Genomic DNA, 71,813 nt, shown 5'->3' on the forward strand with positions numbered 1-71,813 from the left:
AACACTGGCATCACCCAGTCTATTTTACCCTCTCATCCCCATTCCCTTGTAACCTTTGATACCCTGATTAATTTTTTTTAAACTATCGACCTCCGCTTTAATTATACCCAAAGTGTGGTCGTCACTGCCATTTGTGGCGATGAATTCCTCAGATTCGCCAGCCCCTGGTTCCAGGAGAAGACGGGCGGCGGGCGCAGGGTCTCTCGATCACTCCCCGCTGTAGCTCCGTGTCCGGCTTTACTTGGACCGAGCAGGGATCGGCTTCGTGTGTCCGGTGGGAGGGGACTGCTGTCGACCTCGGGGGCGTGTCCAGATCTGGGACCGGGACAAGAGGCGTGTTCGGGAACAGTCCGGCTCCGGCGGCACTTGTTCAACTGCGGGGACCTAAGATGATTGCGGTTCGGATCCCGTGGGTCGGACAGGAGGTGTCAGGAGATTCGGACAAGCTGCACACGGTGAGTGAGGATTGCTCGGGTTCTGGAGGCGGCTCCAGGTGGGAGTCAGTCCGCGACAGAACCCGGTCGCCGTCCCGAACGGCTGGAGAATGGCGATTGTGGGACTGTCTGAAGTGAGCCTGGCTCCGTTTACACGGTCCACTGCTCCGACACCCGGAACGAGTGGAGTTTTCCCGTGTGCTCGCCGACATCGTCCTATCGCGGATCTTCCCTTCGTCCCGACGGAGCATCCCAAACACCCGGCATCGTCTCTGCGACTCGAAACCCTGAAACAGTTTAACTCACTAACAGGTTCATGCCCCCCCCACCCCCGCACGGGAGCTGATAGCATTTTCTGCCTTTTGTCGCTCTCCCTGCCCCCCCCCACCCCCAACAGGGCTACAACCTCGGCGGGAGACCAAACCCCTTCCAAGTGCGGATTGTGTTATTGGAGGACCCCCCTCTCCCTCCTACCCCGACACATGTCACCACCGCTCCTCTTCCCCGTCCCTCTTCCTCCTTCCCCCTCCCAATTCCCTTCCTCCCTCTCCCCATCCCTTTCCTCCCCTCTCCGCTCTCACCCTCCCTTTCCTCCCGAGGGGTTTCGCTTCCATCCCCTGAACCCTGAGGTCAGGAGACGCAGAGTCGGTATAGGCTGAGAGTCAAATTCATCCGCTCTGGGCGGCCGGTGACAGTGCATTCCCCGCCTGATCAGAGTGTCGCCATGCACAACGCCCAGATTCCCTTTCTTGTGGACATTTACAGGAACATAAAGGAATAGAATAGAATTTATGAAATACTAACAATGTGCAAAATAAATACATTGTGCAAATAACTCAGAAAGTAAGAAGTACTGAAAATATGAGTTGTAGAGACATTGCAATGAGCCTGTAGATTGTGGAATCTGTTCAGGGTTGAGGTTACTGAAGTTATCCAGACTGGTTCAGGAGCCTGATGGTTGAGGGGTGTTAGCTGTTCCTGACCCTGGTGGTGTGGATCCTGAGGCTCCTGTACCTCCTGCCTGATGGTTGAGGGGTAATAACCGTACCTGACACTGGTGGTGTGGGTCCTGAGGCTCCTGTACCTCCTGCCTGATGGTTGAGGGGTGTTAGCTGTTCCTGACCCTGGTGGTGTGGGTCCTGAGGCTCTGATACCTCCTGCCTGATGGTTGAGGGGTAATAACCGTACCTGACACTGGTGGTGTGGGTCCTGAGGCTCCTGTACCTCCTGCCTGATGATGAGGGTAGTGACCGTTCCTGACCCTGGTGGTGTGGGTCCTGAGGCTCCTGTACCTCCTGCCTGATGAGGAGGGTAATAACCGTTCCTGACCCTGGTGGTGTGGGTCCTGAGGCTCCTGTACCTCCTGCCTGATGAGGAGGGTAATAACCGTACCTGATCCTGGAGGTGTGGGTCCTGAGGCTCCTGTACCTCCTGCCTGATGGTTGAGGGGTAATAACCGTTCCTGACCCTGGAGGTGTGGGTCCTGAGGCTCCTGTACCTCCTGCCTGATGAGGAGGGTAATAACCATTCCTGACCCTGATGGTGTGGGTCCTGAGGCTCCTGTACCTCCTGCCTGATGGTTGAGGGGTAATAACCGTACCTGACCCTGGTGGTGTGGGTCCTGAGGCTCCTGTACCTCCTGCCTGATGATGAGGGTAATAACCGTTCCTGACCCTGGTGCTGTGGGTCCTGAGGCTCCTGTACCTCCTGCCTGATGATGAGGGTAATAACCGTTCCTGACCCTGGAGGTGTGGGTCCTGAGGCTCCGATACCTCCTGCCTGATGAGGAGGGTAATAACCGTTCCTGACCCTGGAGGTGTGGGTCCTGAGGCTCCTGTACCTCCTGCCTGATGGTTGAGGGGTAATAACCGTTCCTGACACTGGTGGTGTGGGTCCTGAGGCTCCTGTACCTCCTGCCTGATGGTTGAGGGGTAATAACCGTACCTGACCCTGGTGGTGTGGGTCCTGAGGCTCCTGTACCTCCTGCCTGATGATGAGGGTAATAACCGTACCTGACCCTGGAGGTGTGGGTCCTGAGGCTCCTGTACCTCCTGCCTGATGAGGAGGGTGATAACCATTCCTGACCCTGATGGTGTGGGTCCTGAGGCTCCGATACCTCTTGCCTGATGGTTGAGGGGTAATAACCGTTCCTGACCCTGGTGGTGTGGGTCCTGAGGCTCCTGTACCTCCTGCCTGATGAGGAGGGTAATAACCATTCCTGACCCTGATGGTGTGGGTCCTGAGGCTCCGATACCTCTTGCCTGATGGTTGAGGGGTAATAACCGTTCCTGACCCTGGTGGTGTGGGTCCTGAGGCTCCTGTACCTCCTGCCTGATGAGGAGGGTAATAACCATTCCTGACCCTGATGGTGTGGGTCCTGAGGCTCCGATACCTCTTGCCTGATGGTTGAGGGGTAATAACCGTTCCTGACCCTGGTGGTGTGGGTCCTGAGGCTTCTGTACCTCCTGCACCTCCTGCCTGATGAGGAGGGTAATAACCATTCCTGACCCTGATGGTGTGGGTCCTGAGGCTCCGATACCTCTTGCCTGATGGTTGAGGGGTAATAACCGTTCCTGACCCTGGTGGTGTGGATCCTGAGGCTCCTGTACCTCCTGCCTGATGAGGAGGGTAATAACCATTCCTGACCCTGATGGTGTGGGTCCTGAGGCTCCGATACCTCTTGCCTGATGGTTGAGGGGTAATAACCATTCCTGACCCTGGTGGTGTGGGTCCTGAGGCTCCTGTACCTCCTGCCTGATGATGAGGGTAATAACCGTTCCTGACCCTGGTGGTGTGGGTCCTGAGGCTCCTGTACCTCCTGCCTGATGAGGAGGGTAATAACCATTCCTGACCCTGATGGTGTGGGTCCTGAGGCTCCGATACCTCCTGCCTGATGGTTGAGGGGTAATAACCGTTCCTGACCCTGGTGGTGTGGGTCCTGAGGCTCCGATACCTCCTGCCTGATGGTTGAGGGGTAATAACCGTTCCTGACCCTGGAGGTGTGGGTCCTGAGGCTCCTGATGGTGGCTCAGATGTGAATCTTGACTGGGATGCACCTGTCAGGCAGAAGAGCCTTTTTTCTCAACTGTCTAACTGTGAGTGAAGGTGAGACAGGGATCGGCAATGTCCGGGTGGGCCATTAGGGGGAGGATGGGTCAGCGATGGGATTAGGGTCATGACCTCTCATGTTTTGTTGCTGCAGGTGTTCCGGGTGGAGGTTGTGACCAACGGGAGGAAACATTCGGTGGACCGGAGGCACCGTGACTTTCAAGCTCTGCACAAGAAGGTGAGTTCATCATCCCGTGATCCGTAACACTCCTGCAGCCCCTCATCAGTGTGTGCTGGGAGAGTGTGGAGGGAGATTCACTCTGGGTCTGACTCCAGGAGTGTGTGATGGGACAGTGTGGAGGGAGATTCACTCCGGGTCTGACTCCAGGAGTGTGTGCTGGGAGAGTGTGGAGGGAGATTCACTCTGTGTCTGACCCTGGGAGTGTGTGATGGGAGAGTGTGGAGGGAGATTCACTCTGGGTCTGACTCCAGGAGTGTGTGATGGGACGGTCTGGAGGGAGATTCACTCTGGGTCTGACCCTGGGAGTGTGTGATGGGATGGTGTAGAGGGAGATTCACTCTGGGTCTGAACCTGGAATTGTGTGATGGGACGGTCTGGAGGGAGATTCACTCTGGGTCTGACTCCATGAGTGTGTGCTGGGACAGTGTGGAGGGAGATTCACTCTGGGTCTGACTCCAGGAGTGTGTGATGGGACGGTCTGGAGGGAGATTCACTCTGGGTCTGACTCCAGGAGTGTGTGATGGGACAGTGTGGAGGGAGATTCACTCTGGGTCTGACTCCAGGAGTGTGTGATGGGACGGTCTGGAGGGAGATTCACTCTGGGTCTGAACCTGGAATTGTGTGATGGGACGGTGTGGAGGGAGCTTCAGTTGGTATCTGACCCTGGGAGTGTGCGATGGCATGTTGTGGAGGAAGATTAACTCTGTCTGACTCCAGGAGTGTGTGTTGGGACAGTCTGGAGGGAGATTCACTCTGTGTCTGACTCCAGGAGTGTGTGCTGGGACAGTGTGGAGGGAGATTCACTCTGGGTCTGACTCCAGGAGTGTGTGATGGGACAGTGTGGAGGGAGATTCACTCTGGGTCTGACCCTGGGAGTGTGTGATGGGACAGTGAGGAGGGAGATTCACTCTGTGTCTGACCCTGGGAGTTGTGTGATGGGACAGTGTGGAGGGAGATTCACTCTGGGTCTGACCCTGGGAGTGTGTGATGGGACAGTGTGGAGGGAGATTTGCTCTGTGTCTGACCCTGGGAATGTGTGCTGGGACAGTGTGGAGGGAGATTCACTCTGTCTCTGGCCCTGGGAGTGTATGATGGGACAGTGTAGAGGGAGATTCACTCTGGGTCTGACTCCAGGAGTGTGTGATGGGATGGTGTGGAGGGAGATTCACTCTGTGTCTGACCCCGAGAGTGTGTGATGGGGCAGTGTGGAGGGAGATTCACTCTGGGTCTGACTCCAGGAGTGTGTAATGGGACGGTGCAGAGGGAGATTCACTCTGGGTCTGACTCTGGGAGTGTGTGCTGGGACAGTGTGGAGGGAGATTCACTCTGGGTCTGACTCCAGGAGTGTGTGATGGGACAGTGTGGTGGGTGATTCACTCTGGGTCTGACCCTGGGAGTGTGTCATGGGACAGTGTGGAGGGAGATTCACTCTGGGTCTGACTCCAGGAGTGTGTCATGGGACGGTGTGGAGGGAGATTCACTCTGGGTCTGACTCCAGGAGTGTGTGATGGGACAGTGTGGAGGGAGATTTGCTCTGTGTCTGACCCTGGGAATGTGTGCTGGGACAGTGTGGAGGGAGATTCACTCTGTGTCTGATACGGGGAGTGTGTGATGGGACAGTGTGAAGGGAGATTCACTCTGGGTCTGACTCCAGGAGTGTGTGATGGGACAGTGTGGAGGGAGATTCACTTTGGGTCTGACTCCAGGAGTGTGTGATGGGACAGTGTGGAGGGAGATTCACTTTGGGTCTGACTCCAGGAGTGTGTGATGGGACAGTGTGGAGGGAGATTTGCTCTGTGTCTGACCCTGGGAGTGTGTGCTGGGACAGTGTGGAGGGAGATTCACTCTGGGTCTGACTCCAGGAGTGTGTCATGGGACGGTGTGGAGGGAGATTCACTCTGGGTCTGACTCCAGGAGTGTGTCATGGGACGGTGTGGAGGGAGATTCACTCTGGGTCTGACTCCAGGAGTGTGTCATGGGACGGTGTGGAGGGAGATTCACTCTGGGTCTGACTCCAGGAGTGTGTGATGGGACAGTGTGGAGGGAGATTTGCTCTGTGTCTGACCCTGGGAATGTGTGCTGGGACAGTGTGGAGGGAGATTCACTCTGTGTCTGATACGGGGAGTGTGTGATGGGACAGTGTGAAGGGAGATTCACTCTGGGTCTGACTCCAGGAGTGTGTGATGGGACAGTGTGGAGGGAGATTCACTTTGGGTCTGACTCCAGGAGTGTGTGATGGGACAGTGTGGAGGGAGATTCACTTTGGGTCTGACTCCAGGAGTGTGTGATGGGACAGTGTGGAGGGAGATTTGCTCTGTGTCTGACCCTGGGAGTGTGTGCTGGGACAGTGTGGAGGGAGATTCACTCTGGGTCTGACTCCAGGAGTGTGTGATGGGACGGTGCGGAGGGAGATTCACTCTGGATCTGACCCTGGGAGTGTGTGATGGGACAGTCTGGAGGGAGATTCACTCTGGGTCTGACTCCAGGAATGTGTGATGGGACAGTGTGGTGGGTGATTCACTCTGGGTCTGACCCTGGGAGTGTGTCATGGGACAGTGTGGAGGGAGATTCACTCTGTGTCTGATACGGGGAGTGTGTGATGGGACAGTGTGGAGGGAGATTTGCTCTGTGTCTGACCCTGGGAATGTGTGCTGGGACAGTGTGGAGGGAGATTCACTCTGTCTCTGGCCCTGGGAGTGTATGATGGGACAGTGTAGAGGGAGATTCACTCTGGGTCTGACTCCAGGAGTGAGTAATTTGATGGTGTGGAGGGAGTTTCACTCTGTGTCTGACCCTGGGAGTGAGTAATTTGATGGTGTGGTGGGAGATTCACTCTGTGTCTGACCTCTGGAGTGTGTGATGGGACAGTGTGGAGGGAGATGCACTCTGGGTCTGACCCTGGGAGTATGTGATGGGAGCTTCACTCTGTGTCTGACCTCAATCCCTGCCTGGGGTTGTATTTAAAATGAAGGCACTTCCTTCCCACTGACTGTCAGGGTGGTAACCCCATGAGTGGTGATGTTTTTGTCGTGCTTTTCCAGCCAGTTGAGCTGATTGTACCCTGAGATTGTAGTTAGAGCAGAGTGGCCCACCCGGATGTAGTTGGCATGGTGAGTGGGAGTTGGTGATGAGCAGGGAATGTCTGGAAGTTGAGGACTAATTGCAGCCCTGTGATGTAACTACACTCATATTGCTGGTTCACTCGAGTGCAGAGACCGACATTAAACTGAAGCATATGACTGGTGACCCCGTGACACACACACAGTCCAGTGTGAACTGGCTGCTGATACAACAGCTGAGCCACTAGTTTCTTTATTTAGAGATTCAGTGGGATAAGATGCCCATCTGGCTCTTGAGTTGCACCACCCAGCAACACCCAGTAACCCGACTTAACCCTCACCTAATCGTGGAACAATTTACAATGAACAATTCACCTACTTGCTACGTCTTTTGACTGTGGGAGGAAACCAGAGCACCTGGAGAAACCCACGCTTTCCAGGGGGAAGTCTATAGATGGCGCCAGGATTAAACTCTGAACTCCATAATGCCCCGAGCTGTAATAGTGTTGCACAAATCCCATACATGAAGGACAGGAGGATGAGGGGAGGAGCAATCAGAGTCGCAGCAGGTCAGCAAAGCCTTTAATGAATCCTTTGCTTCAGTGTTCACCAGTGAGAGAGGTACCTCAACGAATATAAGGGCAGCATAGAGCAGACTAACATGTCATGGTAGAAAGAGGCAATGCTAGGTGTATCCAGATAGATAAGCCCCCAGGGCCAGACAGAATGTGTCCTACAGGAAATGAGGTTACAGATTGTTGAGGCATTGAAGATGATCTTTGCTTCCTCCCTGGCCAGAGGATTAAAGATTGACAGATGTTGTTCTGTTGTTCAAGGAAGTTTGAGCTCAAGTTGAATTGTCACTCAACCATACATGGATGCCCATGAATACAGCCAAGTGGAACAGTGTTGTGCCGGGGCCAAGGTATAAACCAGACTACCAACAGTCACACACAGCACAGGTCTCATCTAGCACACATAACATGGCGAGCACATCAGTAAAATACAGTGACAAAAGACTTAGTCCCTGAGTCCATGAATGTTGCAGTCAAACACAAAACATCTTGTCTTCTGCTGAGTGAACACTAGGGGGCAGCACCAACTCCGGTGGATAGCACACTGCCTGGACATTCCATTGGAGCATCTGGTTCTGATACCACCCTGGATGGCTTCAAACTGGGTGACACTGTGGTTTGAGTCCTAATCCTCACTTCGACTCAATATGACTATGAATTGGACTTGCAGCATTTCACACAACCAACGTCCAACAAGGTCTTGTGATCGCAAGAGAAGTGACTAAGGCACTTACAATAGGGATAACCCTGGGAATTATAGACCAGTGAGAGGATTCTTAGATACTGGATTTCTGAGTATTTGGAGAAGCATGGTCTGATCAGGGATAGTCAGTATGCTTTGTGAGGGGTAGGTCATGCCTCTCAAATCACATTGAGGTTTTTGAGGAAACAATAAAACTTTTGAGGTGGTTGTAGATGGAATGTATTCTGTCGAGGTTAGTGACTAATAGGGTTCTGCAGAGATCTGTTCCGGGACCTCCGCCCTTTGTGACTTTTATAAATGAATCGGATGAGTTGGAGGTATGTTTGCAGGTGACATGAAGGTTGTTGGTGGTGTAAAGTGTAGAAGGTTGTCGTGGGTTACAACAGGACATCGACAAGATGCAGTTCAACCTAGAAAAGTATGAAGGGCGAACGATGACAGATACAGGGTTAATGATGAGATTCTTACCAGCGTGGAGGAACAGAGGGATCTTGGGGTCCATGTCCATAGATCCCGTAAAGCTGCTATTCGAGTTAACCCAGTGAGAGGACATGGGGTTGCAGAGGGGGGAATGGCAAACATGGCCTGATGTAGGGTGGTGGGGCAGTGAGCTTTGGCATGCCATTGGGGCCCAACTCTTCATCCTCTCACCCAGTGAGGGTGATGGGGGAGATGCCCTCCAGCTCCCCTTGGCTCAGTGTCACTACCATCCTTAGGGCTCTCAGCCTTCTTGGGCCGAGTGCTACGACTTAATGAGCTACAGCCCCTTGGGAGGAGGAGAAGGGGAGAGGTAGGGGTGTGTTGGGAGGGTGGTGGTTGGGGGTTAAGATCCAGGTTAACCCTCACTCCTGTTCCAACAGCTGAAGAAGACGATGAAGCCCCCAGACTTCCCGCTGAAGCGAGGCTTGAACCGTGGACCCAAGGCTTTGGAACAGAGGAGGAGTGGTCTTGAGGTCTACCTGCAGGTGGGGATGGAGCGTCTCTGGGTGGTGGGGAACCTTACTGCGTGTCTCTACCTCGGTGGGGGTAGGGAGTCATTCAGAGGAAAGAGACGTTGCTGACATGGTCGTGGGAGGAGTGTGGCAGTGGTTTATCAAATAAAATGGGGGGTTCTTATTGGAGGTCCCCAGACACAAGGTTCCTCCCCTCCCTCTTTTCACCAGGGGAACGGGGTGGGGAGTGTTGGGAGGGTGGATGCTGTGTAACTGCTGGTCACAGACTCTTGCAAGTGTAGACCCTGGAGGACCTGTGTGTACCATGTGTACAGGTGTGTGAAACGCCACAGGAGCAGAATTAGACCATTGGGCCCATCAAGTCTGCCCTGCTGTTCCACAGCTGATTTATCATCACTCTCAACTCCATTCTCTTTCCTTCTCCCTGTAACCTTCGACACCCTATCAACCTCCACTTTAAACGTACTCAATGGCTTGGCCTACACAACTGCCTGTGGTAACAAATTCCACAGATTTGTCACTTTCTGGTTTCTCCTCTCTGTTCTGGATGGACATTCCTCATTTCTGAGGCTGTGCCCTCTGGTCCGTGACTCACCCACTTTAGAAACACCCTCTCCAAATACACTCTATCTCAGCCTCTCAATATTTGATTGAATGAGATCCTCCCACCCCCATCCATTCTTCTAAGCTCCAGCAAGTACAGGCCCAGAGCTATTAGCTATTCCTCATATATTAACCCTTTCATTCCTAGAATTATTCTCTTGAACCTCCTCTGAACTCTCTCCAATGCCAGCAAATGCTTTCTTATATAAGGGGCCCAGAACTGATCACAATACTCAAGTGAGATCTAAGCAATGTCTTACAAAGCCTCAGCATTACATCCTAGTTTTTATATTCTAGTCCTCTCGAAATGAATGTTAACATTGCGTTTGCCTTCCTCAAGCTGCAAGCTAACAAGTGCAGATCCTGGAGCAGTATCTCAGGTTCTTGTCACTCTCCCGCCCTCACATCCAGTCAGCTGGGTGGGATCAGGCAGGGGAAACTCCGTTCACAGACACCAGCTGTGGGCTGTCAGGGGTCCCAGCATCCCCACTGCTGAGGGTATCTGTGCCTACATGTCCCTGGAGAGAGAGAACCAGTGGGCAATGCAGGGGCTCTGCTTGTCCTGCTCCGACTCGGGGATGTGAGGGGAGAGTGGAGATAGAAATCTTGAGGATGAAGTGAAGTGAGGGGTGGTCAAGAGGCAGGAGAATGAGTGGCTGTTGCAGTGATGGAACCTGACTCTGCCTCAACACTAACCTCTCGCTCTTTCGTTCCCCTCCTCCCTCACACCAACTTCTCCTACCCCACCCCTCTCCATCACCCGTTCCTTCCCCTTTCCCCACCGCTACTGCCTTCCCACCCCTCTCCTTCCACTCCACCCCTTCATTCCCCTCTCCCATTCCTTCCCCCACACCTTCACCAGCCCTCACCCTTCCCCATTCACTAGCTTACCCATCCCCACCCTCACTCATTCTTCTCACCACAATAGACCCTCTGCAACAATCAGCTGATTTCCCAGGAGATCCTTGACTTCCTCAACATCAAACACGTCCCGTCTGGGAAGCCCCCACGCTGCCTTAGGTGAGACAGCACTTAACCTGCACCCCCGTACGCTGCCTGGTCTGTGCGTGGGGGTGGTCAGTGTAAATGTCAGGTTGTTCACTGGCGATGAGAGCTGGGATTGGATACTGGAAGGGGGGGGTGACATCTGGGAGGTAGTGTATGGTTATTGGGAAGGTGCGATAACTGCAGCAACCTTGGTGGAACAAGTCCAGAATGAGAGAGCCTGTGGAGAGGCTTCTGCTCGCACTCTGTTACACCTCAGAGGGACCGTGGGACCGGGGTGACAGTGAGGTCTCAGGGAGACAGGGACCGGGGTGACAGTGGGGTCTCAGGGTGACAGGGACAGGGATGACAGTGGGGTCTCAGGGAGACAGGGACCGGGGTGACTGTGGGGTCTCAGGGAGACAGGGACAGGGGTGACAGTGGGGTCTCAGGGAGACAGGGACAGGGATGACAGTGGGGTCTCAGGGAGACAGGGACTGGGGTGACAGTGGGGTCTCAGTGAGACAGGGACAGGGATGACAGTGGGGTCTCAGTGAGACAGGGACAGGGGTGACAGTGGGGTCTCAGGGTGACAGGGACAGGGATGACAGTGAGGTCTCAGGGAGACAGGGACCGGGGTGACAGTGAGGTCTCAGGGAGACAGGGACCGGGATGACAGTGGGGTCTCAGGGTGACAGGGACAGGGATGACAGTGGGGTCTCAGTGAGACAGGGACAGGGATGACAGTGGGGTCTCAGTGAGACAGGGACAGGGGTGACAGTGGGGTCTCAGGGTGACAGGGACAGGGATGACAGTGAGGTCTCAGGGAGACAGGGACCGGGGTGACAGTGAGGTCTCAGGGAGACAGGGACCGGGGTGACAGTGGGGTCTCAGGGAGACAGGGACCGGGGTGACAGTGAGGTCTCAGTGAGACAGGGACCGGGATGACAGTGAGGTCTCAGGGAGACAGGGACAGGGATGACAGTGGGGTCTCAGGGTGACAGGGACAGGGGTGACAGTGGGGTCTCAGGGAGACAGGGACAGGGATGACAGTGAGGTCTCTGGGATGATAATGAGATCACAGGGAGACTGAGGAACAGGGATGATGTTGTGATCTCAGGGATGAAATAGCAGAGGTGCTTAATGAATACTTTACTTCAGTATTCACTATGGAAAAGGATCTTGGTAATTGTAGTGATGACTTGCAGCAGACTGAAAAACTTGAGCATGTAGATACGGTATTCAGAAAGAAGATGTACTGGAGCTTTTGGAAAACATCAAATTGGATAAGTCACCGGGACCGGACTGGACATACCTTAGGCTACTGTGGGAAACGAGAGAGGAGATTGCTGAGCCTCTGGCAATGATCTTTGCATCACCAATGAGGACTGGAGAGGTTCCAGAGGATTGGATGGTTGAGGATGTTGTTCCATTATTCAAGAAAGGGAGATAGCTCAGGAAATTATAGACCAGTGAGTCTTACCTCAATGTTGATGGAGAAGATCCTGAGAGGCAGGATTTATGAACATTTGGAGAGGTATAATATGATTAGGAATAGTCAGCACGGCTTTGTTAAGGGCAGGTCGTGCCTTACGAGCATGATTGTATTTTTTGAGGATGCACATTGATGAAGGTAGAGCAGTAGATGTAGTGTATATGGATTTTAGCAAGGCATTTGATAAGGTACCCCATGCAAGGCTTATTGAGAAAGTAAGGAGGCATGGGATCCAAAGGGACGTTGCTCTGTGGATCCAGAACTGGCTTGCCCACAGAAGGCAAAGAGTGGTTGTAGACGGGTCATATTCTGCATGGAGGTTGGTCACCAGTGGAGTACCTCAGGGATCAGTTCTGGGACCCTTACTCTTCGTGATTTTTATAGATGGAAGTGGAGGGATGGGTTAGTAAGATTGCTGATGACATAAAAGTTGGAGGTGTTGTTGATAGTGTGAAGAGTTGTCAGAGGTTACAGCGGGACATTGATAGGATGCAAAATTGGGCTGAGAAGTGGCAGATGGAGTTCAACCCAGATAAGTGTGAAGTGGTTCATTTTGGTAGGTCAGATATGATGGCAGAATATAGTATTAATGGTAAGACTCTTGGCTGTGTGGAGGATCAGAGGGATCTTGGGGTCTGAGTCCATAGGATGCTCAAAGCAGCTGCGCAGGTTGACTCTGTGGTTAAGAAGGCGTTTGGTGTATTGGCCTTCATCAATCGTGGAATTGAATTTAGGAGCCGAGAGGTAATGTTGCAGCTATATAGGACCCTGGTCAGACCCCACTTGGAGTACTGTGCTCAGTTCTGGTTGCCTCACTACAGGATGGATGTGGAAACCATAGAAAGGGTGCAGAGGAGACTTACAAGGATGTTGGGGAGCATGTATTATGAGAATAGGTTGAGTGAACACAGCCTTTTCTCCTTGGAGCAACAGTGGTTGAGAGGTGACCTGATTGAGGTGTATAAGATGACGTGAGGCATTGATCATGCGGATAGTCAGAGGATTTTTCCCAGGGCTGAAATGGTTGCCACAAGAGGACACAGGTTTAAGGTGCTGGGGAGTAGGTATAGAGTAGGTATTAGGCTTTACAATTCTACCGCCAGGACTTAAGAACTTTTTAAAAGCTATTATTAATGCTTTTTGAGATAGTGATTTAGATGCATATCATATTTTTTACTGAGTTAAGTATTGTATGTAATTAGTTTTGCTACAAGTGTATGGGACATTGGAAAAAAGTTGAATTTCCCCATGGGGATGAATAAAGTATCTATCTATCTATCTATCTAGAGATGTCAGGGGTAAGTTCTTTACTCAGAGAGTGCTGAGTGCATGGAATGGGCTGCTGACAACGGTGGTGGAGGCGGATACGGTGGGGTCTTTTAAGAGGCTTTTAGATAGGTACATGGAGCTTAGTAAAATAGAGGGCTATAGGTGAGCCTAGTAATTTCTAAGGAAGGGACATATTCGGCAGAGCTTTGTGGGCCAAAGAGCCTGTATTGTGCTGTAGGTTTTCTATGTTTCTATGATGGCGTAATCTCAGCTGCTGTCATTGTTGGTTCTAGTGCCCTGCAAGAGTCGGAGTTACAAAGCAACAGGTGAGTAGTTACACTGCACTGCCCCTGCTCAGGTATCTCCGACACCGGCGCCTTCTTCCATCGTGCCATCCCCTCAGATTCGCATCGACCAAGTCCAGTCGTGTTACTTAGAAATACGGTGCAGAACAGGACCTTCTGGTCCATCCAGCAATTCCCCAATTTAACACCAGCCTAATCACAGGACAACTTACGTGCGAACTAACCTACTAACCAGTTGGTCTTGGGACCGTGGCAGGAATCTGGAGCATCCAACAGAAACCAGAAGACAAAGTACAATTCCTCAGCAGCTGTTGGGATTTTATTCCCAACTCTTGATGCCCTGAGCAATCATAGTGTTGTGTCTACTACTACGTTATCATGGTGCCTCAAACTTCTCAGGACACACCCATGCTGCTTTGCCTTGCACCTTGACCCAGTGAGTGGGGAGGGGGTCTCACACCTCGGTGGAGTCTGACACTGAGCCCCCCCATTTCTGGTTTCAGGTTTTGCCGCCAGGTGGTCACCTTCACCAAGGATTCCTTCGGCCTGTCGGCGGACACAGGTGAGGGACGTGGTGCAGCAGGGAGCTGGAGAAGTCAGGGAGAAGCGGTGAAGGGTGGGGACAGACATGGAGGGGTTTGGGGGTGGAAAGGGCAAGTACTCCAGCTCTGGTGCCAACTCAGCAGGCGGGTATTGGTTTAATCAAGTCGATAGGCTGCCAAAGTTCTCTGTCCTGGATCAGTTAGAAGGTCAATTGGACCTGTGGCTTCCACCTTCACGTCTTCCAAGCGAAGATTCTTCCTCTAGCAGGGATGAGGGCTTTGCAGCTTTTGTTGGAATTATTGTAGTGTTGTGGTTACTAGCCCCATGTCCAACCGTCCTCCCTTCCCAGCTGTGCTTGGGACCATTCATGGCAGAGCTCAGCAGTTTATACCAGTGGTGTCCCACAAGTGAGTGTCTGGGGAAGGGCCAGACACATTTTGAGGTTGGGAGCCTAAGGAGGAACCAGACATGTCCTGGAGGTACCAGAATTACCTCCCCCCCTCCCCGCAGTGGAACTGAGCCACTCATTCTGGGTGGGGTTGTGGGGTTCAGTCTCGGCTGAACTCTGCCATGGCTGGTCCCAAGCCCAGCTGCGAAAGGAGGAGGATTGGGCAGGGCACCAGCAACCCCATCCTGTAAAAACCCAGAGCTACAGAAACACCACCAGAACTTGTAAAGACCGTATTTCTGGAGAGGAAGGAGCTTCACCTCAATGACTTCTGTGACACTAGGGGTGAGGGGTTTAAAATACACTTAAGGTGCGGCTGGGAGATGACCCCAGGCTTTCTGAACTGCCTCACTCTTTGCTCTCAATTTTCAGATATGCTGCCAAACATGGTGGTGGTGGGTGTTCTGCAAGGACTGTACGTGACTGAGCCCCTCTCTGAGCTGTGGCCCAACCCCAGCCCTGCTGACAATGAGAGTCTCCATGCAGAGCCTTGCCTGAGACTAGCACCAGCAAGTACCGCTGATTATTAAAGCATCCCGCGAACCCAGTCCTCCACTGGGCTGGGAGGTGGACGTGGTTGTGAGGGATCAAGTGGGGATGGAGGAGGAGAATGGAATAATGTGGTCCTGATGTTGCTGTAACCCCGCTATAATGAATGTGTTGGGGGAACAGGTGTATATGTGTGTGTGCCATGGTAGAGGAATGAGGAGATTGGGGAGGGTAGTGGGAGGGGTGGTGTGATAATTATGCTGTAAACCCTCACCCACAGTTCCCAGGTCACAATAAATGAAACCACAGTTAGAAAACCCTTCCTTTATTGGGTGGATGTTGTACACTGGAATATTTTTTTTAAAAACAAATCCAGGTCCAAGGTTCTGGAATATTCTGCTATATACAAAGCCTGGAACCCAGGATCAGTACAAGTGGAATGTGCCAGCGATGCCCCAGCTAACAACCTCCAGGAGCTCACTCTTTGGCAATCGCGTACGGCTTCTCCACCTCAATCTTGCCACAGTCTGCGATGACCACATCTTTCAATGGTTTATCTCTGGCGTCCGTCTTCAAATTCTCTATTTTTTCTACAACATCCTGCAACAAGACAAAGGCGATGTCACATTCTGTGCTGAAGGCCCAGATCACGACACAGCCCTCAGCCCTCATCTTCCTCCTGCAGGAACACGAGGTCACCAAGCTTTCGAAGTTTAAAGGACAATCACACACTGCCTTGAGATTCATTTTCTTGCAGGCAGGCAGAAAGAAAACACACATGCCACAAAGACTGTCAACGATCTAATTTATGAAAAAGAACACTAAAAAAATTAAACATACAACATAGAAAATAAACCATAGCCTCTGACAACGAGTCCACACCACCCTGAGCTACATCCAACATGGCTCCCAAGCAAGCAGCCCGTCTCTTAGTCGTCAGTTTTTTAATTTGACATCACAGCGGGGCCCAGGAGCAGAGTAGGCAAACTGGAGTGGATGTACTGCCAGGTCTCGAGGGGATCAGGCAGGAGCTAGCGCTTACATACTTACATATCCCTCGATGACTTTTCCAAAGACAACGTGCTTGCCATCAAGCCACGTGGTCTGTGTTGTGGTGATGAAGAACTGAGAGCCATTGGTATCTTTGCCTGCATTTGCCATGCTGACCCAGCCTCGCGCGTAGTGTTTCAGCTTGAAGTTCTCGTCGGGGAAACGGTCGCCATAGATACTCTTCCCTGCGGGGGGGGGGGGGGGGGGGGGGGGGGAGAGGAGGAGAAGAGAAGAGAAGGTAAAGTCAGTCTAAACCACCCAAAGCAGAAGCCACTACTAGTCCTGCAAAGAGCACCTATGAAAGGCAAGGGCTAAGATAACAACGAGACAGAGTTTATAGGTAAGTGTCCTGTCAACCCAGCCAAGTGGCACCTTGAGAGCACAACTCCCCTCCACATAGCAGGGAACCAGAGGCTCCCGGCCTGAGACAAGATAACCATGCAAACAAAGAGTTCTAGGGTGACTCTGTATTGGTCAGTGATTTTACCAATTAACTGTTAAATAAATGACAATTAAACAAGAAACTGTAAAAATGGAGAGGATGTTTCTTAGAGTGGTTGAGTGGAGGACCAGAGGGGACAGCCACAAAATAGAACAGAGAGACCAGCATTTTGTGTGTGTTTCTTGAATTTCCAGCATCTGCAGATTTCCTCGTGTTTGAGGAGGAATTTCTTTAGCCAGAGGGTGGTGAATATGTGGAATTCATTGCAGGCCAAGTCATTGGATACATTTGTTATGGTGAGAAGGCAGGAGAATGGAGTTGAGGGGGAAAATAAATCACTGATAAAATAGCAGAACAGACTCAATAGGCTGAATGGCCTAATTCTGTTTTATTCTTAAGAATTACTGGCCTCTAACTCTGACTCTATTGGCTATTAATACTTACTTTACCGTAGTGTGACTGGTGATTATGTAAGGAAGGAACCTGAACATCCACACTTATCGATTCATCAATTTCTGTACAAAAATGATACTTATTTGTTCAAAGTTCAGAGCAGTTTGCTGACAGGGGCCAGGCTGTTCTCCTTGTGCATAAGAACTGAAAGTGTGATTGAGGAGTGAGTGCGAGTTTTCAGAGCCCAGTTAACCAGGATGCCAAGCCCACGCCTAGTAACTGCACAGCGATGGGCCTGGACGTCCACATTTCTAGAGGGCTTAAGGCCACAAAGAGTGTTCTATGGGAACAGGCCTGCCTTATGGACTCCAGCTCCAGATACTTCCTCAGGGGTTACTCCCGAAACCTTCCCCACGGGTGGGTATAGCCGCAAAACAGCGGAGGTTTGAGATCAGTTTGCTGCCAACCATGGCTGATGAGCCTCAATGTCTGACTTTAAGGTGCCAGTTGCTTACCTTTGCCCAGCTCATCATTAGAAACGCCAGGCTTAGTAGCTAAGTCCACGTGTGATGGTCAGGATCTGAACTTGATTGTCAGAGAGTATTTGAGACACAGGCCATTGGGAGCATTTAACAGATAATGGAAGCTTATCGCCACTAACCTCCCCCTCCCCCCCCACTATGACAACCGTAGTTTGTACAGAGAAAGCTCCCAAAAGGTACAATGCTGCAATCAATCCAGGAGAATAAATGCTGGGCCTGGACACACAGGGTGGACCTTGGTCTAGCATGCGCAGTGCAGCATTGGGTACACGATGTAATGTCACCACCTCCTACGGTCAACAGGTGGGGTGCTAACATGGGTCTCTTGCAGATTGGGGAATAAGAAAACAACAGAGAAATTAAACAAATATTTTGCCTTAGCAAAAGGCTATAAAACAGAAAGGCTTGTATCTAAATAAAAATGTTTAAAAAACTCCATAAAGATAGCACAGAACACACCACAGTAGAGTAGCGATTAGCACAGCTCAGGATGTTCTGGAGCTTCTAATTCTGACGCTGTTCTGTAAGGAGACACTCGCTCCCTCTGCCTGTGTGTGTGGGTCTTCTCACACAGCCCAGAGATGTACTGGGTAGGTTAACAGTTACTGAACTGTTCCAAGGTCAGGTTAGGGTTTCTTGGGGGGTTACTGGGATGGTGTGGCTTGAAGGACCTACTCTGTGCTGTATCTCAATGAAAGCAGACTTGTGTGACCTTCGACAGGAGGTGGCCATGGTGACCATGTGTTCCTTCTACCTTCCGAGACAGAGTAACCATACTTACAAAAGGGAAGAGAGAATTGTTGACCTGTTAGCCTAACAACAGCAGTTGAATCTATTATCGAGGAAGAGGGCTGGAACCTTGTTAGAAAGGTGCTGGAAAAGGGCCAGTAACTTCATGAAAGATCCCACCCACTCTGTTCATGGACTGTTTGTCCCACTCCCATTAGGGAGAAGGCTAGTATCCACACCAGTCTCAAAAAGTTACTACAGTATCCCAAAGCAATAAGGCTGATCAACACCTCCACCCAGTAACCCACCCCCAACCACCACAACTTCTATCAGGCATCACAGCTGTGTAGCAGTTAGCATGACAGTATTACAGTTCAGGGCATCGAGTTCAGAGTTCAATTCTAACATGATCTGTAAGGAGTCAGTTCATCTTCCCCATGGAATGTGTGGATTTTCCTGTGGACTCTGGTTTCCTCCCAGTCTCTCTCATCCCAAAGAAGTTCTGGTAAATGAAGGGTGATTGATGGGTATGGAACTGACATTTCTAATGTCAGAGAACAGGCCCTTTCAGTCATTCAAGCCACGCCACCCAGCAACCCGCTGCCTTAACCCCAGCCTATTCACGGGATAATTTACAACGACCAATTTACCGATTAACTGGTACACTTTTGGACTGTGGGAGGGAACTGGAAACTCACGCGCACAAAGGAACACATAAACTTGCTCCCTGGAACTGAACCCCGCACTGCAATAGCATTGTGCTAACCTATATTCTCCTAGGGTGACGGGAGGATGTCACACTTCAAACCAGGGGGCGGTCATTCTGCCATTCACAGGGTGGTGAACTTCTGGAATATCAATGTTTTCATTTAGAAGTACTGTGCAGCAACAGATCCTTCTGGCACAATGAGCCTTACCACCCTTAACTCTGTCACATCTTCATCGAAACTTGCAGTGAAATGCATCATGTGTGTCAGAGGATGTGCTGGGGGCACAACTGTCGCTGCGCTGCAAGCCCACGACTAACCAAACCTAACCTACCTGCTCACGTGACCAACACGTTTTTGTACAGTAATGTGACAGCCCAGCTAAGCGACACGTCTCTGGAATGTGTGGGAATGTACAATCTCCTTACAGACAGCAGCAGGGATTAAGCTGGGTCACTGGCACTGTACTGAGATTACACTACCGTGCTGCTCAAGGGCTGGAGTTCCATTTACTGCGTACATTTACAACAGAAATGGACAGACAGGTCATAGGGATTAGACAGTACACTGAAGTGACAGACTGGCCAGAGTGGACCACCTGTTCTCCGTACATCCTCTGTATTTTTTAGATAGAGGGACACACCAAGATTAATCGAAGGTGAAATTACTACCTGCCCCAACACAAACAAAATCATAAGTACAACTACAGCAGGCCCCAGCTTCTCAGGGTCAGGACCCCAGAGCACAAGCTCCCCAACCTTCCAACAACTTCTCCGTCTCCACTTTAAATACTTCTGAAGATCTGAATAGACTTTGTAGACAACACCAAATTTACTGGCAGTGGTTGTCTTTAACAGGGCCTAGATCAACTTGGAAAGGGGGGGGGCAATGATGGAATTTCACTCAGACATGGGCAAAGTGATGCATTTTAGGAAGTTCATAAATCAGCTGTGATGGAATTGCTGAGCATATTGATGGGTTGAATGGCCTAGTTCTGTCCCTATGTCACATGGTAAATGGCAGGGGCTTGAAGAACAAAGAGACCTAGGCAGAGGAAACAGATAACACAAGTGGAATAGTGAAGAAGGTATCCATCGACATCGGACAGGGCACTGAATACAAGAGCTGGGATGTCACATTATAGCTGTGTAAAATGTTGCTCAGGCCACACTTCAAGTACTGTAAACATGAGGAAATCTGCAGATTCTGGAAATTTCCTCGTGTTTGCGTTTCCAGCATCTGCAGATTTCCTTGTGTTTGCGTTTTTAAATTGTGTTGCTTGAAGAACTGTGTACATTTGTGGTTGCACAACTGAGCAATGCTGAGTTGTTTCCAGCACTGAGATTGGGCTAGAGAGACGGGGCTTGGATTCCTGAAATACAGGAGGCTGAGAAATGAAATGAAACACAGACTGCCAGATTCCGTTTGCTATAAAGGGCGTGTTGGATTAGACTGCATGATTGTTGTTTCCTGTGCAGTTTGGCAATTCATGTCTGCTTGTAGTATCGACATAAGTGAGTGATGATGAACCCGATTCTGATACGGGTCTCTATTGTGGACAGAGAGTGGGAAGGGGAATGGAGTGGTGAGGGACCAAGAAGCACCAGAGAGACATTCCCTAATGATCAACAAACCAGTTGTTCGGAGTGCCACCGCCCCCACCTGCCATTCCCAACATCCTTTCCGTCAGATTTACAAAGCTTTCTTCACAATACAGTGCATGCGGCTGTTCAGTGTCACCCCCTAGTGGTTACGTTTGTAGATTCTGCTGTTGCATGATTTGAATTATCTGATTAGAAGGCACACTGTAAGGATTGATTGGTGAGGCTGTGGGACTTTCAGGTTTATGTGCCTGGATTCTGGTTACTCTTGTTTTTAAAATTTTGAGTGGTTTGATTGGGGTGATCGATGTGGACTGGAGCACTTTAGTGAAGAATGCTTTGCCTTGCGGTCTGCGCTGGGCTAACAGTGAGGCGCTGGGCTGACAGTGAGGCGCTGGGCTGACAGTGAGGCGCTGGGCTGACAGTGAGGCGCTGGGCTGACAGTGAGGCGCTGGGCTGACAGTGAGGCGCTGGGCTGACAGTGAGGCGCTGGGCTGACAGTGAGGCGCTGGGCTGACAGTGAGGCGCTGGGCTAACAGTGAGGCGCTGGGCTAACAGTGAGGCGCTGAACTGAGCCAAACTGAACACTCATGGGCAAGTCTGATTTTCAATATTCTGTGTGTTGTTCACTCTCTTTCTGCAATTTGTGCTTTTATCGTGTTTGATGTTTTCTTTGAGCGGGTTCCATGATGGTTATTTGTTTTGTAGCTGCCAGTAGGACAAATCTCAGTTGTATACATACAGACTTTGATAATAAATGTACTTCAAATATTGAATGGAATGTTTCTTCAATATGGGTATGGCCCACGTTGCCCCCGCAATCTTTTCTGTTCTTTGTGGCTCTACATTCCAATTCTCTGTACTAGTAGAGCTTAATAAAAACAATAGCTTTTGTGCCTCTTTCTTGGCTTCTGAAAGAACCTTGGATTAAAAATATCAGAATCCAACAGGTCTGTCTAACTCAAGAGGGCATAGGTTAAGGAGAGAGGGAGGTGGTTTAAAAGGGGACCTGAGGGATAATTGCTCCTGTGTAGCTGGTAGATGGAATGAGCTGCAAGGAGAGGTGGTGGGGGCAGGAACAGGAAGAACATTTCAGAAGCACCTGGACAGGTACCTGAATGAGCAGGGCACAGAAGGATGTGGAATTAGTGCGGGCACAGGATAGGCAAAGTGTTGCCCAATTTCTCTAATTGATCATCCCTGATAAAGTGTTTCTGCCTGAAACATCAACTCTTTACCCCCCTCCATAGAACTGCCTGACTGGCTTTACTAGCCTTTTACGTGCATTGGACCCCCAGAATCAGTGGAATCTACAATAATCCCACTTGTGAAGAAATCCAAATGTCTACTGTTACATCCCCTCAGGTCTCATTCAGTGTGTCTGGCTCCGCAAATTCCAGAGAGTGGACGGACAATCCACTGTCCCCACACGCTGAGTGAATAAAGCCACAGTTTATCTGCGATGACGCAAAATCCTGGAGCCGGTTCTCAGGGCAGCAGGAGGAACGGTCATCGTGTGATCACCCACCACACCACAGACCCTTTGCCCCAACCACCCACCACTAGTGAAGTCACCCCGAGTGAACGGTCATCGTGTTATCACTGACCACACTGCAGCCCCTTTTGCCCCGGCCACTCACCGCCAGTGCCGTCGCCTCGAGTGAAGTCTCCTCCTTGGATCATGAAGTCCTTGATCACCCGATGGAACTTGCTGTTCTTGTAGCCAAAGCCCTTCTGCAGAGACAGGATGTGAGAGGAGGTGAACAAGGGGCACCTCTACCCCAGGACAGGACGTTCGTGAGATGGTAGAGTAGCAGCTAGCATAATGTTGTTATAGGGCTGTGACTTGGGTTCAATTCCCATGTTCACCCCGTGACAGCGTGGGTTTCCTCTGGATGCTCCAGTTTCCAAAGGTGTACAGGCAAGGGTTAGCAAGTTGTGGGCATGCTACATTGCAGGCTGCCCAACACGTCCACGGACTCCGCGTGGTGACTCGAATAGTGCACTTGGCCATGCTTCAACGAACATCTGACAAACAAAACTAACACCAGCCCCATGCCCCAGGCTGACAGAAGAACAGAGTGAGTGCAGGAGATGGTCTGACATGTAAATGTGCTGTGCCCAGCGAAGGGGCACGGCCGGGCAGATGCACATACCTCTCCAGTGGCCAAGGCAACGAAGTTGTCAACGGTCTTAGGTACAGTCTTGCCAAAGAGACCGATTACCACCCGGCCCGCATCCTCATCCCCGATCTTGATATCAAAGAACACCTGGAGGGTGGAAGCAGATGGAGGTGAGATCACACAATCCCTGCCTATGGTTCACTGCAGGGGACAGGGCAGCAGTCCGTCAGCCAACTGTGACCCCTATTCCTCAAATATCCTTACCCAATCCCCCCCACGACTGTCACACCCTCAGCGCTCTTGGAATGTATGCGGGATGGATTTCTGAACCAACTAGAGAGCAGGCCATTCTAGATTGGGTATTGAGCAATGAGGAAGGGTTAGTTAGCAATCTTGTTGTGTGAGGCCCCTTGGGTAAGAGTGACCATAATATGGTGGAATTCTTCATTAAGATGGAGAGTGACATAGTTAATTCAGAAACAAAGGTTCTGAACTTGAAGGGTAACTCTGAAGGTATGAGACGTGAATTAGCTAAGATAGACTGGCAAATGATACTTAAAGGGTTGACGGTGGATATGCAATGGCAAGCATTTAAAGATCGCATGGATGAACTACAACAATTGTTCATCCCAGTTTAGCAAAAGAATAAACCAGGGAAGGTAGTACATCCGTGGCTGACAAGGGAAATTAGGGATAGTATCAAGTCCAAAGAAGAAACATAAATTAGCAAAAAAAAGCGGCACACCTGAGGACTGGGAGAAATTCAGAGACCAGCAGAGGAGGATAAAGGGCTTAATTAGGAAAGGGAAAAAAGATTATGAGAGAAAGCTGGCAGGGAACATAAAAACTGACTGTAAAAGCTTTTATAGATATGTGAAAAGAAAAAGATTGGTCAAGACAAATGTAGGTCCGTTACAGTCAGAAACAGGTGAACTGATCATGGGGAACAAAGACATGGCAGACCAATTGAATAACTACTTTGGTTCTGTCTTCACTAAGGAGGACATAAATAATCTTCCGGAAATAGTAAGGGAAATGGAGGAACTGAGGGAAATACATGTTAGTAGGGAAGTGGTGTTAGGTAAATTGAAGGGATTAAAGGCAGATAAACCCCCAGGGCCAGATGGTCTGCATCCCAGAGTGCTTAAGGAAAGAGCCCAAGAAAGAGTGGATGCATTAGTGATAATTTTTTCAAAACTCCTTAGATTCTGGATTAGTTCCTGAGGATTGGAGGGTGGCTAATGTAACCCCACTTTTTAAAAAAGGAGGGAGAGAGAAACCGGGGAATTATAGACCGGTTAGTCTGACATCGGTGGTGGGGAAAATGCTAGAGTTGGTTATCAAAGATGTGATAACAGCACATTTGGAAAGAGGTGAAATCATCGGACAAAGTCAGCATGGATTTGTGAAAAGAAAATCATGTCTGACGAATCTTATAGAATTTTTTGAAGATGTAACTAGTAGAGTGGATGGGGAGAGCCAGTGGATGTGGTATATTTAGATTTTCAAAAGGCTTTTGACAAGGTCCCACACAGGAGATTAGTGTGCAAACTTAAAGCACATGGTATTGGGGGTATGGTATTGATGTGGATAGAGAATTGGTTGGCAGACAGGAAGCAAAGAGTGGGAGTAAACGGGACCTTTTCAGAATGGCAGGCAGTGACTAGTGGGGTACCGCAAGGCTCAGTGCTGGGACCCCAGTTGTTTACAATATATATTAATGATTTAGACGAGGGAATTAAATGCAGCATCTCCAAGTTTGCGGATGACACGAAGCTGGGCGGCGGTGTTAACTGTGAGGAGGATGCTAAGAGGATGCAGGGTGACTTGGATAGGTTAGGTGAGTGGGCAAATTCATGGCAGATGCAATTTAATGTGGATAAATGTGAGGTTATCCACTTTGGTTGCAAAAACAGGAAAACAGATTATTATCTGAACGGTGACCGATTAGGAAAAGGGGAGGTGCAACGAGACCTGGGTGTCATTGTACACCAGTCATTGAAGGTGGGCATGCAGGTACAGCAGGTGGTGAAAAAGGCAAATGGTATGTTGGCATTCATAGCAAAAGGATTTGAGTACAGGAGCAGGGAGGTTCTACTGCAGTTATACAAGGCCTTGGTGAGACCGCACCTACAGTATTGTGTGCAGTTTTGGTCCCCTAATCTGAGGAAAGACATCTTGCCATAGAGGGAGTACAAAGAAGGTTCACCAGATTGATTCCTGGGATGGCAGGACTTTCATATGAAGAAAGACTGGATCGACTAGGCTTATACTCACTGGAATTTAGAAGATTGAGGGGGGATCTTATTGAAAAGTATAAAATTCTAAAGAGATTGGACAGGCTAGATGCAGGAAGATTGTTTCTGATGTTGGGGAAGTCCAGAACGAGGGGTCACAGTTAATTCTCTGCCATAGGAAACAGTTGAGGCTGGTCGGTTCATTGGCTATATTTAAGAGGAAGTTAGATATGGCCCTTGTGGCTAAAGGGATCAGGGGGTATGGAGAGAAAGCAGGTACAGGGTTCTGAGTTGGATGATCAGCCATGATCATACTGAATGGTGGTGCAGGCTCGAAGGGCCGAATGGCCTACTCCTGCACCTATTTTCTATGTACCCAAACAGGCAGCCATGGAGACACCAGGAAAACTGTTCAGGTTCGGGAACCGTCACCTGATCTGGCGAGAGAGAGGAACTGGACAGGCGGTCAACCAGAGGGCAATGGCACCTCCTACTCCTGGTGTGAGTGCTGAGGGGCCCATCTCTGAGGCAGTGAGCACACACCGAGCTCCAGAACCGCTGGGTCCTTCCCCATTGCCTGCTTCCCACTGTGGTTCCACACGGATGTGACCCCATCACCTCCTTTCCCCAACCAACCCCTCCACCCCAACACAAATTACCTCTTTCCTCACATCTCCCATCATCCACTACCTCCCCTCCTCCATAACCATCCACCAAACCACTCCTCTCACCTATCATCATTACCCTCACCCCATTGGCCTCAATCCATCATCTATTACCCTCCCCAGCACCCTTTCCATTACCCTTCCCCATCACCTCATTACTCCCCCCATCGCCCTCTCCCTCACTACCCTTCTGCCATCACCCCTCCTTCATTACCCTCCCCATCGCCTCAATCCCCTATCACCTCATTACCCTCCCCATCCCCTCAATCCCCTATAACCTCATTACCCTCCCCATCCCCTCAATCCCCTATAACCTCATTACCCTCCCCATCCCCTCAATCCCCTATAACCTCATTACCCTCCCCATCCCCTGAATCCCCTATAACCTCATTACCCTCCCCATCCCCTCAATCCCCTATAACCTCATTACTCTCCTCATCACCCCTCCTTCGTTACCCTCCCCCCAATTATCCCATCAACCTCAATTACCCCATTATATCCTCCCCCTCGCCCCCACACTCGGTACTCTCCCCATGGCCCCACCCTCGATACCCTCTCCATCACTCTTCCCCATCTAATTACCCTCTCAAGATCCCCCCTCCCATCATCCAATTACTGTACCCTCCCCCACCCTCGTTACCCTTCCGCCATCACCTAACTCGACCCAAACGCACACTGCCTTCTTTTCCCAACGGGGGCGCGCACCTTGACGGTGACCTTCGGCCCCTTCTTCTTCTCCTCGGCGCGGGAGCCATTGGGCAGCGAGAGGAGCCCGAGGACGGCGAGGAGGAGCGCGGCAGCCAGCAGCACCTTCATCACGGAACGAATGCGGCGCATCGGCCCGCCGCCTGTGGGCGGGGATAGCGCCGGGGGCGTGGCCAGTGGCGGAAGGGGTGCGGCCAGGGGCGCCCAACCCAGCCAGAGGGGGAACTGAATCACCAGGCTCATTACTGGAGTTCAAAACTCACCTTTATGAATAAAATCTAATATATTCATAAACAATTAGAGATATTGTTGTAATATTCTCAGGGATACATTTTAAACTCGCCAAATACAGGTTGTATATTATGTACAGCATCCCCCTTCTCACGAATGGCATAACCCAGTCGGCGCATGTTAGCAATGCGTACGCGCGCTAGTGGAGCTAGTTCATTCTGTGATAAAAGGGATGGAAGTAATGATGTCAGTGGAATATAGAAGCAATTTGTTGTTACCTATCAAATTTAGTCCAGTAATTTTATAAAATTACCTTTTAAAAATAAATTAAAATTTAAATATTGTTTCTCTCTTATTTTACTATTTTTTATTTGGGTAATCACTGAGATGCGCTTTCCTATTATTTGAGTGGTACATTCTCATAGCCTTCGAAGGTGCCACGTTATTCGCTTCGCATTGGTCAGGCCGCCGAGATCTTCTGCCAATCAACAGGGAGGCTGTCTGGGTACCGTCAATCAACGCTGGGAGCCCCGCCTCTAGCATGTGACGCGTCGGTGACGCCGCTGTTGCTGGGCAGATTTGGGCCCAGGTAACGGGCCGGGTGAAGCCCGGTTATTGATTCCCGGAGGTCCGTCGCCTGGGGCTGGCGTCCAGATGCTGGCTCGGGAGGATGAGGGGGATTTCCCGGTATGGGCCTCCATCAGGACGGGTGGGGATTCTGGGCTCAGCTTTGGAGTTAGAATCGAGATGGGAAGAATCTGGAGGCAGAGACTGATGGGGATTGGTCCATGAACACTACCTCAATATTGTACTATCTCTTTGCACTATGCAGTTCTTATGTTTCGTATTGTAACTTATTGCAATGCACTCTTCTCCTGCAAAACATATTTCAGAGAGAATAAACCCGATTCTGGTTCTCAGTCAAAGTCACGGGATGCAGAGCATCCTCTAAACTTCAGCACTGGCTCTTTATGTGATGCGCTTCAGGTGCCTTTCAGCTCATTGCTGAGGAGTTAGCAACTGAATTTTGTGTTAGAGTTGAGTTTTCGCCATCTGAACTGGCACGCCGATAAGATGGCAAAGTCACAAATTTCTGTAGATGGAGCATTCTCACTGGTTGCATCACCTTCTGGTGTAGCATTGCAGAAAGTTGTCAGCTCCCCCGTGGGCCTCAGCCTACCCCGCATCGAGGTCACCTCCAAAAGGCGGCATCCCTCATTCAGGACCCCCATCACACAGGACATGCCCTCCTTGCATTGTTACCACCAAGGAGCAGGTACCTCAATATTTCAGCAACAGCTTTTTCCCTTCCACCGTCACTGTCTGAATGGATACTGAACCCATGAACACTACCTCACTATTTTATTTTGCTGTTTACACTACTTCTTTAAGTACTTTTTTAATAATATGTTTCTCATTGTAATTTTGTAGTTTTTAGTTAGTGACAAGCTGATTGCCATTAAACTTCTAAGAGTGTCACCTAGCTCTCTCTGTAAGCTCTACAGCAGAGGTGCTTCAAAGTACAAAGTAAATTTATTAACGAAGTACATATATGTCACCATTTTCATTTTCTTGCAGGCACACTCAGTAGAATAGGCTGGACATTGCCGGTGTTTGTTAACAGAATGCCTGGACCAAGGCAATGTGCCAGGGCTGGTTTTCCTAGCACAAAGCAGGCTGAGCAGGGACCTTATTCTTTTGAAGCCCGTCACCCCTACAGTTTGATTGGTCCTTTCACCACACAAGTTCCTGTGCCTTCTAGGTGGAAATCCTTCTTCTCCCAGGGATGAGGGGTTCTGTTACCGTTTCTTAGCTCTGCCCAGCTCTACTTTTGCAGCCAGGCTTGGGATGTTTAGGTAGATGTGAGGAAGGTGGAGAGGTGTTTCTGATTTGCTTTTTAGCTGGTTGGCACAACACTGTGAGCTGAGGGGTCTGTTCCTGTGCTCTATTCTTCTATGTTCCATGATGGCAGATTCTAAAACCCGAAGTTTAAGGTGAGAGCGGAATGATGTTTGAGATTAACCTAGCAGGAGCCAGGACTTGGAATGAGAGGCAGGAGATTTTAAAGCCGATGAATTTCGGGACCATCTGTTTAGTTTCACCAAGCAAGAACCTAAAAGAGGCCCATAAGACCGTAGACAATAAGACATAGGAGCAGAATTAGGCCATTTGGCCTATTGAGTCCACTCTGCCATTCCATCATGGCTGATCAAGGATGAAATGAAGGAAATTTATATTAGGCAAGAAACGGTGTTGGATCGACTGTTGAGTCTGAAGGCTGATAAGTCCCCGGGACCTGATGGTGTGCATCCCAGGGTACTTAAAGAGGTGGCTCTAGAAAGCGTGGAAGCATTGGTAATCATTTTCCAATGTTCTATAGATTCAGGAACAGTTCCTGCTGACTGGAGGGTGGCTAATGTTGTCCCACTTTTCAAGAAAGGAGGGAGAGAGAAAATAGGGAATTATAGCCTGACGTCAGTGGTGGGAAAGATGCTGGAGTCAATTATGAAAGATGAAATTACGACACATTTGGATAGCAGTAGAAGGATCAGTCCGAGTCAGCATGGATTTATGAAGGGAAAATCATGCTTGACTAATCTTCTGGAGTTTTTTGAGGATGTAACTATGAAAATGGACAAGGGAAAGCCAGTGGATGTAGTGTACCTGGACTTCCAGAAAGCTTTTGATAAAGTCCCACAATGGAGATTAGTGGGCAAAATTAGGGCACATGGTATTGGGGGCAGAGTACTGACATGGATTGAAAATTGGCTGGCTGACAGGAAACAAAGAGTAGCGATTAATGGGTCCGTTTCAGAATGGCAGGCTGTGACCAGTGGGGTACCGCAAGGTTCGGTGCTGGGACCGCAGCTGTTTACAATATACATTAATGATTTAGATGAAGGGATTAAAAGTAACATTAGCAAATTTGCTGATGACACAAAGCTGAGTGGCAGTGTGAAATGTCAGGAAGATGTTATGAGAATGCAGGGTGACTTGGACAGGTTGGGTGAGTGGGCAAATGTATGGCAGATGCAGTTTAGTGTGGATAAATGTGAGGTTATCCACTTTGGTGGCAAGAACAGGAAGGCAGATTACTATCTAAATGGAGTCAAGTTAGGAAAAGGGGAAGTACAACGAGATCTAGGTGTTCTTGTACATCAGTCAATGAAAGCAAGCATGCAGGTACAGCAGGCAGTGAAGAAAGCTAATGGCATGCTAGCCTTTATAACAAGAGGAATTGAGTATAGGAGTAAAGAGGTCCTTCTGCAGCTGTACAGGGCCCTGGTGAGACCCCACCTGGAGTATTGTGTGCAGTTTTGGTCTCCAAATTTGAGGAAGGATATTTTTGCTATTGAGGGAGTGCAGCGTAGGTTCACAAGGTTAATTCCCGGAATGGTGGGACTGTCGTATGTTGAAAGATTGGAGCGACTGGGCTTGTATACACTGGAATTTAGAAGGATGAGAGGGGATCTGATTGAGACATATAAGATTATTAAGGGATTGGACACGCTGGAGGCAGGAAGCATGTTCCCGCTGATGGGTGTGTCCAGAACTAGAGGCCACAGTTTAAGAATAAGGGATAGGCCATTTAGAACTGAGATGCAGAAAGACTTTTTCACCCAGAGAGTGGTGGATATGTGGAATGCTCTGCCCCAGAAGGCAGTGGAGGCCAAGTCTCTGGATGCATTCAAGAGAGAGTTAGATAGAGCTGTAACCCCTGGGTCGCCTCAGGCATCGCTCAAACTCGTTCTAGTCTAGGGGGAGCAGCCTTCGGCCCCGCCAAACTGGGTAATCAGCTGGTGTGGATGCTGTGTGATGTCCCCGCCTCGCTCAAAAAACAGACAGTACACCTTATGCGATTAAATGAGTACAATTTATAAAGATTACTATAACTAAGCGATTACTAACGATACAGTATATATGAATAAGAGAAAAAAACAGGCGCCAAACTTATCAAAGTCCAAACCACTTCGTGCACAACTGTTGGAGCTCAATTACTGAAGTCTTCTGGTATTCGATCCCCTCCGAATTTCTCGACCCGCCTCCTGGGACCCCCACGGTGGTCGACCAGTCGCTCCACCCTCCTCTGTCTCCGTCTCCTCTCATCACCGAAAACCTTGGGCCGGGGACCCCCGCTCGGGGTCCGTACCGTCGCCCAGCTTCCAGCATCCCGTCCTCTCTCTCTCACTCCATCGCGCCGACTCCCCAAAACCCCCACCAACAATCAGTTTATAGTCCCAAACAAGCTTCCAGCACTTATCATAACAAAGACGCTAGCATTCCTACTATTAACACAGGCGCCAGCATTCCTACTTTTAACAAAACAAAGACGCCATTTTGATTACATACACAGTAACAAAGAAAAAGGAAAAAAAACCCCGTTACAGAGCTCTTATAGATAGCGGGGTCAAGGGATATGGGGAGAGGGCAGGAACGGGGTACTGATTGTGTATGATCAGCCATGATCACAGTGAATGGCGGTGCTGGCTAGAAGGGCCAAATGGCCTACTCCTGCACCTATTGTCTATTGTCTATTTATCATCCCTCTCAATGCCAATCTCCTGCCTTCTCCCTGTAACCTTTGACACCATGACTAATCAAGAATCTATAAATCTTCGCTTTAAATAGACTGAAGGTTGTGAATTCATTGCCAAGACACCTGTGGAGGCCAAGACATTGAGTATAAGGAAATTCCTTCTTATCTCAATTCAAAATGGGCGTCCCTCTATTCTGAGGCTGTACCCTCTGGTCCTATACTAACCCACTACTCTGAGCATCCACTCTATCGAGACCTTTCAATATTCAATGCAACAGTTACAAGCCCAGAACCATCAAACACTCCTCATACATTAAACCCTTCATTCCCAAAATCATTCTCGTGAGCCTCCTCTGGGCTGTCTAGAATGCCAGCATATCCTTTCTTAGATAAAGGGGCTAAAACTGCTGATGGTATTCCAAGTGCCTTATGAAGCTGCATCCTGGCTTCTCAAGTTGAAGTTGAAGCATAAGTTTGTCATCTGGCTGTCCATAACCGTGATGCACCCACACAGCATACATACAGCACATAGACCAAAATATTATGCGATCAGTAATTTAGTAAAACATAATTCAAAGAGCATGCAGTAAAGTGGATCAGAGGTAAACGGTAAACTAGTCCTAGTGATGGCAACTTTGGTGGTGCCGGGGGATTCATTTGTCTCACAGCCTGAAGGAAGAAGCTGTTACCCAGTCTGGCAGACCTAGCCCTGATGCTCCTGTACCTCCTTCCTGATGGTAGTGAGTCAAAGAAATTGTGCGACCTCAACAATGCTTCAGGCCCTTTGTGTGCGATGTCACAAATAGGGGAGACATTAAGAGCAGAGCAGGACCGGTGGTTCTCTTGACGGTTTTTACTATCCTCTGTAGGTTCTGGTGGGCCGGTGCCTTGCAGCTTCTGTATCACACAATGATGCAGCCAGACAGGACACTCTCGATGGTGCTCCTGTAGAAAGTCGTTAGAAATGGGGCAGGGAGCCTTGCCACCTCAATTTCCTCGGAAAATGTAGATGCTGCTGTGCTTTCTTGACCAATAAAGAGGTGTTGTGCGTCTAGGGTCCCTCAGTTTATAAACAGTGCAGGGTACACATGCCCTTTATGCCCATTGAAATGTATGGAAACCAAGGATCCTTGAGGTTAAAACACCACTGAAGCCAGAGACAAGCAAGATTAGAAATGATACAGGAGGCTCTTGAATTATAAATAAAATCAACCCTTCAGGCATGGATGGCTTTCATCTGCAAATTACTCATTGAAAATTGATCGCTTAATCAACTAATTACCAGTAGCCAACAAAAGACAATTTAGCAACCATTGTGGGAGTGGTCAGTGTTAGAGTGGGGAGCTGAGGCTTTGGTGTGAGGAGGCAGAGGAAGTGAGCAGAGGCTAAGGTGAGGTTCTGATAAGATCTCTTTCTTATTGCACAGTTAGAGCACTGGATACGACAGCTGGGTGAATTTTGTGGCCCTTTTGCCGGATTTGTGAAGTCAGGAAGACTTTCGGTATCCTGATCTCTACATCTGTGAGAAGGCTGCAGCTCCTTACAGACTGTGTTAGGGAGCTGGAGCTGGATGAACTGTGGATTATTTGGGAAATGAAGCATATAGACAGGATTTACAAGGAGATAGCTGACTAATTTATCAGGAGGAAATGTGATAGGCAGAATACCTCTGTGGCCATTCCCCTCAGTAACTGCTTTGGATAAAGTTGGGAGGGGTTGTGATTTTCCAGAGGAAAGCTACAGTGGTCAGGTCTCTGGCTCTATTGCTCAGAAGGGAAGGGGGAGAAGAGGCATGCTGTAATGATGGGGTATTCATTGGTTAGGGGAACTGACATGAGGTTCTTTGGACAGAAACAAGATTCCCAAACGGTATGTTACCTCCCAGGTGTCAGGGTCCGAGAGATCTTGGATCATGTCCATGACATTCTTAGGGGGAAGGTTGTTAGCAGGCAGAGGTTGTGGACCATGAGGTTTGCCAGTGCTGCAGGTTAAGTTAGAGTTGCAAGGAGATGGGAACCAGAACATCAGGGCAGATGCTGGGAAAGATGTTGTTAAGCCTGGAATACAAAGTCGGGAATCAAAAGGTTGAGCATGGTGGGATTAATGTGTGTATTTCAATTCAAGGAGTATTGTAGGAAAGGCAAATGAGCTCAGGGCATGGGCCAGCACATGGAATTATGGCATTGTAGCCATTAGTGAGGCTTGGTTGCTGGAGGGGCAGGACTGCCAGCTCAATGTTCCAGTGTTCCATTGTTTTAGACGTGATAGAGCAGGAGGGTTTAGAGTGGGAGAGGAAAGGAATGATCCATTTTTTATATATCTTTTATTTTATTTTAGAGATACTATGAAGAACAGGACTTTCGAACCAACAGGCTGTGCTGCCCAGCAGCCCGCATCTTTAACCCTAGCCTAATTACAGGACAATTTACAATGACCAATTAATCTATTAACCCACACGACTTTGGACTATGGGAGGAAACGGAGCACCGGAAAAAAAAAACCACACATTCCACAGGGAGAACGTACAAACTCTTCTGCAGAAGCTGTCGGGATTGAATTCTGAACTCTGACGCCACGAGCTGTTATAGCATTGCTCTAACTGTGGCGTCCCAATTATGGTCAGTGGGATTTAGAGGAGCAAATTACTGGAGAGAAAGCAGACAGTTGCAAGAAGTAGAAAGCTGTGATAGTAGCTGAGTTTTAACTTTCCACGGATTGACTGGGAGTCCCATACTGAAAAAGGGCTGATTGGGATAGTGAATCAGAATCAGGTTTATTATCACCGGCATGTGACGTGAAATTTGTTAACTTAGCAGCTGCAATTCAACGCAATACATAATCTGGCAGAGAGAGAGAAAGAAAAAATAAATAAAATAAAACAATAAATAAACAAGTATATCAATTATGTATATTGAATAGATTTAAAAGAATGTGCAAAAAAACAGAAATACTGTATATTTAAAAAAAGTGAGGTAGTATCCAAAGCTTCAATGTCCATTTAGGAATCAGATGGCAGAGGGGAAGAAGCTGTTCCTGAATTGCTGAGTGTGTGCCTTCAGGCTTCTGTATCTCCTACCTGATGGTAACAGTGAGAAAAGGGCATGCCCTGGGTGCTGGAGGTCCTTATTAATGGAAACTGCCTTCTTGAGACACCACTCCCTAAAGATGTCCTGGTACTTTGTAAGTTAGTGCCCTAGATGGAGCTGACTAGATTTACAACCTTCTGCAGCTTCTTTCGGTCCTGTGCAGTAGCCCCTCCATACTAGACAGTGATGCAGCCTGTCAGAATGCTCGCCAAGGTACAACTAGAGAAATTTTTGAGTGTATTTGTTGACATGCCAAATCTTTTCAAACTCCTAATAAAGTGTAGCTGTGTCTTGCCTTCTTTATAACTATATCGATATGTTGGGACTAGGTTAGATCCTCAGAGATCTTGACACCCAGGAACTTGAAGTTGCTCGCTTTCTCCACTTCTGATCCCTCTATGAGGATTGGTGTGTGTTCCTTCATCTTACCCTTCCTGAAGTCCACAATCAGCTCTTTCGTCTTACTGACGTTGAGTACCAGGTTGTTGCTGTGACACCATTCCACTAGTTGGCATATCTCGCTCCTGTACGCCTTCTCATCACCACCTGAGATTCTACCAACAATGGTTGTATCGTCAGCAAATTTATAGATGATATTTGAGCTATGCCTAGCCACACAGTCATGTGTATATTGAGAGTAGAGCAGTGGACTAAGAACACTGAGGTGCGCCATTGTCCAATGTGTTCAGGAAAGTTTCCTTCATCAATATATAGAGGTCTCAACAGGAGAAAATAGGATACTGGATCTCTTCTCAGGGAATGAGACAGGGCAAATGACAAAAATTTGTATAGGGGCCAAAACGTTGACTATTTATTCTCCTCCGTAGATGCTGCTGACTTGCTGAGTTTCTCCAGTATTTTGTGTTTGCCTTAGTGAACAATGGGACTGTTTTACATAATTAGATAATCTTAGTCTTTGAATTTATTTTGTAAATCCGTCAGTTCTCTCTCCAGAAATACCTACATCCAATCTCTCAAACCCATATATCTTCGTAAATGGGAAACATAATAGGCTGTGGATGTCGGAATTCTGGAGTAACACAAAACATACAGGAGTAAATTTATTATAAAAATACATATATGTCACCATATACAGCCCTGAGATTCATTTTCTTGCGGGCATTCACAGTAAGTACAAAGAGAAACAATGGAATCAATGAAAGACCCCACCCAACAGGACAGACACACAATGAAAGTGCAAATACAAAGAGAAAAATAAAATGAAATAATAACAATGAATAAAAAAGCAATAAGTATCAAGAACATGAGATGAAGAGTCCTTGAAAGTGAGTCCATAGGCTGTTCAGTGATTGGGTGAGTGAAGTTGTGTGAAGTTATTCCAACTGGTTCAAGAGCTTGATGGCTGCGTGTATTAACTGTTCCTGAGGCAGCATCTATGGAAAGAAATAAACTGTGGATGTTTCAGGCTCATAAATACAGTATGCCCACATCATGTCACTGCTCAGCTCAGGAGAAGAAACACACTGACACTGTACCATTTCTGGCATAGATCCTCTCTACAACAGAACTGTCACCTCTCGCAGCAATCCATGGACAATAAGTAACCCCCTCACTCAGTTACATGTAAAAGATATTTGGACAGCTCTGGATAGAAAAGTTTTAGAGGGTCGAAGGGGAATGGGAAAGGCGTTTTGGCCAGACGGACCAGTTAGGCCAATGGGCCTGTCTCTGTGCTGCGTGATGTCAGTCACAGCCTGGTATGGAGGCTGCAATCCCCCCTTTTAACCCTAGCCTAATCATGAGCAATTTACAAGTGGTTTGGCTTTGGGCTGTGGGAGGAAACCCACTCAGCTACTGGGGGTACGTACAAACTCCCTACAGGCAGCAGTGGGAATTGAACCCAAATCACCTGCACTGCAAAGCGTTGTGCACAGTGCCTCAAGAAGGTGACCCTCGCCATCTGCTTCTCACTGCTACTGTCAAGGAGGAGATACAAGAGCCTGAAGACCCACACTTGACAATTCTTCCCCTCTGCTGTCAGATTTCGGAAGGGTCTATGAATACTACTCCACTATTTCTTCTTTTGCAGAGTAGTTTTTATGTTTTGCATTGTACTGTTGCCATAAAACAACAAATTTCACAATGTATGTCATTGATAATAAACCTGATTATCACTCTGGTTCTAGACTTGCATTGGACGTAGGAGATGTAGGAGCCATTCTGTTCATCCAGTGTGCTTCATTGGCTAATTTTTTTCAAACCCATTGTCCTGCCATCTCACTGTAACCCTTCACCATCTTACTGATTTTAGCAGATCTTATTTTTAAGAAGAATTATTTTATTCTTAGTGGTGTGGGGAAACAGAGGAACCTTGGGATCCAATTCCATCTATCCCTCAAAGTTGCCATGCAAGTTGATAGGGTGTTTAAGAAGATGTATTAGCCTTCTTTAGTCAGGATATTAAGTTCAAGAGTTGTGAGATAATGTTGCAGCTCAATAAAAACTTGTTTTCATCACATTTGCAATATTATGTTCTGATTATAGGAAGGATGTGGGTGCAGAGGAGATTTACCAGGATGCTGCCTGGATTAGACAACACGTCTTATGAGGAAAGGTTGAGCGAGCAGGGCTTTTCTCATTGGAGTGAAGGAGGGTGAGAGGTGAGTTGAGGTGAGGAGTACAAGATGATAAGAGGCCTAGATTGAGTGGACAGCTAGAGACTTTTCTTCAGGGTGAAAATGGCTAATTTCTCACGGTGAATCAGTGACCAGAATCAGATTAGATTGTATCAGCTTTATATACTTATCGCAGGTAAGTTGAAAAATACAGGGAAATGCGTCCTTTGTATTAAGAGCCAAACAATCTGAGGATGTTTTGGGGGCAGCCTACAAGTGTCACCACACATTCCAGTATCAAGATTGTTTAATGCTATTTCCAGCACACAAGTGTAAAAAAGAAATCAAAATAATTGTTATTCTGGATCCAATGCAGCAACAAAAAACACAATATAAAGAACACATTAATAAAAAAACACAATAAATATAGATACAAAAGGTAACTTGAATACATAGATTGATTGTATGTCCATAAAGTGACACTAGGCATAGGAGTGTCTGTACTGACAGGTGACTGACAGGAAATGATAAAGTGGTGGTGGTTGGGGGTGTGGAGGGGTGGGTTAGTGGGTGGAGGTGTTGATCAGTCTTACCGCTTGGGGTAAATAAATGTTTTTGAGTCTGGTAGTTCTGGTGTGGATGCTATGTAGCCGCCCCACTGATGGGAGTGGGACAAACAGTCCATGAGCAGGGTGGGTGGGATCTGTCATAAGGGGTAGGAGGGAGGATAGAGGGGAGGAGAGGGGAGGAGAGGGGAGGAGGGAGGATAAGGGGAAGGGGAGGAGAGAGTGGAAGGAGAGTGGATGGGGAGGGGTGGAGGGGGAAGGGGAGGAGATGTGGTAAGGAGAGGAGAGAGTGGAGGGGAGGAGCGGGTGGAAGGGGAGATGAGGGGGATGGGGGAAATGAGGGTGGGAGGAGATGAGAGTGGTGGGGGAGATGAAGGGGGTGAGGATTGTTTAAAAAGGGTTCTAGAAGTAAGCCTGGCAATTATAGACCTGTCAGTTTGACATCAGTGGTGGGTAAATTAATGGAAAGTATTCTTAGAGATAGTATTTATAATTATCTGGATAGACAGGATCTGATTAGGAGTAGCCAGCATGGATTTGTGCGTGGAAGGTCATGTTTGACAAACCTTATTGAATTTTTTGAAGAAGTTACGAGCAATGTTGACGAGGGTAAGGCAGTGGATGTAGTCTATATGGACTTCAGCAAGGCCTTTGACAAAGTTCCACATGGAAGGTTAGTTAAGAAGGTTCAGTCGTTAGGTATTAACGCTGGAGTAATAAAATGGATTCAACAGTGGCTAGATGGGAGATGCCAGAGAGTAGTGGTGGATAATTGTTTATCGGGATGGAGGCCGGTGACTAGCGGGGTGCCTCAGGGATATGTTTTGGGCCCAATGTTGTTTGTAATATATATAAATGATCTGGATGATGGGGTGGTAAAATGGATTAGTAAGTATGCTGATGATACTAAGGTAGGAGGTGTTGTGGATAATGAGGTGGGTTTTCAAAGCTTGCAGGAAGATTTATGCCGGTTAGAAGAATGGGCTGAATGTTGGTAGATGGAGTTTAATGCTGAGAAGTGTGAGGTTCTACATTTTGGCAGGAATAATCCAAATAGAACATACAGGGTAAATGGTAGGGCATTGAGGAATGCAGTGGAACAGAGAGATCTAGGAATAACAGTGCATAGTTCCCTGAAGGTGGAGTCTCATGTAGATAGGGTGGTGAAGAAGGCTTTTGGAATGCTGGCCTTTATAAATCAGAGCATTGAGTACAGAAGTTGGGATGTAATGTTAAAATTGTACAAGGCATTGGTAAGGCCAAATTTGGAATATTGTGTACAGTTCTGGTCACCGAATTATAGGAAAGATATCAATAAATTAGAGAGAGTGCAGAGACGATTTACTAGGATGTTACCTGGGTTTCAGCACTTAAGTTACAGAGAAAGGTTGAACAAGTTAGGTCTCTATTCATTGGAGCGTAGAAGGTTGAGGGGGTATTTGATCGAGGTATTTAAAATGTTGAGAGGGATAGATAGAGTTGACGTGAATAGGCTGTTTCCATTGAGAGTAGGGGAGATTCAAACGAGAGGACATGATTTGAGAGTTAGGGGGCAAAAGTTTAAGGGAAACACGAGGGGGTATTTCTTTACTCAGAGAGTGATAGCTGTGTGGAATGAGCTTCCTGTAGAAGTAGTAGAGACCAGTTCAGTTGTGTCATTTAAGGTAAAATTGGATAGGTATATGGACAGGAAAGGAGTGGAGGGTTATGGGCTGAGTGCGGGTAGGTGGGACTAGGTGAGATTAAGAGTTCGGTATGGACTAGGAGGGCCGGAATGGCCTGTTTCCGTGCTGTGATTGTTATATGGTTATATGAGGGAGTGGGGAGATGCGGGGGATGGAGGGAGTGAGGGGATAAGGGAGATGGGGAGATGAGGGGGTTGGGGATGAGGGGGATGGGAAGATGAGGTGGATGGGGAGATGAGGGTGATGAGGGGAGGAGAGGGGGATGGGAGGAGATTTAGGGGATGAGGAGATGGGGAGATGAGGGGGATGGTGGGGGAGGTGAGATGGATGGGGATGAGTTTTGACTACCCATTGTAGAGCCTTCCTGTTCGTCACAGTTTAGTTTCTGTACCATGCAGTGATGCAGCTTATTAGGATGATTGGGGGGTGCTTTGGAGCCACGAACCAAGATGGCAGCTTAACGTGGAGGCTCCGTACAACCTTGCATTAAACAACTTTAAAACTCTAAGTTAACAATACCAACTGAACTTGGGCTATGTCAAAAACAACTACAATCAAGGACTGTGATATCTTCACCCAAAAACATGGCTCCAAAATATTGAAAATCAACGCTTCATCGACGAAGTAAGATGAGGAAGTTTCTAGCAACATGGCGGTGCTAGCTGAATTAAAGTTACTTCCCTCTGAGTTTGGAGGATTTGATTCCAAACTGGACAGTATAGATGACTGCCTGGGTAAGATGCCTTGGAAAACAATATGTCGAAGGTGAAGTGAAATGTTGCTTCTAATACTGTGCAGATGGTAGAGGCTGAAAACTGAGTAATGGCTGCAGAGGAGCACGTGGAAAAGAACAAGGCTGAACTAACCAACGGCATGAAACAAATCACCTGCCTGGAATCCAAGACTGAAGACCTGGAGAATCGGAGTTGAAGGAAAAACTTGTGGTTGTTCAGCCTCCGGGAGGGCGCTGAAGGAAACCAACCACTGCTGGAATTCATACAAAACATGCTACCGCACTGGATGGAGCTGGACACTGACAGATCCTTCATCCTAGAAAGAGTTCATCGAACTCTAGCACCGTCGAAACCAAACCAGAACAGAGCGGTTCTCACAACACACACAAAATGCTGGTGGAACACAGCAGGCCAGGCAGCATCTATAAGGAGAAGCACTGTCGACGTTTCGGGCCGAGACCCTTCGTCAGGACTAACTGAAAGGAAAGATAGTAAGAAATTTGAAAGTAGTTGGGGGAGGGGGAAATGCAAAATGATAGGAGAAGACCGGAGGGGGTGGGATGAAGCTAAGAGCTGGAAAGGTGATTGGCAAAAGTGATACAGAGCTGGAGAAGGGAAAGGATCATGGGATGGGAGGCCTCGGGAGAAAGAAAGGGGGAGGGGAGCACCAGAGGGAGATGGAGAACAGTCAGAGTGATGGGCAGAGAGAGAGAGAAAAAAATCAAACAACTAAATATGTCAGGGATGGGGTAAGAAGGGGAGAAGGGGCATTAACGGAAGTTAGAGAAGTCAATGTTCATGCCATCAGGTTGGAAGCTACCCAGCCGGTATATAAGGTGTTGTTCCTCCAACCTGAGTGTGGCTTCATCTTGACAATAGAGGAGGCCATGGATAGACATATCAGAATGGGAATGGGAATGGGACGTGGAATTAAAATGTGTGGCCACTGGGAGATCCTGCTTTCTCTGGCAGACAGAGCGTAGGTGTTCAGTGTAACGGTCTCCCAGTCTGCGTTGGGTCTCACCAATATATAAAAGGCCACACCGGGAGCACCGGACGCAGTATACCACACCAGCCGACTCACAGGTGAAGTGTCGTCTCACCTGGAAGGACTGTCTGGGGCCCTGAATGGTGGTGAGGGAGGAAGTGTAAGTGCAAGTTAGCACTTGTTCCGTTTACAAGGATAAGTGCCAGGAGGGAGATCGGTGGGAAGGGATGGGGGGTGGGGGGGGGGGGAACGAGTGGACAAGGGAGTTGCATAGGGAGTGATCCCTGCGGAAAGCAGAAAGTGGGGGGGAGGGAAAGATGTGCTTGGTTCATTCAGTTTCTGAAATTTCAAGATCGGGAGTTTGTTTTCTGCTCCATTAAACAGCGTAATATTATGTATGAGAGAAACAAGCTTTTCTTTGCTCAAGTCCTCTCAGCTGAGACCATATGGCAGCAAAACGAGTTTAACATGGTCAGAGAGTGTTTGTCGATAAAGGAACTTTCCACAGATTTCAACATAATCCACGCAAGGTGAGAGTCCTCCACAATACACCTGTTTTCATCACCAAAGGAGGCGGAGGATTTCCATCGAGGACACGCTTGAGGGGTCTGATTAAGGCAGTAGTGAGTTTTGTTTACTTCCATACCCATGAGAATCAGCTGAAACTGATTCCTTTATTTTCCTTTTACTAGAACTGCCACTTTAGCCTCTTTTGTCCTACTCTTGAAAAGATTCAGTATTTAAGAGGTTGTTTATACCGCCAGAATAGCTTTATTATTTTAGCAACTCACACAAAATGCTGGTGGAACGCAGCAGGCCAGGCAGCATCTATAGGAAGAAGCACTGTCGACGTCTTGGGCCGAGACCCTTCGTCAGGACTGGTCTTGGCCCAAAACTTTGACAGCGCTTCTTCCTATAGATGCTGCCTGACCTGCTGCGTTCCACCAGCATTTTATCTGTGTTGCTTGAATTTCCAGCGTCTGCAGATTTCCTCGTGTTAGCTTTATTATTTTGCCTAATTTTATTGTTTACAACATATTTGTTTGTTGAGACCTTAATTCTATTGAGATGGGACTCCATGGACTTGATTGAACATTTATAGTAGACAATACTGGCATACAGTTCAGTGGCTACTTTGACTTTATTTTTATGCTAAATGGGTTGAGGATATAATGTTCTAAGATATAATAAGGTGCGTGGTTGATGTACACCACTAGTTGCCTATGGAGTTAGGTTTGCAGAGTTTAGCTGCTCCTCCACAGAGTGGATCAGCACAAGCTCTACGGTTCTTTCTTCTGAGTAAGGGAGGGGGAATTCAAGAGTTCAAATGTCTATGTGTAAATGTATATGTTTTTTGTTTTTTGTATATGTTTGTATATGTTTTTTGTATATGTTTGTATATGTTTTTTGTATATGTTTGTATATGTTTTTTGTATATGTTTGTATATGTTTTTGTTTTTTGTACATGTTTTTTGTATATGTTTGTATATGTTTTCAGCCAGAAGGTATGTTATTGTACAAGGTAATATCCTCTCTTTCACATTAAACCTAGTCGTATATATGGCCCAAATGAGGACAATCCTAAATTTTTAAAAGATTTCTTCCTTACTTTGTCCACTTTACGAGGCTTTTATATCATTGGAGGAGACTTTAATTGCACTTTACACCCAGCAATGGATCTCTCTACAGGCTGTGATACCTATAAGGCACAAACTAGAAAATTACTAAAACAATACATTGTGGATATAAATTTGGCTGAAGTATGGAGAGAACAAAATCCTGGCAAAATAGAATACTCTTGCTATTCAAGTATATGTAAATCTCATTCTCGTATTGATTATTTTCTTGTCTCAAGAGAGCTCTTGTCAAAGATTAAAAGTTGCTGGTATGATACCATAGTAATAAGCGACATGCTACTATTTCATTTAGTATTCATATAGAGTAATTTATTCACAGTCCCTCTAACTGGCGATTTCAGGTGAGATGGCTACAAAGCCCAGACTTTGTTAAATTTGTGGGAACTAAGAAAGATAGTTATTTTGAGTTAAATACAGATCAAACTAGTGCCGGCACAAGATGGGAGGAGTTCAAGGCATATATTAGAGGAGAAATCATCAGTTATACAAGCTCCAAGTCCAAACAACAAAAAATGGAGATAGAAACTTTGGAAAAACAAATTAAATCTTTAGAGATAGAATGAACTGAAAGGGATGATCCAACAAAACAAAGAAATCTGCTACTTTTGAGAGCCAAATATAATAAATTATTTGCTGATAAAGCTGCAAAAAGTTTAATGTGGCTGAAGCAATCTTATTACGATCAAGGAGAAAAAGCTGGGAAACCTTTGGCATGGAGAATTTAAAAAATACAGTCTGTTAGAGCAATTAACAGTATAATAGCCTCTTCAGGAAGCTTAACAGTAGATCAATTGGAAATTAATAACAATTTTAGAGAATTTTATGAACATTTATATAGATCAGAATGCCCCCAAGCCTCATATTTCTTGATCAGTTTCAATTCCAGACACTGACAGAAGATGCAAAAAAGGAGTTAGATAGAGGTTTAACAATTGAAAAGTTATCACAGGCTATCCAAAATATTAACAGTGGTAAAGTGCCAGGGCCTGATGGTCTACCAATTGAATTCTACAAAACATTTCAAGAAAAATTACTCGTCCCACTCTTAAATATGTATGACGAATCTGATCGGAATGGAACTCTCCCACCCTCTTTAAGGCTGGCAATGATAACGCTGATCTTGAATCCAGGCAAACCTCCTACAGAATGTTCCTCATTTAGACCGATAAGTCTAATTGGATCGGACACAAAAATACTTTGTAAAGCCTTAGCAAGAAGATTGGATACTTATATCCCACATCTAGCTCATAATGATCAGAATGGTTTTGTGCAAAAACGCCAAGGATTCCATAATATTAGAAGAGTTCTTAACGTAATTCATGAAAAATTTGACACGACAGATACAGCAGTATTATCACTGGATGCTTGGCAGGACTTTGATAGAATAGAATGGCCATATTTATTTAATGTATTGCCTAGATTTGGATTTGGAAAGAACTTCCTTAAGTGGATTCAGATTTTATATACAAACCCAACAGCCAGTGTCTTAACAAATAGTATACAGTAGTTTCTAAACCAGTTGTCTTGGAGTGATCTACTCGCCAAGGATGCCCTTTGTCACCGATGTTGTTTATACTGGCCATAGAACCCCGGCTATGGCAATAAGAATGCAGACAGGCCTGGCGGGCATCCAGCGAGGAGGACAGGAACATAGAATATCCTTATATGCTGACGACCTGATTCTTTTTTTAACAAATTTATCCATCAGTATTCCAAACTTAATGCAACAGATTGAATTGTTTGGGCAGTTCTCTGGTTATAACATTAACAACTCAAAATCATCAATACTATTTCTGAACAAAGAAGAAAGACTGAAACCAGTCATTAAAACCCCATTTATAAATGCAAAGGAAGGATTTACCTACCATGGTGTCAGAATTACCCCTGAAGTTAAAACAATCGTTCCAACAAGCTATGACCCACTAGTGGACGAAGTGAAAGGGACATTGGATTGATGGATAACAATGCTCATATCAATGATTGGCCGTATAAACATGACCAAAATGAATATTTACCAAAATTTCTATACCATTTTCAACCACTTCTTCTCCCACTACCAAAATCATTTTTTGATAAGCATAATAGTATTTTCAGTACATTCATTTGGAATAATAAAAAATCTAGACTGAGACTTAGGCTTTTATACCTGCCTTAGAAAGGGGAGGGCTACGGCTCCCCAACCTGAAATGGTATGGCTCTGCTCAGTTACGTTCTGCAATGTTTTATTTCTCAATGGAGGGCCTTCCAGCCTGGGTGAATATTGAACAGGCATCAGTACCAAACCTCCCATTAAAGCTCTGTCTATAATCCACAGACCCAAGAAATCTGAAAAGAACAACCGAGAACCCTTTCCTCAAAAATACTATTGACATCTGCTATAAAGCACATCAGCATATTAAAGATACTCCTCCCATCTCTCGCTTCTCCCCAGTATGGGGCAATACATACTTCAGGGCAGGAAGAGCAGATGGTGGCTACCATCCGTATTTCTTTCCTGTGTGCACAGAATCGCCTGTCTGACCCCCTAGCTATAGAGTCTCCTATCACTGCTGCCATCCTCTTCCTTTCCCTACCCTTCCGAGCCACAGGGCCGGACTCTGTGCCAGAGGCGCGACCACCACCCCTTCCCCCAGGTAGGCCGTCCCCCCTGACAGTTCTCAAACAGGAGTACTTATTGTCAAAGGGTACAGCCACAGGGGTATTCTCTCATATCTGACACTTGCCTTTCCCTCTCCTGACTGTTACCCACTTATCTGTCTCCTGAGGCCCCGGTGGGACTACTTTCCTTTTCTCCTTTCCATCACTTTCTCACTCACCCTGACCAGACGAAGGTCATCGAGCTGCAGCTCTGGTTCCCTAACACGGTCCCTTAGGAACTACAGCTCGACACACTGGATGCAGATGTGAACGTCCAGGAGGCTGGGAGTCTCCTGGACCTCCAACATCTGACACCGAGCACAGAAAACCGGCCTCACATGCAAACACTATTCTACACAGGCAACCTACCTCACCTCAACCCATTATCGCCAAGGCTCCATTGAGCAAGAGCCCTCTCCTCTGACTGACTTTTTATCTTATTTGTCAGCTAACATTTTATATAATTATTCGTAATACTGTAACTGTTTATTACGCTTCCCAGTGGCCAACGTATGTATATGCAGTTGCTCAGTGTGTCCCCTAATTGTTACATTTGTATGATTCTAGAAAGTTCTGGAGGCTTCTATGGTGCTGCATTATTTGAATAGGGTGAATCCTATTTGATTGGCTGTCTCTGATCTGAAAATTTGAATGGAATGTTTCTTAGGTATAATAAACCACGATGGTCTGACATCTTTTTATTGGTCTGACATCTTTTTATTTGTCTTTCCATGTCTTAATTTATTCGACCTCAATCTCTGTTTGTTTGCAATTTGCTTTATTCTGTTGATGCTTAATAAAAAGATCGAGATGCAACAAGACGTCCCTTTTTCCTGACTTCTGAAAGATCCCTGGATTAAAAGCATCAGAATCCAACAGATGTTTATCCATTAATGGGGATAAAGGGGCAAGGCCCAGGGGTATTTCCTGACCAAGACTTAGGTCTGTGCATGGAAACTGGTGGGAAAGGAAAGTGTGTGGGTTTTAACTGCCCCACACCCATACCCTGCCTCTACCTGTGTTGGAAATGTTCACGGAGCGTTATTAGATTGAGGTTAGCAGGATTTGGACAAGACAGTGAATGTGGCAGAGGCATGAGACAGTAAGGACGCTGTGTGATGAAGGTAGGGGTGCTCACAAACGCTGTTCCTTAAGGCATTGGATTGAGAGTCTGGGACGTCTACCCTGCAGCGAAGGCAAGCAATGGCAGACACTAGCAGTCCACACCACTCAGCCTGCTCATGGACTGTTTGTCCCACTCCCAGCAGCAAGGCTCATCCACACTTCTACCACTAACCCACTTCTCCGCATACCCCACCATCACTTGATCACTTCCTGTCAGACTCACCTTGTGTAAAGACAGTCCTATGCCTTGTGTCACTTCATGGAAATAAAAATTATTGTATGCAAATTATCAACGGTATTTATTTTTATTTTAAATTTTTACTATTGTATTCTTTATCTTAAAATCTACTTTTGTCCTGCATCAAATGCTGAGAACTATTTGTTGTTCTCCATTATAAGGTGTACTGGAAGTGACATTAGGCAATCCTGAGTCTCCAGTCTTTTGCAGTCTGCACCGTAGCAGCAAGAGTGTGGGGCAGCAGTGACAATTGCAGAAAGCATACTGATAGAGCAGTGAATGTAGTCAACTACATAGTGACAGAGCAGTGCCCGTTGTCGACTACATAGTGACAGAGCAGTGCCCGTTGTCGACTACATAGTGACAGAGCAGTGCCCGTTGTCGACTACATAGTGACAGAGCAGTGAATGTAGTCAACTACATAGTGACAGAGCAGTGCCCGTTGTCGACTACATAGTGACAGAGCAGTGCCCGTTGTCGACTACATAGTGACAGAGCAGTGAATGTAGTCAACTACATAGTGACAGAGCAGTGCCCGTTGTCGACTACATAGTGACAGAGCAGTGCCCGTTGTCGATTACATAGTGACAGAGCAGTGAATGTTGTCAACTACATAGTGACAGAGCAGTGCCCGTTGTCGACTACATAGTGACAGAGCAGTGAATGTTGTCGACTACATAGTGACAGAGCAGTGCCCGTTGTCGACTACATAGTAACAGAGCAGTGAATGTTGTAGACTACATAGTGACAGAGCAGTGCCCGTTGTCGACTACATAGTGACAGAGCAGTGAATGTAGTCAACTACATAGTGACAGAGCAGTGAATGTTGTCAACTACATAGTGACAGAGCAGTGAATGTTGTCGACTACATAGTGACAGAGCAGTGCCCGTTGTCGACTACATAGTGACAGAGCAGTGAATGTTGTCGACTACATAGTGACAGAGCAGTGCCCGTTGTAGACTACATAGTGACAGAGCAGTGAATGCAGTCAACTACATAGCGACAGAGCAGTGCCCGTTGTAGACTACATAGTGACAGAGCAGTGAATGTTGTAGACTACATAGTGACAGAGCAGTGAATGCAGTCAACTACATAGTGACAGAGCAGTGCCTGTTGTAGACTACATAGTGACAGAGCAGTTCCCGTTGTAGACTACATAGTGACAGAGCAGTGCCCGTTGTCGACTACATAGTGACAGAGCAGTGCCCGTTGTCGACTACATAGTGACAGAGCAGTGCACGTTGTAGACTACATAGTGACAGAGCAGTGAATGTTGTCAACTACATAGTGACAGACCAGTGAATGTTGTCAACTACATAGTGACAGAGCAGTGCCCGTTGTAGACTACGTAGTGACAGAGCAGAGCCCGTTGTCGACTACATAGTGACAGAGCAGTGAATGTTGTAGACTACATAGTGACAGAGCAGTGCCCGTTGTAGACTACATAGTGACAGAGCAGAGCCCGTTGTCGACTACATAGTGACAGAGCAGTGAATGTTGTAGACTACATAGTGACAGAGCAGTGCCCGTTGTAGACTACATAGTGACAGAGCAGAGCCCGTTGTCGACTACATAGTGACAGAGCAGTGAATGTTGTAGACTACATAGTGACAGAGCAGTGCCCGTTGTCGACTACATAGTGACAGAGCAGAGCCCGTTGTCGACTACATAGTGACAGAGCAGTGAATGTTGTCAACTACATAGTGACAGAGCAGTGAATGTTGTAGACTACATAGTGACAGAGCAGTGCCCGTTGTCGACTACATAGTGACAGAGCAGAGCCCGTTGTCGACTACATAGTGACAGAGCAGTGCCCGTTGTCGACTACATAGTAACAGAGCAGTGAATGTAGTCAACTACATAGTGACAGAGCAGTGAATGTTCTAGACTACATAGTGACAGAGCAGTGCCCGTTGTCGACTACATAGTGACAGAGCAGTGAAAGTAGTCAACTACATAGTGACAGAGCAGTGCCCGTTGTCGACTACATAGTGACAGAGCAGTGCCCGTTGTCGATTACATAGTAACAGAGCAGTGAATGTTGTCAACTACACAGTGTCAGAGCAGTGCCCGTTGTAGACTATGTAGTGACAGAGCAGTGCCCGTTGTCGACTACATAGTGACAGAGCAGTGCCCGTTGTAGACTACGTAGTGACAGAGCAGGGCCCGTTGTCGACTACATAGTAACAGAGCAGTGCACGTTGTAGACTACATAGTGACAGAGCAGTGCCCGTTGACGACTACATAGTGACAGAGCAGTGAATGTAGTCAACTACATAGTGACAGAGCAGTGCCCGTTGTCGACTACATAGTGACAGAGCAGTGACCATTGTAGATGACGTAGTGACAGAGCAGTGCCCGTTGTAGACTACGTAGTGACAGAGCAGTGCCCGTTGTAGACTACATAGTAACAGAGCAGTGCCCGTTGTCGACTACATAGTGACAGAGCAGTGAATGTTGTAGAATACATAGTGACAGAGCAGTGCCCGTTGTCGACTACATAGTGACAGGGCAGTGAATGTTGTCAACTACATAGTGACAGAGCAGTGCCCGTTGTCGACTACATAGTGACAGAGCAGTGAATGTTGTCAACTACATAGTGACAGAGCAGTGCCCGTTGTCGACTACATAGTGACAGAGCAGTGCCCGTTGTAGACTACATAGTGACAGAGCAGTGCCCGTTGTAGACTACGTAGTGACAGAGCAGGGCCCGTTGTCGACTACATAGTAACAGAGCAGTGCACGTTGTAGACTACATAGTGACAGAGCAGTGCCCGTTGACGACTACATAGTGACAGAGCAGTGAATGTAGTCAACTACATAGTGACAGAGCAGTGCCCGTTGTCGACTACATAGTGACAGAGCAGTGAATGTAGTCAACTACATAGTGACAGAGCAGTGCCCGTTGTCGACTACATAGTGACAGAGCAGTGCCCATTGTAGACGACGTAGTGACAGAGCAGTGCCCGTTGTAGACTACGTAGTGACAGAGCAGTGCCCGTTGTAGACTACAGAGTAACAGAGCAGTGCCCGTTGTCGACTACATAGTGACAGAGCAGTGAATGTTGTAGACTCCATAGTGACAGAGCAGTGCCCGTTGTAGACTATGTAGTGACAGAGCAGTGCCCGTTGTCGACTACATAGTGACAGAGCAGTGCCCGTTGTAGACTACGTAGTGACAGAGCAGGGCCCGTTGTCGACTACATAGTAACAGAGCAGTGCACGTTGTAGACTACATAGTGACAGAGCAGTGCCCGTTGACGACTACATAGTGACAGAGCAGTGAATGTAGTCAACTACATAGTGACAGAGCAGTGCCCGTTGTCGACTACATAGTGACAGAGCAGTGAATGTAGTCAACTACATAGTGACAGAGCAGTGCCCGTTGTAGACTACGTAGTGACAGAGCAGTGCCCGTTGTAGACTACGTAGTGACAGAGCAGTGCCCGTTGTAGACTACATAGTAACAGAGCAGTGCCCGTTGTCGACTACATAGTGACAGAGCAGTGAATGTTGTAGACTACATAGTGACAGAGCAGTGCCCGTTGTCGACTACATAGTGACAGAGCAGTGAATGTTGTCAACTACATAGTGACAGAGCAGTGAATGTTGTCAACTACATAGTGACAGAGCAGTGCCCGTTGTCGACTACATAGTGACAGAGCAGTGCCCGTTGTAGACTACATAGTGACAGAGCAGTGCCCGTTGTAGACTACGTAGTGACAGAGCAGGGCCCGTTGTCGACTACATAGTAACAGAGCAGTGCATGTTGTAGACTACATAGTGACAGAGCAGTGCCCGTTGACGACTACATAGTGACAGAGCAGTGAATGTAGTCAACTACATAGTGACAGAGCAGTGCCCGTTGTCGACTACATAGTGACAGAGCAGTGAATGTAGTCAACTACATAGTGACAGAGCAGTGCCCGTTGTCGACTACATAGTGACAGAGCAGTGCCCATTGTAGACGACGTAGTGACAGAGCAGTGCCCGTTGTAGACTACGTAGTGACAGAGCAGTGCCCGTTGTAGACTACATAGTAACAGAGCAGTGCCCGTTGTCGACTACATAGTGACAGAGCAGTGAATGTTGTAGACTACATAGTGACAGAGCAGTGCCCGTTGTCGACTACATAGTGACAGGGCAGTGAATGTTGTCAACTACATAGTGACAGAGCAGTGCCCGTTGTCGACTACATAGTGACAGAGCAGTGAATGTTGTCAACTACATAGTGACAGAGCAGTGCCCGTTGTCGACTACATAGTGACAGAGCAGTGAATGTTGTCAACTACATAGTGACAGAGCAGTGCCCGTTGTCGACTACATAGTGACAGAGCAGTGAATGTTGTCGACTACATAGTGACAGAGCAGTGCCCGTTGTCGACTACATAGTGACAGAGCAGTGAATGTTGTCAACTACATAGTGACAGAGCAGTGCCCGTTGTCGACTACATAGTGACAGAGCAGTGAATGTTGTCAACTACATAGTGACAGAGCAGTGCCCGTTGTCGACTACATAGTGACAGAGCAGTGAATGTTGTCAACTACATAGTGACAGAGCAGTGCCCGTTGTCGACTACATAGTGACAGAGCAGTGAATGTAGTCAACTACATAGTGACAGAGCAGTGCCCGTTGTCGACTACATAGTGACAGAGCAGTGAATGTTGTCGACTACATAGTGACAGAGCAGTGCCCGTTGTCGACTACATAGTGACAGAGCAGTGAATGTTGTCAACTACATAGTGACACAGCAGTGCCCGTTGTCGACTACATAGTGACAGAGCAGTGAATGTTGTCAACTACATAGTGACAGAGCAGTGCCCGTTGTCGACTACATAGTGACAGAGCAGTGAATGTAGTCAACTACATAGTGACAGAGCAGTGAATGTTGTCAACTACACAGTGGCAGAGCAGTGCCCGTTGTCGACTACATAGTGACAGAGCAGTGAATGTAGTCAACTACATAGTGACAGAGCAGTGAATGTTGTAGACTACATAGTGACAGAGCAGTGCCCGTTGTCGACTACATAGTGACAGAGCAGTGTTCGTTGTCGACTACATAGTAACAGAGCACTGAATGTAGTCAACTACATAGTGACAGAGCAGTGAATGTTGTAGACTACATAGTGACAGAGCAGTGCCCGTTGTCGACTACATAGTGACAGAGCAGTGTTCGTTGTCGACTACATAGTAACAGAGCACTGAATGTAGTCAACTACATAGTGACAGAGCAGTGAATGTTGTAGACTACATAGTGACAGAGCAGTGCCCGTTGTCGACTACATAGTGACAGAGCAGTGAATGTTGTAGACTACATAGTGACAGAGCAGTGCCCGTTGTCGACTTCATAGTGACAGAGCAGTGCCCATTGTAGACGACGTAGTGACAGAGCAGTGCCCGTTGTAGACTACATAGTAACAGAGCAGTGCCCGTTGTCGACTACATAGTGACAGAGCAGTGAATGTTGTAGACTACATAGTGACAGAGCAGTGCCCGTTGTCGACTACATAGTGACAGGGCAGTGAATGTTGTCAACTACATAGTGACAGAGCAGTGCCCGTTGTCGACTACATAGTGACAGAGCAGTGAATGTTGTCAACTACATAGTGACAGAGCAGTGCCCGTTGTCGACTACATAGTGACAGAGCAGTGAATGTTGTCAACTACATAGTGACAGAGCAGTGCCCGTTGTCGACTACATAGTGACAGAGCAGTGAATGTAGTCAACTACATAGTGACGGAGCAGTGAATGTTGTAGACTACATAGTGACAGAGCAGTGAATGTTGTCAACTACATAGTGACAGAGCAGTGCCCGTTGTCGACTGCATAGTGACAGAGCAGTGCCCGTTGTCGACTACATAGTGACAGAGCAGTGAATGTAGTCAACTACATAGTGACGGAGCAGTGCCCGTTGTAGACTACATAGTGACAGAGCAGTGCCCGTTGTCGACTACATAGTGACAGAGCAGTGAATGTTGTAGACTACGTAGTGACAGAGCAGTGCCCGTTGTAGACTACATAGTGACAGAGCAGTGCCCGTTGTAGACTACATAGTGACAGAGCAGTGCCCGTTGTCGACTACATAGTGACAGAGCAGTGCCCGTTGTCGACTACATAGTGACAGAGCAGTGAATGTTGTCAACTACATAGTGACAGAGCAGTGCCCGTTGTCGACTACATAGTGACAGAGCAGTGAATGTTGTCAACTACATAGTGACAGAGCAGTGCCCGTTGTCGACTACATAGTGACAGAGCAGTGAATGTAGTCAACTACATAGTGACAGAGCAGTGAATGTTGTCAACTACACAGTGGCAGAGCAGTGCCCGTTGTCGACTACATAGTGACAGAGCAGTGCCCGTTGTAGACTACATAGTGACAGAGCAGTGAATGTTGTCAACTACACAGTGGCAGAGCAGTGCCCGTTGTCGACTACATAGTGACAGAGCAGTGTTCGTTGTCGACTACATAGTAACAGAGCAGTGAATGTAGTCAACTACATAGTGACAGAGCAGTGCCCGTTGTCGACTACATAGTGACAGAGCAGTGAATGTTGTCAACTACATAGTGACAGAGCAGTGCCCGTTGTCGACTACATAGTGACAGAGCAGTGTTCGTTGTCGACTACATAGTAACAGAGCAGTGAATGTAGTCAACTACATAGTGACAGAGCAGTGCCCGTTGTCGACTACATAGTGACAGAGCAGTGAATGTAGTCAACTACATAGTGACAGAGCAGTGAATGTTGTCAACTACACAGTGGCAGAGCAGTGCCCGTTGTCGACTACATAGTGACAGAGCAGTGCCCGTTGTAGACTACATAGTGACAGAGCAGTGAATGTTGTCAACTACACAGTGGCAGAGCAGTGCCCGTTGTCGACTACATAGTGACAGAGCAGTGTTCGTTGTCGACTACATAGTGACAGAGCAGTGAATGTTGTAGACTACATAGTGACAGAGCAGTGAATGTTGTAGACTACATAGTGACAGAGCAGTGCCCGTTGTCGACTACATAGTGACAGAGCAGTGAATGTTGTCGACTACATAGTGACAGAGCAGTGAATGTTGTCAACTACACAGTGGCAGAGCAGTGCCCGTTGTCGACTACATAGTGACAGAGCAGTGCCCGTTGTAGACTACATAGTGACAGAGCAGTGAATGTTGTCAACTACACAGTGGCAGAGCAGTGCCCGTTGTCGACTACATAGTGACAGAGCAGTGTTCGTTGTCGACTACATAGTGACAGAGCAGTGAATGTTGTAGACTACATAGTGACAGAGCAGTGAATGTTGTAGACTACATAGTGACAGAGCAGTGCCCGTTGTCGACTACATAGTGACAGAGCAGTGAATGTTGTAGACTACATAGTGACAGAGCAGTGCCCGTTGTCGACTACATAGTGACAGAGCAGTGAATGTAGTCAACTACATAGTGACAGAGCAGTGCCCGTTGTCGACTACATAGTGACAGAGCAGTGAATGTTGTCAACTACATAGTGACAGAGCAGTGCCCGTTGTCGACTACATAGTGACAGAGCAGTGAATGTTGTAGACTACATAGTGACAGAGCAGTGCCCGTTGTCGACTACATAGTGACAGAGCAGTGAATGTTGTAGACTACATAGTGACAGAGCAGTGAATGTTGTAGACTACATAGTGACAGAGCAGTGCCCGTTGTCGACTACATAGTGACAGAGCAGTGAATGTAGTCAACTACATAGTGACAGAGCAGTGCCCGTTGTCGAATACATAGTGACAGAGCAGTGAATGTTGTCAACTACATAGTGACAGAGCAGTGCCCGTTGTCGACTGCATAGTGACAGAGCAGTGAATGTTGTCAACTACACAGTGTCAGAGCAGTGCCCGTTGTAGACTATGTAGTGACAGAGCAGTGCCCGTTATAGACTACGTAGTGACAGAGCAGTGCCCGTTGTCGACTACATAGTAACAGAGCAGTGCACGTTGTAGACTACATAGTGACAGAGCAGTGCCCGTTGACGACTACATAGTGACAGAGCAGTGAATGTAGTCAACTACATAGTGACAGAGCAGTGCCCGTTGTCGACTACATAGTGACAGAGCAGTGAATTTAGTCAATGATATAGTGACAGAGCAGTGAATGTAGTCAACTACATAGTGACAGAGCAGTGCCCGTTGTCGACTACATAGTGACAAAGCAGTGCCCGTTGTACACTACGTAGTGACAGAGCAGTGCCTGTTGTCGACTACATAGTGACAGAGCAGTGCCCGTTGTAGACGACGTAGTGACAGAGCAGTGCACGTTGTAGACTACATAGTGACAGAGCAGTGCCCATTGTCGACTACATAGTGACAGAGCAGTGAATGTTGTAGACTACATAGTGACAGAGCAGTGCCCGTTGTCAACTACATAGTGACAGAGCAGTGAATGTTGTAGACTACATAGTGACAGAGCAGTGAATGTTGTTGATTACATAGTGACAGAGCAGTGCCCATTGTAGACTACATAGTGACAGAGCAGTTCCCGTTGAAGACTACATAGTGACAGAGCAGTGAATGTTGTCGACTACATAGTGACAGAGCAGTGAATGTTGTTGATTACATAGTGACAGAGCAGTGAATGTTGTCGACTACATAGTGACAGAGCAGTGAATGTTGTTGATTACATAGTGACAGAGCAGTGCCTGTTGTAGACTACATAGTGACAGAGCAGTGCCCGTTGTTGATTACATAGTGACAGAGCAGTGCCCGTTGTCGACTACATAGTGACAGAGCAGTGCCTGTTGTAGACTACATAGTGACAGAGCAGTGCCAATTGTTGATTACATAGTGACAGAGCAGTGCCCGTTGTCGACTACATAGTGACAGAGCAGTGCCCGTTGAAGACTACATAGTGACAGAGCAGTGCCCGTTGTTGATTACATAGTGACAGAGCAGTGCCCGTTGTCGACTACATAGTGACAGAGCAGTGCCCGTTGTTGATTACATAGTGACAGAGCAGTGCCCGTTGTCGACTACATAGTGACAGAGCAGTGCCCGTTGTAGACTACATAGTGTCAGAGCAGTGCCCGTTGTTGATTACATAGTGACAGAGCAGTGCCCGTTGTCGACTACATAGTGACAGAGCAGTGCCCGTTGTTGATTACATAGTGACAGAGCAGTGCCCGTTGTCGACTACATAGTGACAGAGCAGTGCCCGTTGTCGACTACATAGTGACAGAGCAGTGCCAATTGCAGAAAGCATAGTGACAGAGCAGTGCCCGTTGTCGACTATATATTGTCATTGCAGGGCCCGGTGTCGACTACATAGTGACAGAGCAGTGCCCGTTGTCGACTATATAGTGTCAGAGCAGTGCCCGTTGTCGACTACATAGTGACAGAAGAGTGCTCGTTGTCGACTATATAGTGTCAGAGCAGTGCCCGTTGTCGACTACATAGTGACAGAGCAGTGCCCGTTGTCGACTACATAGTGACAGAGCAGTGCCAATTGCAGAAAGCATAGTGACAGAGCAGTGCCCGTTGTCGACTATATATTGTCATTGCAGGGCCCGGTGTCAACTACATAGTGACAGAGCAGTGCCCGTTGTCGACTATATAGTGTCAGAGCAGTGCCCGTTGTCGACTACATAGTGACAGAAGAGTGCTCGTTGTCGACTATATAGTGTCAGAGCAGTGCCCGTTGTCGACTATATAGTGTTAGAGCAGTGCCCGTTGTCGACTACATAGTGACAGAGCAGTGAATGTTGTAGACTACATAGTGACAGAGCAGTGCCCGTTGTCGACTACATAGTGACAGAGCAGTGCCTGTTGTAGACTACATAGTGACAGAGCAGTGCCCGTTGTAGACTACATAGTGACAGAGCAGTGCCCGTTGTCGACTACATAGTGACAGAGCAGAGAATGTTGTAGACTACATAGTGACACAGCAGTTCCCGTTGTAGACTACATAGTGACAGAGCAGTGCCTGCTGTAGACTACATAGTGACAGAGCAGTGCCCGTTGTCGACTTCATAGTGACAGAGCAGTTCCCGTTGTAGACTATATAGTGACAGAGCAGTGCCCGTTGTCAACTACATAGTGACAGAGCAGTGCCCGTTGTCGACTACATAGTGACAGAGCAGTGCCTGTTGTAGACTACATAGTGACAGAGCAGAGAATGTTGTAGACTACATAGTGACAGAGCAGTTCCCGTTGTAGACTACATAGTGACAGAGCAGTGACTGCTGTAGACTACATAGTGACAGAGCAGTGCCCGTTGTCGACTTCATAGTGACAGAGCAGTTCCCGTTGTCGATTACATAGTGACATAGCAGTGCCCGTTGTCGACTACATAGTGACAGAGCAGTGCCTGTTGTAGACTACATAGTGACAGAGCAGTGCCAATTGCAGAAAGCATAGTGACAGAGCAGTGACCGTTGTCGACTATATAGTGTCAGAGCAGTGCCCGTTGTCGACTACATAGTGACAGAGCAGTGCTCGTTGTCGACTATATAGTGTAAGAGCAGCGTCCGTTGTCGACTATATAGTGTAAGAGCAGCGTCCGTTGTCGACTACATAGTGACAGAGCAGTGCCTTTTGTCGACTATATAGTGTCAGAGCAGTGCCCGTTGTCGACTACATAGTGACAGAGCAGTGCCCGTTGTCGACTACATAGTGACAGAGCAGTGAATGTAGTCAACTACATAGTGACAGAGCAGTGCCCGTTGTCGCCTACATAGTGACAGAGCAGTGAATGTAGTCAACGACATAGTGACAGAGCAGTGAATGCAGTCAACTACATAGTGACACAGCAGTGCCCGTTGTCGACTTCATAGTGACAGAGCAGTGTCCGTTGTAGACTACGTAGTGACAGAGCAGTGCCCGTTGTCGACTACATAGTGACAGAGCAGCGCCCATTGTAGACGACGTAGTGACAGAGCAGTGCCCGTTGTAGACTACGTAGTGACAGAGCAGTGCCCGTTGTAGACTACACAGTGACAGAGCAGTGAATGTTGTAGACTACATAGTGACAGAGCAGTGAATATTGTAGACTACGTAGTGACAGAGCAGTGAATGTTGTCGACTACATAGTGACAGAGCAGTGCCCGTTGTCGACTACATAGTGACAGAGCAGTGAATGTTGTAGACTACATAGTGACAGAGCAGTGCCCGTTGTCGACTACATAGTGACAGAGCAGTGCCTGTTGTAGACTACATAGTGACAGAGCAGTGAATGTTGTAGACTACGTAGTGACAGAGCAGAGAATGTTGTAGACTACATAGTGACAGAGCATTTCCCGTTGTAGACTACATAGTGACAGAGCAGTGCCTGTTGTAGACTACATAGTGACAGAGCAGTGCCCGTTGTCGACTTCATAGTGACAGAGCAGTTCCCGTTGTCGATTACATAGTGACAGAGCAGTGCCCGTTGTCGACTACGTAGTGACAGAGCAGTGCCTGTTGTAGACTACATAGTGACAGAGCAGTGCCCGTTGTCAATTACATAGTGACAGAGCAGTGCCCGTTGTCGACTACATAGTGACAGAGCAGTGCCAATTGCAGAAAGCATAGTGACAGAGCAGTGACCGTTGTCGACTATATAGTGTCAGAGCAGTGCCCGTTGTCGACTACATAGTGACAGAGAGTGCCCGTTGTTGACTATATAGTGTCAGAGCAGTGCCGGTTGTCGACTACATAGTGACAGAGCAGTGCTCGTTGTCGACTATATAGTGTAAGAGCAGTGCCCGTTGTCGACTATATAGTGTCAGAGCAGTGCCCGTTGTCGACTACATAGTGACAGAGCAGTTTCCGTTGTCGACTATATGGTGTCAGAGCAGTGCCCGTTGTAGACTCCATAGTGAAAGAGCAGTGCCTGTTGTAGACTACATAGTGACAGAGCAGGGCCTGTTGTAGACTCCATAGTGACAGAGCAGTGCCCGTTGTAGACTATATAGTGTCAGAGCAGTGCCCGTTGTCGAATACATAGTGACAGAGCAGTGCCCGTTGTAGACTCCATAGTGACAGAGCAGTGCCCGTTGTAGACTATATAGTGTCAGAGCAGTGCCCGTTGTCGATTACATAGTGACAGAGCAGTGAATGTTGTCGACTACATAGAGACAGAGCAGTGAATGTTGTAGACTATATAGTGTCAGAGCAGTGCCCGTTGTCGATTACATAGTGACAGAGCAGTGAATGTTGTCGACTACATAGTGACAGAGCAGTGAATGTTGTAGACTATATAGTGTCATGGCAGTGCCCGTTGTCGACTACATAGTGACAGAGCAGTGAATGTAGTCAACTACATAGTGACAGAGCAGTGCCCGTTGTCGACTGCATAGTGACAGAGCAGTGAATGTTGTAGACTACATAGTGACAGAGCAGTGCCCGTTGTCGACTACATAGTGACAGAGCAGTGAATGTAGTCAACTACATAGTGACAGAGCAGTGCCCGTTGTCGACTACATAGTGACAGAGCAGTGAATGTTGTCAACTACATAGTGACAGAGCAGTGCCCGTTGTCGACTGCATAGTGACAGAGCAGTGAATGTTGTCAACTACACAGTGTCAGAGCAGTGCCCGTTGTAGACTATGTAGTGACAGAGCAGTGCCCGTTATAGACTAAGTAGTGACAGAGCAGTGCCCGTTGTCGACTACATAGTAACAGAGCAGTGCACGTTGTAGACTACATAGTGACAGAGCAGTGCCCGTTGACGACTACATAGTGACAGAGCAGTGAATGTAGTCAACTACATAGTGACAGAGCAGTGAATGTAGTCAACTACATAGTGACAGAGCAGTGCCCGTTGTAGACGACGTAGTGACAGAGCAGTGCCCATTGTCGACTACATAGTGACAGAGCAGTGAATGTTGTAGACTACATAGTGACAGAGCAGTGCCCGTTGTCGACTACATAGTGACAGAGCAGTGCCTGTTGTAGACTCCATAGTGAGAGAGCAGTGAATGTTGTAGACTACATAGTGACAGAGCAGTGAATGTTGTTGATTACACAGTGACAGAGCAGTTCCCGTTGAAGACTACATAGTGACAGAGCAGTGAATGTTGTTGATTACACAGTGACAGAGCAGTGCCCGTTGTCGACTACATAGTGACAGAGCAGTGAATTTAGTCAATGATATAGTGACAGAGCAGTGAATGTAGTCAACTACATAGTGACAGAGCAGTGCCCGTTGTCGACTACATAGTGACAAAGCAGTGCCCGTTGTACACTACGTAGTGACAGAGCAGTGCCTGTTGTCGACTACATAGTGACAGAGCAGTGCCCGTTGTAGACGACGTAGTGACAGAGCAGTGCACGTTGTAGACTACATAGTGACAGAGCAGTGCCCATTGTCGACTACATAGTGACAGAGCAGTGAATGTTGTAGACTACATAGTGACAGAGCAGTGAATGTTGTTGATTACATAGTGACAGAGCAGTGCCCATTGTAGACTACATAGTGACAGAGCAGTTCCCGTTGAAGACTACATAGTGACAGAGCAGTGAATGTTGTCGACTACATAGTGACAGAGCAGTGAATGTTGTTGATTACATAGTGACAGAGCAGTGAATGTTGTCGACTACATAGTGACAGAGCAGTGAATGTTGTTGATTACATAGTGACAGAGCAGTGCCTGTTGTAGACTACATAGTGACAGAGCAGTGCCCGTTGTTGATTACATAGTGACAGAGCAGTGCCCGTTGTCGACTACATAGTGACAGAGCAGTGCCTGTTGTAGACTACATAGTGACAGAGCAGTGCCAATTGTTGATTACATAGTGACAGAGCAGTGCCCGTTGTCGACTACATAGTGACAGAGCAGTGCCCGTTGAAGACTACATAGTGACAGAGCAGTGCCCGTTGTTGATTACATAGTGACAGAGCAGTGCCCGTTGTCGACTACATAGTGACAGAGCAGTGCCCGTTGTTGATTACATAGTGACAGAGCAGTGCCCGTTGTCGACTACATAGTGACAGAGCAGTGCCCGTTGTAGACTACATAGTGTCAGAGCAGTGCCCGTTGTTGATTACATAGTGACAGAGCAGTGCCCGTTGTCGACTACATAGTGACAGAGCAGTGCCCGTTGTTGATTACATAGTGACAGAGCAGTGCCCGTTGTCGACTACATAGTGACAGAGCAGTGCCCGTTGTCGACTACATAGTGACAGAGCAGTGCCAATTGCAGAAAGCATAGTGACAGAGCAGTGCCCGTTGTCGACTATATATTGTCATTGCAGGGCCCGGTGTCGACTACATAGTGACAGAGCAGTGCCCGTTGTCGACTATATAGTGTCAGAGCAGTGCCCGTTGTCGACTACATAGTGACAGAAGAGTGCTCGTTGTCGACTATATAGTGTCAGAGCAGTGCCCGTTGTCGACTACATAGTGACAGAGCAGTGCCCGTTGTCGACTACATAGTGACAGAGCAGTGCCAATTGCAGAAAGCATAGTGACAGAGCAGTGCCCGTTGTCGACTATATATTGTCATTGCAGGGCCCGGTGTCAACTACATAGTGACAGAGCAGTGCCCGTTGTCGACTATATAGTGTCAGAGCAGTGCCCGTTGTCGACTACATAGTGACAGAAGAGTGCTCGTTGTCGACTATATAGTGTCAGAGCAGTGCCCGTTGTCGACTATATAGTGTTAGAGCAGTGCCCGTTGTCGACTACATAGTGACAGAGCAGTGAATGTTGTAGACTACATAGTGACAGAGCAGTGCCCGTTGTCGACTACATAGTGACAGAGCAGTGCCTGTTGTAGACTACATAGTGACAGAGCAGTGCCCGTTGTAGACTACATAGTGACAGAGCAGTGCCCGTTGTCGACTACATAGTGACAGAGCAGAGAATGTTGTAGACTACATAGTGACACAGCAGTTCCCGTTGTAGACTACATAGTGACAGAGCAGTGCCTGCTGTAGACTACATAGTGACAGAGCAGTGCCCGTTGTCGACTTCATAGTGACAGAGCAGTTCCCGTTGTAGACTATATAGTGACAGAGCAGTGCCCGTTGTCAACTACATAGTGACAGAGCAGTGCCCGTTGTCGACTACATAGTGACAGAGCAGTGCCTGTTGTAGACTACATAGTGACAGAGCAGAGAATGTTGTAGACTACATAGTGACAGAGCAGTTCCCGTTGTAGACTACATAGTGACAGAGCAGTGACTGCTGTAGACTACATAGTGACAGAGCAGTGCCCGTTGTCGACTTCATAGTGACAGAGCAGTTCCCGTTGTCGATTACATAGTGACATAGCAGTGCCCGTTGTCGACTACATAGTGACAGAGCAGTGCCTGTTGTAGACTACATAGTGACAGAGCAGTGCCAATTGCAGAAAGCATAGTGACAGAGCAGTGACCGTTGTCGACTATATAGTGTCAGAGCAGTGCCCGTTGTCGACTACATAGTGACAGAGCAGTGCTCGTTGTCGACTATATAGTGTAAGAGCAGCGTCCGTTGTCGACTATATAGTGTAAGAGCAGCGTCCGTTGTCGACTACATAGTGACAGAGCAGTGCCTTTTGTCGACTATATAGTGTCAGAGCAGTGCCCGTTGTCGACTACATAGTGACAGAGCAGTGCCCGTTGTCGACTACATAGTGACAGAGCAGTGAATGTAGTCAACTACATAGTGACAGAGCAGTGCCCGTTGTCGCCTACATAGTGACAGAGCAGTGAATGTAGTCAACGACATAGTGACAGAGCAGTGAATGCAGTCAACTACATAGTGACACAGCAGTGCCCGTTGTCGACTTCATAGTGACAGAGCAGTGTCCGTTGTAGACTACGTAGTGACAGAGCAGTGCCCGTTGTCGACTACATAGTGACAGAGCAGCGCCCATTGTAGACGACGTAGTGACAGAGCAGTGCCCGTTGTAGACTACGTAGTGACAGAGCAGTGCCCGTTGTAGACTACACAGTGACAGAGCAGTGAATGTTGTAGACTACATAGTGACAGAGCAGTGAATATTGTAGACTACGTAGTGACAGAGCAGTGAATGTTGTCGACTACATAGTGACAGAGCAGTGCCCGTTGTCGACTACATAGTGACAGAGCAGTGAATGTTGTAGACTACATAGTGACAGAGCAGTGCCCGTTGTCGACTACATAGTGACAGAGCAGTGCCTGTTGTAGACTACATAGTGACAGAGCAGTGAATGTTGTAGACTACGTAGTGACAGAGCAGAGAATGTTGTAGACTACATAGTGACAGAGCATTTCCCGTTGTAGACTACATAGTGACAGAGCAGTGCCTGTTGTAGACTACATAGTGACAGAGCAGTGCCCGTTGTCGACTTCATAGTGACAGAGCAGTTCCCGTTGTCGATTACATAGTGACAGAGCAGTGCCCGTTGTCGACTACGTAGTGACAGAGCAGTGCCTGTTGTAGACTACATAGTGACAGAGCAGTGCCCGTTGTCAATTACATAGTGACAGAGCAGTGCCCGTTGTCGACTACATAGTGACAGAGCAGTGCCAATTGCAGAAAGCATAGTGACAGAGCAGTGACCGTTGTCGACTATATAGTGTCAGAGCAGTGCCCGTTGTCGACTACATAGTGACAGAGAGTGCCCGTTGTTGACTATATAGTGTCAGAGCAGTGCCGGTTGTCGACTACATAGTGACAGAGCAGTGCTCGTTGTCGACTATATAGTGTAAGAGCAGTGCCCGTTGTCGACTATATAGTGTCAGAGCAGTGCCCGTTGTCGACTACATAGTGACAGAGCAGTTTCCGTTGTCGACTATATGGTGTCAGAGCAGTGCCCGTTGTAGACTCCATAGTGAAAGAGCAGTGCCTGTTGTAGACTACATAGTGACAGAGCAGGGCCTGTTGTAGACTCCATAGTGACAGAGCAGTGCCCGTTGTAGACTATATAGTGTCAGAGCAGTGCCCGTTGTCGAATACATAGTGACAGAGCAGTGCCCGTTGTAGACTCCATAGTGACAGAGCAGTGCCCGTTGTAGACTATATAGTGTCAGAGCAGTGCCCGTTGTCGATTACATAGTGACAGAGCAGTGAATGTTGTCGACTACATAGAGACAGAGCAGTGAATGTTGTAGACTATATAGTGTCAGAGCAGTGCCCGTTGTCGATTACATAGTGACAGAGCAGTGAATGTTGTCGACTACATAGTGACAGAGCAGTGAATGTTGTAGACTATATAGTGTCATGGCAGTGCCCGTTGTCGACTACATAGTGACAGAGCAGTGAATGTAGTCAACTACATAGTGACAGAGCAGTGCCCGTTGTCGACTGCATAGTGACAGAGCAGTGAATGTTGTAGACTACATAGTGACAGAGCAGTGCCCGTTGTCGACTACATAGTGACAGAGCAGTGAATGTAGTCAACTACATAGTGACAGAGCAGTGCCCGTTGTCGACTACATAGTGACAGAGCAGTGAATGTTGTCAACTACATAGTGACAGAGCAGTGCCCGTTGTCGACTGCATAGTGACAGAGCAGTGAATGTTGTCAACTACACAGTGTCAGAGCAGTGCCCGTTGTAGACTATGTAGTGACAGAGCAGTGCCCGTTATAGACTAAGTAGTGACAGAGCAGTGCCCGTTGTCGACTACATAGTAACAGAGCAGTGCACGTTGTAGACTACATAGTGACAGAGCAGTGCCCGTTGACGACTACATAGTGACAGAGCAGTGAATGTAGTCAACTACATAGTGACAGAGCAGTGAATGTAGTCAACTACATAGTGACAGAGCAGTGCCCGTTGTAGACGACGTAGTGACAGAGCAGTGCCCATTGTCGACTACATAGTGACAGAGCAGTGAATGTTGTAGACTACATAGTGACAGAGCAGTGCCCGTTGTCGACTACATAGTGACAGAGCAGTGCCTGTTGTAGACTCCATAGTGAGAGAGCAGTGAATGTTGTAGACTACATAGTGACAGAGCAGTGAATGTTGTTGATTACACAGTGACAGAGCAGTTCCCGTTGAAGACTACATAGTGACAGAGCAGTGAATGTTGTCGACTACATAGTGACAGAGCAGTGAATGTTTTTGATTACATTGTGACAGAGCAGTGAATGTTGTTGATTACATAGTGACAGAGCAGTTCCCGTTGAAGACTACATAGTGACAGAGCAGTGCCCGTTGTTGATTACATAGTGACAGAGCAGTGCCCGTTGTCGACTACATAGTGACAGAGCAGTGAATTTAGTCAATGATATAGTGACAGAGCAGTGAATGTAGTCAACTACATAGTGACAGAGCAGTGCCCGTTGTCGACTACATAGTGACAAAGCAGTGCCCGTTGTACACTACGTAGTGACAGAGCAGTGCCTGTTGTCGACTACATAGTGACAGAGCAGTGCCCGTTGTAGACGACGTAGTGACAGAGCAGTGCACGTTGTAGACTACATAGTGACAGAGCAGTGCCCATTGTCGACTACATAGTGACAGAGCAGTGAATGTTGTAGACTACATAGTGACAGAGCAGTGCCCGTTGTCGACTACATAGTGACAGAGCAGTGCCTGTTGTAGACTCCATAGTGAGAGAGCAGTGAATGTTGTAGACTACATAGTGACAGAGCAGTGAATGTTGTTGATTACATAGTGACAGAGCAGTTCCCGTTGAAGACTACATAGTGACAGAGCAGTGAATGTTGTCGACTACATAGTGACAGAGCAGTGAATGTTGTTGATTACATAGTGTCAGAGCAGTGAATGTTGTCGACTACATAGTGACAGAGCAGTGAATGTTGTTGATTACATAGTGACAGAGCAGTGCCTGTTGTAGACTACATAGTGACAGAGCAGTGCCCGTTGTTGATTACATAGTGACAGAGCAGTGAATGTTGTCGACTACATAGTGACAGAGCAGTGCCTGTTGTAGACTACATAGTGACAGAGCAGTGCCAATTGTTGATTACATAGTGACAGAGCAGTGCCCGTTGTCGACTACATAGTGACAGAGCAGTGCCCGTTGAAGACTACATAGTGACAGAGCAGTGCCCGTTGTTGATTACATAGTGACAGAGCAGTGCCCGTTGTCGACTACATAGTGACAGAGCAGTGCCCGTTGTTGATTACATAGTGACAGAGCAGTGCCCGTTGTCGACTACATAGTGACAGAGCAGTGCCCGTTGTAGACTACATAGTGTCAGAGCAGTGCCCGTTGTTGATTACATAGTGACAGAGCAGTGCCCGTTGTCGACTACATAGTGACAGAGCAGTGCCCGTTGTTGATTACATAGTGACAGAGCAGTGCCCGTTGTCGACTACATAGTGACAGAGCAGTGCCAATTGCAGAAAGCATAGTGACAGAGCAGTGCCCGTTGTCGACTATATATTGTCATTGCAGGGCCCGGTGTCGACTACATAGTGACAGAGCAGTGCCCGTTGTCGACTATATAGTGTCAGAGCAGTGCCCGTTGTCGACTACATAGTGACAGAAGAGTGCTCGTTGTCGACTATATAGTGTCAGAGCAGTGCCCGTTGTCGACTATATAGTGTTAGAGCAGTGCCCGTTGTCGACTACATAGTGACAGAGCAGTGAATGTTGTAGACTACATAGTGACAGAGCAGTGCCCGTTGTCGACTACATAGTGACAGAGCAGTGCCTGTTGTAGACTACATAGTGACAGAGCAGAGAATGTTGTAGACTACATAGTGACAGAGCAGTTCCCGTTGTAGACTACATAGTGACAGAGCAGTGCCTGCTGTAGACTACATAGTGACAGAGCAGTGCCCGTTGTCGACTTCATAGTGACAGAGCAGTTCCCGTTGTAGACTATATAGTGACAGAGCAGTGCCCGTTGTCAACTACATAGTGACAGAGCAGTGCCCGTTGTCGACTACATAGTGACAGAGCAGTGCCTGTTGTAGACTACATAGTGACAGAGCAGAGAATGTTGTAGACTACATAGTGACAGAGCAGTTCCCGTTGTAGACTACATAGTGACAGAGCAGTGCCTGCTGTAGACTACATAGTGACAGAGCAGTGCCCGTTGTCGACTACATAGTGACAGAGCAGTTCCCGTTGTCGATTACATAGTGACAGAGCAGTGCCCGTTGTCGACTACATAGTGACAGAGCAGTGCCTGTTGTAGACTACATAGTGACAGAGCAGTGCCAATTGCAGAAAGCATAGTGACAGAGCAGTGACCGTTGTCGACTATATAGTGTCAGAGCAGTGCCCGTTGTCGACTACATAGTGACAGAGCAGTGCTCGTTGTCGACTATATAGTGTAAGAGCAGCGTCCGTTGTCGACTATATAGTGTAAGAGCAGCGTCCGTTGTCGACTACATAGTGACAGAGCAGTGCCTTTTGTCGACTATATAGTGTCAGAGCAGTGCCCGTTGTCGACTACATAGTGACAGAGCAGTGCCCGTTGTCGACTACATAGTGACAGAGCAGTGAATGCAGTCAACTACATAGTGACACAGCAGTGCCCGTTGTCGACTTCATAGTGACAGAGCAGCGCCCATTGTAGACGACGTAGTGACAGAGCAGTGCCCGTTGTAGACTACGTAGTGACAGAGCAGTGCCCGTTGTAGACTACACAGTGACAGAGCAGTGAATGTTGTAGACTACATAGTGACAGAGCAGTGAATATTGTAGACTACGTAGTGACAGAGCAGTGAATGTTGTCGACTACATAGTGACAGAGCAGTGCCCGTTGTCGACTACATAGTGACAGAGCAGTGAATGTTGTAGACTACATAGTGACAGAGCAGTGCCCGTTGTCGACTACATAGTGACAGAGCAGTGCCTGTTGTAGACTACATAGTGACAGAGCAGTGAATGTTGTAGACTACGTAGTGACAGAGCAGAGAATGTTGTAGACTACATAGTGACAGAGCATTTCCCGTTGTAGACTACATAGTGACAGAGCAGTGCCTGTTGTAGACTACATAGTGACAGAGCAGTGCCCGTTGTCGACTTCATAGTGACAGAGCAGTTCCCGTTGTCGATTACATAGTGACAGAGCAGTGCCCGTTGTCGACTACGTAGTGACAGAGCAGTGCCTGTTGTAGACTACATAGTGACAGAGCAGTGCCCGTTGTCAATTACATAGTGACAGAGCAGTGCCCGTTGTCGACTACATAGTGACAGAGCAGTGCCAATTGCAGAAAGCATAGTGACAGAGCAGTGACCGTTGTCGACTATATAGTGTCAGAGCAGTGCCCGTTGTCGACTACATAGTGACAGAGAGTGCCCGTTGTTGACTATATAGTGTCAGAGCAGTGCCGGTTGTCGACTACATAGTGACAGAGCAGTGCTCGTTGTCGACTATATAGTGTAAGAGCAGTGCCCGTTGTCGACTATATAGTGTCAGAGCAGTGCCCGTTGTCGACTACATAGTGACAGAGCAGTTTCCGTTGTCGACTATATGGTGTCAGAGCAGTGCCCGTTGTAGACTCCATAGTGAAAGAGCAGTGCCTGTTGTAGACTACATAGTGACAGAGCAGGGCCCGTTGTAGACTCCATAGTGACAGAGCAGTGCCCGTTGTAGACTATATAGTGTCAGAGCAGTGCCCGTTGTCGATTACATAGTGACAGAGCAGTGAATGTTGTCGACTACATAGTGACAGAGCAGTGAATGTTGTAGACTATATAGTGTCAGAGCAGTGCCCGTTGTCGATTACATAGTGACAGAGCAGTGAATGTTGTCGACTACATAGTGACAGAGCAGTGAATGTTGTAGACTATATAGTGTCATGGCAGTGCCCGTTGTCGACTACATAGTGACAGAGCAGTGAATGTAGTCAACTACATAGTGACAGAGCAGTGCCCGTTGTCGACTGCATAGTGACAGAGCAGTGAATGTTGTAGACTACATAGTGACAGAGCAGTGCCCGTTGTCGACTACATAGTGACAGAGCAGTGCCTGTTGTAGACTACATAGTGACAGAGCAGAGAATGTTGTAGACTACATAGTGACAGAGCAGTTCCCGTTGTAGACTACATAGTGACAGAGCAGTGCCTGCTGTAGACTACATAGTGACAGAGCAGTGCCCGTTGTCGACTTCATAGTGACAGAGCAGTTCCCGTTGTAGACTATATAGTGACAGAGCAGTGCCCGTTGTCAACTACATAGTGACAGAGCAGTGCCCGTTGTCGACTACATAGTGACAGAGCAGTGCCTGTTGTAGACTACATAGTGACAGAGCAGAGAATGTTGTAGACTACATAGTGACAGAGCAGTTCCCGTTGTAGACTACATAGTGACAGAGCAGTGCCTGCTGTAGACTACATAGTGACAGAGCAGTGCCCGTTGTCGACTTCATAGTGACAGAGCAGTTCCCGTTGTCGATTACATAGTGACAGAGCAGTGCCCGTTGTCGACTACATAGTGACAGAGCAGTGCCTGTTGTAGACTACATAGTGACAGAGCAGTGCCAATTGCAGAAAGCATAGTGACAGAGCAGTGACCGTTGTCGACTATATAGTGTCAGAGCAGTGCCCGTTGTCGACTACATAGTGACAGAGCAGTGCTCGTTGTCGACTATATAGTGTAAGAGCAGCGTCCGTTGTCGACTATATAGTGTAAGAGCAGCGTCCGTTGTCGACTACATAGTGACAGAGCAGTGCCTTTTGTCGACTATATAGTGTCAGAGCAGTGCCCGTTGTCGACTACATAGTGACAGAGCAGTGCCCGTTGTCGACTACATAGTGACAGAGCAGTGAATGTAGTCAACTACATAGTGACAGAGCAGTGCCCGTTGTCGCCTACATAGTGACAGAGCAGTGAATGTAGTCAACGACATAGTGACAGAGCAGTGAATGCAGTCAACTACATAGTGACACAGCAGTGCCCGTTGTCGACTTCATAGTGACAGAGCAGTGTCCGTTGTAGACTACGTAGTGACAGAGCAGTGCCCGTTGTCGACTACATAGTGACAGAGCAGCGCCCATTGTAGACGACGTAGTGACAGAGCAGTGCCCGTTGTAGACTACGTAGTGACAGAGCAGTGCCCGTTGTAGACTACACAGTGACAGAGCAGTGAATGTTGTAGACTACATAGTGACAGAGCAGTGAATATTGTAGACTACGTAGTGACAGAGCAGTGAATGTTGTCGACTACATAGTGACAGAGCAGTGCCCGTTGTCGACTACATAGTGACAGAGCAGTGAATGTTGTAGACTACATAGTGACAGAGCAGTGCCCGTTGTCGACTACATAGTGACAGAGCAGTGCCTGTTGTAGACTACATAGTGACAGAGCAGTGAATGTTGTAGACTACGTAGTGACAGAGCAGAGAATGTTGTAGACTACATAGTGACAGAGCATTTCCCGTTGTAGACTACATAGTGACAGAGCAGTGCCTGTTGTAGACTACATAGTGACAGAGCAGTGCCCGTTGTCGACTTCATAGTGACAGAGCAGTTCCCGTTGTCGATTACATAGTGACAGAGCAGTGCCCGTTGTCGACTACGTAGTGACAGAGCAGTGCCTGTTGTAGACTACATAGTGACAGAGCAGTGCCCGTTGTCAATTACATAGTGACAGAGCAGTGCCCGTTGTCGACTACATAGTGACAGAGCAGTGCCAATTGCAGAAAGCATAGTGACAGAGCAGTGACCGTTGTCGACTATATAGTGTCAGAGCAGTGCCCGTTGTCGACTACATAGTGACAGAGAGTGCCCGTTGTTGACTATATAGTGTCAGAGCAGTGCCGGTTGTCGACTACATAGTGACAGAGCAGTGCTCGTTGTCGACTATATAGTGTAAGAGCAGTGCCCGTTGTCGACTATATAGTGTCAGAGCAGTGCCCGTTGTCGACTACATAGTGACAGAGCAGTTTCCGTTGTCGACTATATGGTGTCAGAGCAGTGCCCGTTGTAGACTCCATAGTGAAAGAGCAGTGCCTGTTGTAGACTACATAGTGACAGAGCAGGGCCCGTTGTAGACTCCATAGTGACAGAGCAGTGCCCGTTGTAGACTATATAGTGTCAGAGCAGTGCCCGTTGTCGAATACATAGTGACAGAGCAGTGCCCGTTGTAGACTCCATAGTGACAGAGCAGTGCCCGTTGTAGACTATATAGTGTCAGAGCAGTGCCCGTTGTCGATTACATAGTGACAGAGCAGTGAATGTTGTCGACTACATAGTGACAGAGCAGTGAATGTTGTAGACTATATAGTGTCAGAGCAGTGCCCGTTGTCGATTACATAGTGACAGAGCAGTGAATGTTGTCGACTACATAGTGACAGAGCAGTGAATGTTGTAGACTATATAGTGTCATGGCAGTGCCCGTTGTCGACTACATAGTGACAGAGCAGTGAATGTAGTCAACTACATAGTGACAGAGCAGTGCCCGTTGTCGACTGCATAGTGACAGAGCAGTGAATGTTGTAGACTACATAGTGACAGAGCAGTGCCCGTTGTCGACTACATAGTGACAGAGCAGTGAATGTAGTCAACTACATAGTGACAGAGCAGTGCCCGTTGTCGATTACATAGTGACAGAGCAGTCAATGTTGTCGACTACATAGTGACAGGGCAGTGCCCGTTGTAGACTACATAGTGTCAGAGCAGTGCCCGTTGTCGATTACATAGTGACAGAGCAGTCAATGTTGTCGACTACATAGTGACAGGGCAGTGCCCGTTGTAGACTACATAGTGACAGAGCAGTGCCCGTTGTAGACTACATAGTGACAGAGCAGTGCCCGTTGTCGACTGTATAGTGTCAGAGCAGTGCCTGTTGTAGACTACACAGTGTCAGAGCAGTGCCAGTTGTCGACTACATAGTGACAGAGCAGTGAATGTTGTAGACTACATAGCGACAGAGCAGTGAATGTTGTAGACTATATAGTGACAGAGCAGTGCCCGTTGTCGACTGCATAGTGACAGAGCAGTGAATGTTGTCAACTACACAGTGTCAGAGCAGTGCCCGTTGTAGACTACATAGTGACAGAGCAGTGCCCGTTGTCGACTTCATAGTGACAGAGCAGTTCCCGTTGTCGATTACATAGTGACAGAGCAGTGCCCGTTGTCGACTACATAGTGACAGAGCAGTGCCTGTTGTAGACTACATAGTGACAGAGCAGTGCCAATTGCAGAAAGCATAGTGACAGAGCAGTGACCGTTGTCGACTATATAGTGTCAGAGCAGTGCCCGTTGTCGACTACATAGTGACAGAGCAGTGCTCGTTGTCGACTATATAGTGTAAGAGCAGCGTCCGTTGTCGACTATATAGTGTAAGAGCAGCGTCCGTTGTCGACTACATAGTGACAGAGCAGTGCCTTTTGTCGACTATATAGTGTCAGAGCAGTGCCCGTTGTCGACTACATAGTGACAGAGCAGTGCCCGTTGTCGACTACATAGTGACAGAGCAGTGAATGTAGTCAACTACATAGTGACAGAGCAGTGCCCGTTGTCGCCTACATAGTGACAGAGCAGTGAATGTAGTCAACGACATAGTGACAGAGCAGTGAATGCAGTCAACTACATAGTGACACAGCAGTGCCCGTTGTCGACTTCATAGTGACAGAGCAGTGTCCG

The 71,813-nt window shown here is 47.7% G+C and overlaps 2 protein-coding genes and 1 non-coding gene across 4 annotated transcripts; 1 reads left to right on the plus strand and 2 right to left on the minus strand.

Annotated features, from left to right (window-relative positions):
- The first annotated feature begins 234 nt into the window (after nucleotides 1-234).
- Nucleotides 235-15,468, plus strand: LOC140714039 (sorting nexin-24-like). Of its 2 annotated transcripts, XM_073024703.1 has the most exons (7): nucleotides 235-455; nucleotides 3,637-3,720; nucleotides 8,921-9,025; nucleotides 10,545-10,636; nucleotides 13,658-13,690; nucleotides 14,173-14,231; nucleotides 15,033-15,468. In XM_073024703.1, the coding sequence occupies exons 1-7, from the start codon at nucleotides 390-392 to the stop codon at nucleotides 15,188-15,190; spliced, it is 597 nt and encodes a 198-aa protein (XP_072880804.1). In that variant the 5' UTR covers nucleotides 235-389; the 3' UTR covers nucleotides 15,191-15,468. The 2 variants fall into 2 exon arrangements, with proteins under 2 accessions (XP_072880804.1, XP_072880805.1); XM_073024704.1 differs by lacking the exon at nucleotides 13,658-13,690 and having other exon boundaries at nucleotides 237-455.
- Nucleotides 15,459-26,508, minus strand: ppib (peptidylprolyl isomerase B (cyclophilin B)). Its single transcript, XM_073024702.1, has 5 exons — nucleotides 26,344-26,508; nucleotides 22,770-22,883; nucleotides 22,254-22,347; nucleotides 16,200-16,384; nucleotides 15,459-15,749 (listed from the first exon to the last, which is right to left on the minus strand). Exons 1-5 carry the CDS (start codon nucleotides 26,473-26,475, stop codon nucleotides 15,627-15,629), a joined length of 648 nt encoding a protein of 215 aa, XP_072880803.1. The 5' UTR covers nucleotides 26,476-26,508; the 3' UTR covers nucleotides 15,459-15,626.
- On the minus strand, nucleotides 21,989-22,128 carry LOC140714529 (small nucleolar RNA SNORA79). Its single transcript, XR_012095897.1, has one exon. It is a non-coding gene; the product is annotated as a small nucleolar RNA SNORA79 (small nucleolar RNA).
- Nucleotides 26,509-71,813: the final 45,305 nt, after the last annotated feature.

This window comes from Hemitrygon akajei, chromosome 21, assembly GCF_048418815.1.
Source record: "Hemitrygon akajei chromosome 21, sHemAka1.3, whole genome shotgun sequence".
NCBI classification, from domain to species: Eukaryota; Metazoa; Chordata; class Chondrichthyes; order Myliobatiformes; family Dasyatidae; genus Hemitrygon; species Hemitrygon akajei.

Coding starts and splice junctions, on each gene's coding strand:
- LOC140714039 (XM_073024703.1), top strand. CDS start 390: ATGATTGCGGTTCGGATCCCGTGGGTCGGACAGGAGGTGTCAGGAGAT. Junction 456..3,636: donor ATTCGGACAAGCTGCACACG/GTGAGTGAGGAT, acceptor TTGTTGCTGCAG/GTGTTCCGGGTGGAGGTTGT. Junction 9,026..10,544: donor GTCTTGAGGTCTACCTGCAG/GTGGGGATGGAG, acceptor TCACCACAATAG/ACCCTCTGCAACAATCAGCT.
- ppib (XM_073024702.1), bottom strand. CDS start 26,475: ATGCGCCGCATTCGTTCCGTGATGAAGGTGCTGCTGGCTGCCGCGCTC. Junction 22,348..22,769: donor TTGCCTTGGCCACTGGAGAG/GTATGTGCATCT, acceptor CTGTCTCTGCAG/AAGGGCTTTGGCTACAAGAA. Junction 15,750..16,199: donor GAAAAGTCATCGAGGGATAT/GTAAGTATGTAA, acceptor GTCTTGTTGCAG/GATGTTGTAGAAAAAATAGA.